The sequence below is a fragment of the Hemiscyllium ocellatum genome, chromosome 13 (assembly GCF_020745735.1).
Source record: "Hemiscyllium ocellatum isolate sHemOce1 chromosome 13, sHemOce1.pat.X.cur, whole genome shotgun sequence".
Lineage (NCBI taxonomy): Eukaryota > Metazoa > Chordata > Chondrichthyes > Orectolobiformes > Hemiscylliidae > Hemiscyllium > Hemiscyllium ocellatum.
The window spans coordinates 28,031,603-28,103,691 of record NC_083413.1 but is presented as its reverse complement, the minus strand read 5'-3'; the positions used below and the strand labels follow the sequence as shown (position 1 = coordinate 28,103,691).

At 42.3% G+C, this 72,089-nt stretch overlaps 1 protein-coding gene across 1 annotated transcript; it reads left to right on the top strand.

Moving 5' to 3' along the window:
- The first annotated feature begins 25,216 nt into the window (after positions 1-25,216).
- LOC132821490 (D-beta-hydroxybutyrate dehydrogenase, mitochondrial-like) lies at positions 25,217-69,821 on the top strand. The gene is made up of 5 exons (XM_060834089.1): positions 25,217-25,565; positions 42,645-42,755; positions 48,023-48,164; positions 58,807-58,959; positions 68,381-69,821. The coding sequence occupies exons 1-5, from the start codon at positions 25,353-25,355 to the stop codon at positions 68,848-68,850; spliced, it is 1,089 nt and encodes a 362-aa protein (XP_060690072.1). The 5' UTR covers positions 25,217-25,352; the 3' UTR covers positions 68,851-69,821.
- The last annotated feature ends 2,268 nt before the right edge of the window (positions 69,822-72,089 follow it).

Below are 72,089 nucleotides of genomic sequence, written 5' to 3'. Positions count from 1 at the left end.
TGTGGACGTTCTGACGAATGGCCTCTGCCAGTGGTTCTATCACCAACATAAACAACAATGGTGAGAGGGGGCAGCTTGTCGACTACCCCTACCAATCCTAAAATTCTCAGACTTCACCCCATTGGTGATGACCGCTGCCAGAGGTGGGGGTGATATAAAACCTCCACCCACTTATCAAAGTCCCCACCCAACCCAAACTGTTCTAAGACATAAAAAAGATACGGCCATTCCACCCGGTCAAATGCTTTTTCTGCATCTAAGGAAATCACCAACCCCTGAATTGATTGTTGCTGAACAAACTTGTTCTAATATTATTAGAGGACCCACGGTCCCTTATAAAGCCTACCTGGTCCTCTTTAACAACATGGGGCAACACCTTTTCCAATCGCAGTGCCAGGATCTTAGACAGAACCTTGAAATCTGAATTTAATAGAGAGATGGGACTGTATGAGGCACAACCTTCAGGAACCTTCCCCTTCTTCAGAATTAAGGAAATATTAGCTTCTCTCAAAGATGGTGGTAGGCACTCTTGCATATGGGAGTGATTGTACATCTCCAACATCGGCCCTGACAGAATCCTGATAAACTCCTTATAAAACTCACCTGGAAGACCATCAGGGCCAGGCGCTTTCCCACTCTGAAGTTGCCTAGCTGCCTCCTGTATTTCCTGAAGTGTCAAGGGGACATTAAGGAGAGAGGCCTGTTCCCAGGACCCTAGGAGGTCCAGGTTCTTAAAAAAGGCCTCCATTTTAGCCCTTCTGTCCTCGCAACCTTCAGACCAATACAATTCAGAGTAAAAATGCCGAAAAGCCTCATTAATCTTTTTAGCATCGTAAGTAAGGACCCCAGCACTGTCTCTGATTGCACTAATGGATTGGGGAGCACACTTTCTCCTAGTCAGGTATGCTAAATACTTCTCTGACCTATCCCCATACTCAAACAGCCTTTGTCTAGCAAAAGCAAGTTCTTTCTTTGCATTTTGTGTCAGTATTGAATTCAAGGCAGCCCAGAGGACCGTGATCCACTGTAGCTTATTTACCAAAGGCCGCGCAAGATGTGCTACCTCAGCGGATTTCAACTGCGTCTCAAATAGATGCTGCTGTTCCTCCTAGTGTCATTGCCAGCTAGCCAAATAGGAAATAGTTAATCCCCTAGCAAAGGCTTTAGCGGTCTCCCATAGAGAAAAAGGTCGAAATGCCAGTGCCGCAAACCCAGCTCCTCACTCTTGACCTTAACTTCCAAATATACCAACGCATGATCAGAGATAGCTATATTCCCGATTTTACAACCCATAATCAAATCCAGAAGGGCCGAGGGAGCCAGAAAGAGATCAATCCGCGTGTGACATTTATGTGGATTTTAAAGAAAGGTGAAGTCCCTGCCAGTAGAGTCATAGTCATAGAGTCATAGAGATGTACAGCATGGAAACAGACCCTTCGGTCCAACCCGTCCATGCCAACCAGATACCCAACCCAATCTAGTCCCATCTGCCAGCACCCGGCCCATTTCCCTCCAAACCCTTCCTATTCATATACTCATCCAAATGCCTCTTAAATGTTCCAAATGTACCAGCCTCCACTACTTCCTCTGGCAGCTCATTCCTTACACGAACCACCCTCTTTGTGAAAAAGGTGCCCTGTAGGTCTCTTTTATATCTTTCCACCTCTCACCCTGAACATATTCCCTCTAGTTCTGGATTCCCGACCCCAGGGAAAAGACTTTGCCTATTTACCCTATCCATGCCCCTCATAATTTTGTAAACCTCTATAAGGTCACCCTTCAGCCTCCGATGCTCCAGTGAAAACAGTCCCAGCCTGTTCAACCTCTCCCTGTAGCTCAAATCCTGTGAAGACATCTCCAAGTATCCACCAGCCCCAATTCCTTGCATAGTCAACCACCTGCTTGGTCTATGAAGAAATGGTTGGGGGCCCTCAAGGCATCCTGTCCACTGTTGGATCCAAGAGACAATTAAAACTCCCCCCCCACCCCGCAATAATAATGTGCCGTGTTCCAAAGGCACTCATCTTGGAGAAAGCACTAATCAAAAATTTGAGGGGTTGAACCGAAGGACAGCAGACATTTAAAATGCCATATTCCTCCCCATGTATCAGGGCTTTAAGTATCACAAACCGTCCCTGCTCATCTTTCACCTGCTCTGATAATATGAATGGAAGATTTTTCTGGATAAGTACTGGCACTCCCCTACATTTAGTAGTAAAAGATGAAATGAAGAGGACAGGGCATTCTGACTATAATGCACCAGTTATTGGGAATAATTGCCCTAATATACTGTCGATTGGGTATCCTTACCCTAATACACTGGGGACAGGACTTCCTTACCATAATACAGTGGTCCCCTTTACCTGCAGGATACCCAGACCCAGTGTACTATTCCAAGACGTACCGCGAAAGTCTGAAACCGCAGATAGGTGCAAACCATTCATTTAAATGGGAAAAGTTCGTTCCCAGCAGCCTCCTGGTCCCTGGTTCTGGAATGTTCTCTTTTATATGTTTGGGCCGCGGTAAACTGCAGGTAACTGAAACTGCGGAAACTGGGCCCGTGGATACTGGGGTCACCCTGTACATGGGAAACAGGGTACCCTTAAAGTAATATGCCAGGAACTGGGTATCCTTACCATGATACACCAGAGAGAGAATATCCTTACTATAATACACTGCAATTGGGAATCCTTACTATTATAGACCAGGAATTGGATATCCTTCCTGTAATACACCGGTAATTGGGTATCCTTATGGAAATACACCTGAGATTTGGCATCATTATCATAATACAGTGGAGACAGATTTCCATTCAGTAATACACCAGAGTCAGGGCATCCTTACCATAATATACAAGGGACTGGGCACCATCACCATAATACATTGGGTATTAGTTAGCATGGCTGCCTCACAGCGCCGGGGACCTGGATTCGATTCCAGCCTCAGGTGACTGCCTGTGAGGAGTTTGCACATTCTCCCCATGTCTGCGTCGGTTTCCTCTGGGTGCTCTGATTTCCTCCCACAGACCATAGATGTGTGGGTTAAGTGAATTGGCCATGCTAAATTGCCCATAATGTTCAGGGATGTGTAGGTTAGGCACATTAGTCAAGGTAAATGTAGAGGAATGGGGAATGAATTTGGATGGGATACTCTTTGGAGGGTTGGTGTGGACTTATTGGGTTGAAGGGCCTGTTTCCACACTTTAGGGATTGAATGATTCTATGATTGTGTGTGCTTACTGTAATACTCCAGAGACAGGGCATCCTTTCTACGATAAACTGAGGTTTAGGCATCTTACCATAATACACTGGGGATTGAGATCCTTGCCATAATACACCAGGGACGGGGCCCCTTACCATAATACACTGAAGATTGGGCACCTTTACCATAATTCACCAGGGATTGGGTGTCCTTACTGTAAAATACCAGGGTTTGCATATCCTTACTGTAATACATCAGAGTTTGGGCACCTTACTGTAATATATCAGGAATTGGACATTGTTGCCATAACACACTGGGCTTTGACTATCCTTAGGAGAAAGTGAGGACTGCAGATGCTGGAGATCAGAGCTGAAAAATGTGTTGCTGGAAAAGCGTAACAGGTCAGGTAGCATCAAAGGAGCAGGAGAATCGACGTTTCGGGCATAAGCCCTTCTTCAGGAATGAGGAGGGTGTGCCAAGCAGGCTAAGATAAAAGGTAGGGAGGAGGGACTTGGGGGAGGGGTGTTGGGAATGCGATAGGTGGAAGGAGGTTAAGGTGAGGGTGATAGGCCGGAGAGAGGTTGGTCAGAGAGGTCGGGAGGAAGATTGCAGGTCAAGAAGGCGGTGCTGAGTCCGAGGGTTGGGACTGAGTAAAGGTGGGGGAGGGGAAATGAGGAAGGTGGAGAAATCTGCATTCATCCCTTCTGGATGGAGGGTTCCTAAGTGGAAGATGAGGCGCTCTTCATCCAGGCGTCGTGTTGCCATAGTCTGCATGTCCTTGGCGGAGTGGGAGGGGGAGTTAAAGTGTTCAGCCACGGGGTGGTTAGGTTGGTTGGTGTGGGTGTCCCAGAGGTGTTCTCTGAAACATTCTGCAAGTAGGCAGCTGTCTCCCCAATGTATAGGAGGCCACATCGGGTGCAGCGGATGCAGTAAATGATGTGTGTGGAGGTGCAGGTGAATTTGTGATGGATATGGAAGGATCCCTTGGGGCCTTGGAGGGAAGTGAGGGGGGAGGTGTGGGTGCAAGTTTTGCATTTATTGCGGTTGCAGGAGAAGGTGCTGGGAGTGGAGGTTGGGTTGGTGGGGGTTGTGGACCTGACGAGGGAGTCGCAGAGGGAGTGGTCTTTCCGGAACACTGATAGGGGAGGGAAGGGAAATATATCCTTGGTGGTGGGGTCTGTTTGGAGGTGGCGGAAATGACGACAGATGATACGATGTATCTGGAGATTGGTGGGGAGGTAGGTGAGGACCAGTGGGGTTCTGTCCTGGTGGCGATTGGAGGGGCGGGGTTCAAGGGCAGAGGAGCAGGAAGTGGAGGAGATGCATCATCAACCACATCTGAGGGGAAATTGCGGTCTTTGAAAAAGGAGGCCATCTGGATTGTTGGTGTTGAAATTGGTCCTCCTGGGAGCAGATGCGGCGGAGGTGAAGGAATTGGTAATATGGGATGGCGTTTTTACAGGGGGCAGGGTGAGAGGAGGTGTAATCTAGGTAGGTGTAGGAATCAGTCGGTTTATAATAAACGTCCGTGTTGAGTCGGTTGTCCGAGATAGAAATAGAGAGGTCTAGGAAGGGGAGGGAGGAGTCTGAGACGGTCCAGGTAAATTTGAGGTTGGGGTGGAAGGTGTTGGTAAAGTGGATGAACTGTTCAACCTCCTTGTGGGAGCACGAGGTAGCACCGATACAGTCATCAATGTAGCGGAGGAAAAGGTGGGGGGTGGTGCCAATGTAGCTGCGGAAGATGGACTGTTCCACATATCCGACGAAGAGGCAGGCATAGCTGGGGCCCATGTAGGTGCCCATGGCTACTCCTTTGGTTTGGAGGAAGTGGGAGGATTGGAAAGAAAAGTTGTTCAGAGTGAGGACCAGTTCAGACAGTCGAAGGAGGGTGTCAGTGGAAGGGTACTGGTTGGTTTGGCGGGAAAGGAAGAAGCGGAGGGCTTTGAGGGCTTTGTGATGGGGGATAGAGGTGTATAGGGTCTGGATGTCAATGGTGAAGATGTATAGGGACTGGATGACTAGCACTTTGACTATCCTTATCATCATACACAAGAGACAGAGTATCCTTACCATACTAGACTGGGGATTGGGTATCCTTACTGTAATACACCAGTGACTGCATATCCTTACTGTAATACACCAGAATCTGGATGCCCTTACCATAATATGCAAGAGACTGGATAACTTATTGTGATATACTAGAGACAGGATATCCTTACTATGATACACTGGGGATTGGGTATCCTTATCATAATACAATGGAGAGGGGGCACCTTTAATGTATTACAAGAGAGACAGTGCATTCTTAGCATAATACATCAAGGATTGGTCATCTTTACCATAAATCACCGGGATTGGGCATCCTTACTGTAATACACCAGGGATTGGGCATTCTTACCGTAACACACTGGAGAAAGGACATCCTTACCGTAATAGACCAGATACAGGGTATCCTTACCATAACATACGGGGGACAGTGCATCTTACCATAATACAGCAGAGACAGCGTATCCTTACCATAAAGCAATTGGGATTAGGCATCCTATCGTAATATGTCGGGATTGGGCATCCTTACTTAACATCCTGGGGGGTGGGCACCCCTACCATAATACACTGGGGATTGGATACCTTTACTGTAATACACCAGAGCTTGGGCATTCTTACCATAATAGACCGGAGATTGGGCACCATACTGTAATACATTGAAGACAGGACATCCTTAATGTAAGATATCCAATCCTTAGTGCATCATGTTAACAATGTTCAGTCCCTAGTCACAGGGGACTGACCATCCTAAATGTACTCCACTGGGGACCGGATACCCTTACCATAATATGCCAGAGACAGGGAATCCTTACCATAATCCACCAGACTGTTACAATTATGCACTGGGAATTGGGGCATCCTTATTGTAATAAATCAGGGATTGAGTACCCTTGCCGTATTACACCAGAGACAGGGCATCCTTGCCATAATACACCAAATAGGGCATCCTTACCGTATTACAATGGGGATTGGGTTAATTACCATTATAGACTGGCGATAAGGCATCCTTAATGTAATAGACCGCGACAGGACATCCTTACTCTATTACACAGTGGAATGGGATCTTTGCTGTAATGCACTATAGACAGAGCACTTTACTATAATACATTGAGGATTGGGCATCTTTACTATAATACACCAGAGATTGGCAGCCTTACCGTAATACACCAGTGAAGATGGTGTATCCATCTAGTAATACACTGGTTCAACCAGTCTACAGTAGTAGACAGAGGTTTGGCCATCCTTTCTGTAAACACAACCAGTCTATTGTAATACCCTGAGGACTGGGTATCCTTACTGTAATACACTGGCTAAACCAATCTGTTGTAATATACCAGGGACTGGGAATGCATACTGTAATACTCTGCGGACTGTGTATCCTGACTGTAATGATTGCAAAATGTTCAGCAGCATTTGCAAATCCTCAGATACCGAAGCAGTCTGTGTACAAGTGCAACAAGATCTGGACAATATCCAGGCTTTGGCTGACAAATGGCAAGTAATATTTGTGCCACACAAATGCCAGGGTATGACCATAACCGAGAAGAGCCCAGCTAACCATTGCCCCATGGCATTTAACTGTGTTACCTTCACTGAATCCCTCACTATCAACATCCTGGGAGTTATCATTGACTAGAAACTTAACTGGACTCACCACATAAATGCAATGGCTACAAGAGCAGATCTGAAGCTAGGAATACTGCAGCGAGTAACTCACCTCCTGACTCCCCAAAGCCTGTCCACTAGCTACAAGGCCCAAGTCAGGAATGCGATGGAATACTCCCACTTGCCTGGATGACAGCAGCCCCAACAACACTCAAGAAACTTTACACCATTCAAGTTAAAGCAACCTGCTTAATTGGTACTACATCTACAAGCATCGATTCCATCTACCACTGACTCTCAGTAGCAGCAGTGGATACTATTCACAAGGTACACTGCAGAAATGCACTAAAATTATTTAGACAGCACCTTCTAAACACATGACTACTTCCATCTAGAAGGAAAAGGGCAAAAGATGTATTGAAACACCATCACCTTCAAGTTCCTCTCTATGCCACTCACCATCCTAGAAATATATTGGCGTTCCTTCAGTGTCCCTGGGTCAAAATCCCGGAATGCCTTCCCTAATGACATTGTGGGTTAACCAACAGCATGTGGACTGCAGAAGTTCAAGAATGCATCTCACCACAACCTTCTCAAGGGCAGCTAGGGACAGGCAATAAATGCTGGCCAGTCAGTGATGCCTACATTCCACAAAAATGAATGAATAAAAAAAAGACCAACTCAAACAGTATATCAGGGACTGAACATTGTTAACATGATGCACTAAGGATTGGATATCTTACTGTAATACTCTGGGAACTGGCTATACATAGGTCTGGGTATCATTTTCATAATACACGTGGGAATGGGACTTACTGTAATATACCAAGGACTGGGTGTTCTTAGCTTAATACATCGGGGACCTGGCATCCTTACTGTAATATAGTGGAGACTGTATATCTTTACTGCAATGGACAAGGGACTGCGTACCCTTACTGTAGTACTTGGGTATCCTTAGTGTAATAAAACAGGATTGGGTATTCTTGCCATAATATACAGTGTTAGGGTATCCTTCCAATAGTACACTGGGTCTGGGTATCCTTGCAGTAATACATCAGGCTGAAAATGTGTTGCTGGAAAAGCGCAGCAGGTCAGGCAGCATCCAAGGAACAGGAAATTCGACGTTTCGGGCATAAGCCCTTCATCAGGAATGAGGAAAGTGTGTCCAGCAGGCTAACTTAAAAGGTAGGGAGGTGGGACTTGGGGGAGGGGCGATGGAGATGTGATAGGTGGAAGGAGGTCAAGGTGAGGGTGATAGGCCGGAGTGGGGTGGGGGCGGAGAGGTCAGGAAGAAGATTGCAGGTTAGGAGGGCGGTGCTGAGTTTGAGGGAATCAACTGAGACAAGGTGGGGGGAGGGGAAATGAGGATACTGGAGAAATCTGAGTTCATCCGTTGTGGTTGGAGGGTTCCCAGGCAGAAGATGAGGCGCTCTTCCTCCAACCGTCGTGTTGTTATGTTCTGGCGATGGAGGAGTCCAAGGACCTGCATGTCCTTGGTGGAGTGGGAGGGGCAGTTAAAGTGTTGAGCCACGGGGTGGTTGGGTTGGTTGGTCTGGGTGTCCCAGAGGTGTTCTCTGAAGCGTTCCGCAAGTAGGCGGCCTGTCTCCCCAATATAGACGAGGCCACATCGGGTGCAGCGGATGCAATAGATGATGTGTGTGGAGGTGCAGGTGAATTTGTGGCGGATATGGAAGGATCCCTTGGGGCCTTGGAGAGAAGTAAGGGAGGAGGTGTGGGCGCATGTTTTGCATTTCTTGCGGTTGCAGAGGAAGGTGCCGGGAGTGGAGGTTGGGTTGGACCCCACTCCGGCCCTCTCCGCCCCCACCCCACTCCGGCCCTCTCCGCTCCCACCCCACTCCGGCCTATCACCCACACCTTGACCTCCTTCCACCTATCACATCTCCATCACCCTTCCCCCAAGTCCCTCCTCCCTACCTTTTATCTTAGCCTGCTGGACACACTTTCCTCATTCCTGATGAAGGGCTTTTGCCCGAAACGTCGAATTCCCTGTTCCTTGGATGCTGCCTGACCTGCTGCGCTTTTCCAGCAACACATTTTCAGCTCTGATCTCCAGCATCTGCAGACCTCAATTTCTCCTCCAGTAATACATCAGGGTAGAGTATCCTTACTATATTACAGCAGGGCTTTCCTCTGGCTATCCTTAACACATCCAAGTCTGGATACCTTTACCATAATGTGTCAGGTACTGGATATCCTGAGAACATCAAAACTTGGTATAATTACCAGATCTGGGTACCTTTAATGGAATGTACCTGGGACCTAGAATTTTTACAGTATTACACACTGGTCTGGATATGGTTACCAAAGTACACCAGAGTCTGGCTATCCAAATATTGCATTCAAGTTTTGCTATCCATACTATAATAAGCCTGAGTCTTGATATCATTACCATAATATACCAGATTTTGGGTATCCTTATCATAATGCTCCATTAGGCTGGGTATCTGTACTGTGAGATGTCCAGGTATGACTGTCCTTACCAGAATATATGTCAGTCTGGGCACCGTTATCATAATACACGCCTCTCTGGAAACTTCTATTGCAAGGCATTCACTCTGGGCACCAACTACTGTAATACACCCGAGTCTGAGTATTCTTACCATAATACATCAGAGTTTGGATATCTTTACCATAATACAATCCCCTTGGAGAAAGTGAGGACTGCAGATGCTGGAGATCAGAGTCAAAAAGTGTGGTGCTAGAAAAGCACAGCCGGTCAGGCAACATCCAAAGAGCAGGAGAGTAGATGCTTTGAATGTGGGAGAGGCCTAACGCGGCTGAGAGATAAATGGGAGGGGGATGGGGCTGGGGGGCAGGTTGCTTGGAATGTGACAGTTAGATGGAGGTCAGGTATCATGGTGATAAGTCGGAGTGGAGGGTGAAGTTGATCAGTGGAAAAAAACGATGGATTAGTATGACAGATCAAGAGGGCGGTGCCCGAGTGGAAGGTTGGATCTGGGATAAGGCAGTGGGAGGGCAGATGAGGAAACTGGTGAAATCAACATTGATCCCATGTGGTTGGAGGGTCCCAAGGTAGAAGATGAGGTGTTCTTCCTCCAGGTGTCAGGTGGCTAGAATCTGGCAATGGAGGAGACCGAAGACGTGCATGTCCCTGGCAGAGTGGGAGGGAGAGTTAAAGTATTCAACTACAAGGTGGTGAGGTCATTTAGAGCATGTGTCCCAGAGATATTCTCTGAAATGTTCTGTAAGTTGGCATCCTGTCTTCCAAATGTAGAAAAGACCACATTGGGAGCAACGGAAACAGTAGGTAATGCTTGTGAAAGGGCAGGAAAATCTCTGCCGGATGTGGAAGGATCCTCTGGGGCCTTGGATGGACGTGAGGGGGAAGATGGGGCACAGGTTTTACACTTCCTGCAGTGGCATGAGAAAATGCCGGGGGTCGAGGGCGGATTGGTAGGGGACATGGACCTAACAAGGGGATCGTGGAGAGAATGGTCTCTGCAGAATGCAGATATGGCATTGGGGGGAAGGGGGTGGGTGGATGGGGAAGGAAATATATCTCTGGTGATGAGGTCTTTTTTTAGGTGGTGGAAATGATGGAAGATGATACATTGTATCTGGAGGTTTGTGGATTGGAAGGTGAGGACCAGGGCGTTCTGTCCTTGTTGCGATTGGAGGGGTGAAGTTCAAGGGCGAAGGTACGGGAAATGGAGGAGATGCGCTAGAGGGTATCGTTGACTACGTGGGAGGGGAAAATGCAGTCCTTGAAGAAGGAGGCCATCTGGGATGTTCTATGGTGGAATTGGTCCTCCTGGGAAGAGATGCAGCAGAGGCAGAGAAATTAGGAGGAAGGGATAACATTTTACAGGGGGTAGGATGGGAGGAGGTGTAGTCCAGATAACTGTAGGAGTCAATGTGTTTGAAGTTGATGTCTGTGTCGAGTCAATCGCTGGAAATTGAGATCCTTAAAGAAGGAGACTATCTGGGATGTTCTATAGTGAAATTGGTCCTTCTGGGAGCAGATGCAGTGGAGGCAGAGGAATTGGGAGTAAGGGATACATTTTACAGGAAGTAAAATTCCATTTCGGGTGACCGACTCAACACGGACAAATTATAGAATGTGTGATCCCAGCTATGACACTTTTGGCATTGTACAGCAGGACAGCATAATGACTCAGTGGTTAGCACTGCTGCCTCACAATACCAGGACCTGGTTTCAATTCCAGTCTTGTTTGACATTCTCCCAGGGTCTGTGTGTGTATCCTTCAAGTGCTCTAGTTTCCTCCCCCAGTCCAAAGATAAGTACATGAATAGGAAAGGCTTGGAGAGCTTTGGGCCAGGAGTGGGCAGGTGGGACTAGCTTACTTTGGGATCATTTTGATATGGAATCCGTGCTGTATAATGCCATGTGATCATAGAGTTGTTAATTAATCATAGCAATCTGATTCTAAAAGATAATTTTTGAAGCAATCACATTACATTAGATTGTTGTAATACTAATTACAACTGCAGACCTTCGTAAATAGTGACTTGTAATCCATAGTGGGGTCATCTGATGCAATTTAGGGTTCACAGCTCCCAAATCTAAAATACACGTTATAGAGTGCAGCAAGGCCAAGAGGAACAGTTGAAGATGTATTAAAAGTCAATGTGTTGTCTGACCTCTCTGTCTTTCAGGTTGGTGAGTACCTGAAATACCAATCTAGTGCTAATCATCCTTGCTGGTAAGCTAATTAGCCAATAACAGCAGTTACTAGTGCATTAGGATGGACTAATATCAGCAGTGTTTATCTTTTCACTCTTAACTTGACTCGCAGACTGGATGGTTCTGCCAGAGACTGTTGGAGCTCACTCTACCTGGTGAGTTTCACAAGGCAAAAATGGTTCTTTCCACCAGCCCCATGTCCACCCCATCCAACCCACCATGGTCGGCTACATAATGCAGACTAGCTTGCAAATGGCTCATTCCCCTGGCAAGTCTGTGAGAGAGAGGTAAGGTGTGAGGCAGAGAGTATTTTGACAAGTGAAGGAGTGTTTGGAAAATGTTGTTGGAGGAGCTTGGGTGAGTTGTTGTATGAAATCGTACATAACATGTCACTGGTGAAGGTGTGGGATGGGGTGCCAATTAAGTTGGCTGCTTTGTTCTGGATGACATCAAACTTCTTGAGTGTTGTTGGAGCTTCACTCATCGAAGATAAATGGAGAACATTTTATCACACTCCTGACTTGTGCGTTGTAGATACTGGACAGACATGGGGGAGGTAGGAGATGAGATCTTGACAAAAAAATCCTAACCTCTGACCTGCTCTTATAGTTACAATATTCACTACCAATTGGCTGGTGCTGTTCAATTTTTGGTAACCCCCAGAATGTTGAGAACAGGAGAATTCAGTAATCGTAAAGAGCGCATCTTTTTCTTATCCATTTTTTTGATTATTACTGATTTTTTTTTTGATATTGGACTAAAATGGGAAACGAACTGTTTTGAAACCAAGGACTTAGGTAGGAATTGCTGCGCTTTTAAAAACAAATCACTGTAACTCATTGTAAGTTGTCTTTACAGAGCTGCTTTGGAAGCAGTGCGGGAGATGTGCTAACATAGCATAACACTGGGGTGTGTGTGCAGGGTGTGATTTAGCTGGCAACAAGAAGCTGATTGGTTTATGCTATAATGACCTATTGTGATTGTCAAAGGTCATCACCCTGACATCAAGTCTCTTATTGGTTCCTGAACAGCTGATGAGTTGTGTTTGTGAGAATGATACAGTTACAGAAGATTTCGGAACTGGAATAGGGAAGGTCTGCCTCCATATGTCAGCTCATATGTAACTCAACTCAAGCCTGTTGTTTTCTCCCTAATTTCTAGGAATTGTTGCCTCTAATCAACATTCTAATAGAAGAGTCACAGCACTCCATCCACTCCACCCAGGAATTCCTAAAAATCATCAAAAACACAAAGACTGTGAAATTGAACAATTAATATGTAAATGCTCTGTGATTTCAGCAAAGAGCTGATAGTTTGGGAAGTGAAGACTTTGGAGAAGAAAAGACAAAGGAACATCTTATCTAAGCCTGAAGACTTGTGTTATTGCTTTGTGATTCTGCAACATATTGCGAATTCATAGTTATTTGTTTGTGGTTCAAATTTACTTATTTGTAATAAGCAATTGTGCATGTTGGTCAGTACTTTCTGTTGACCTAATTATATCAGACAGGTAAGATGGGGACATTGTATACTTTGATTAAATCATTCATTTTTATGACAACCCCAGCACTAATGGGGCTTGAGAATCAGTACATTTTCCAGATGGGTCATAACAGTTGGTAATGGCATTGAATGTCAATGGATGATGAATAGATTCTCTCTCGTTTGAGAAATTTTGCAGTGGTTCAAGAACGCAGTTCACCTTCTTAAGGGAAATTAGGAACTGGCAGTAAATACTTGCCTAACTGACAATGCCTACATCCCATGAATTAATAAAATCAAAATTAAGGATGTGCAACAAATACTGGCATTGTCCGCAATGCTCAGATCATGTGAAAGAACAAAATAATGCAGAAATTATTGAAGGTGGCTGGTCGTGTTGTGAAAATCATTTAAAAAGGCTAACGGGATCCTTGAGCTTTAGAAATTAAAGAGTAAAAATACAAAAACAAGGAAGTTGCAATAACCTTTTTGAAAAGGTTTACTAACTTTTTAGAAATACTTATTATCTGATATATGATATCCAATGGGGATGATACAAATCAAGTGAAAGGTTAGCAGAGTATTCTCCTGCTTTCTATTTATGTTTGTCCTGGATGGGGTTCCTGGGGTTTTTGGTGATGTCATTTCCTGTTCATTTTCTGAGGGGTTGATAAATGGTATCTAGATCTATGTGTTTGTTTATGGCATTGTGGTAGGAGTGCCAGCCCTCTAGGAATTCTCTGGCATGTCTTTGCTTAGCCTGTCCCAGGATAGATGTGTTGTCCCAGTTGAAATGGTGTCTTTTTTACCTCCATGTGTAGGGCTACGAGGGAGAGAGGGTCGTGCCTTTTTGTGGCTAGCTGGTGTTCTTGTATCTTGGTGGCTAACTTTCTTCCTGTTTGTCCTACGTAGTGTTTGTAGCAGTCCTTGCATGGAATTTTGAAGATGACATTGGTTTTGTCCATGTGTCGTACTGGGTCTTTTAAGTTTGTTAGTTTTTGTTTGAGAGTGTTGGTGGGTTTGTGTGCTACTAGGATTCTGAGGGGTCTTAGTAGTCTGGCTGTCATTTCTGAAACTTCTTTGATGTATGGTAAGGTGGTTAGGGTTTCTGGCTGTGTTGGTCTGCTTGTCATGGTTTGTTCTTGAGGAATCTGCGGACTGTATTTTTTGAGTATCCGTTCTTCTTGAATACATTGTATAGGTGGTTCTCCTCTGTTTTCTGAAGTTTGTCTGTGCTGCAGTGTGAGGTGGCTCATTGGAATAGTGTTCTGATACAGCTTCGTTTGTGTGTGTTGGGATGGTTGCTGGTGTAGTTTAAGTATTTGGTCAGTGTTTGTCGGTTTTCTGTATACGCAGGTTTGTAGTTCTCCATTGTCCGTTCTTTCGACTGTGATGTCTAGGAATGCGAGTTTGTTGTCGGTTTCTTCCTCCTTGGTGAACTTTATACCTGTGAGGGTGTTGTTGATAATGTTAAATGTCTCTTCTATCTTGTTTCGTTTTGTGATGATAAAGGTGTCATCAACATAGCAGACCCAGATTTTTGCTTTGATGGTTGGTAGGGCTGTTTGTTCTAGTCTTTGCACTACTGCTTCTGCTATGAATGCTATGAATCCTGATAGTGGAGATCTCATGGGTGTGCCGCTGGTTTGTTTATAGATTATGTTGTTGAAGGTGAAGTGGGTGGTGAGGCACAGGTCCACTAGCTTCATGATGTTTTCATTGATAATGTGATTGATGGTGGTTGGGGTGTGTGTGATGGTCTCTTCTAAAAGTGTGGTAAGCGTTTCCTTTGCCAGGTCGATGTGGATGGAGGTGAACAGTGCAGTTACGTCGAATGAGATCATTGCTTCGTCTTCCTCTATTTTGGTGTTTTTGATGATTTTTATGGACTAACAAAAATCCATAAACCAGGAGCCCCCCTCAGACCCGTAGTCTCACTGCCCGGAACACCAACTTACAGACTGGCTAAAGAACTACACTCAAAACTGAAATACCTAATAGAAGAGTCACAGCACTCCATCCACTCCACCCAGGAATTCCTAAGAATCATCAAAAACACCAAAATAGAGGAAGATGAAATAATGATCTCATTCGATGTAACAGCACCTCTTTACGTGTGAGCTGCTAGTCCAACTAAGGCCATCCATAGTTTGAGGTGGAAGAAATTGTACAGGATGATCCCTTTGCAAATGAAGCAGAACATGCTCTAGGGATAATAGAAAAATTCATTGGAACATATATTTAGGAAGAGGGAAGAGACAGACTGGAGTTTGTATTGAACTATGAATTGCAAATAAATAGATGTGGAAAACAGGTTGACACCAGCATTCTGCTTCTGTAAATGGATGGTTAGCAATACAACTCATATTTGATGCAGCCCATGTGAACATTGGTTCAAACATCCTGCCTTTCCTCTGTGGTCAGAGACATACTCAAACTTGGATCTTAGGGCACAGCCTGACAGTAAAGGGAAAACCCTTTAGAATGGAAATAAGAAGAAACTTCTTCAGTCAGAGAGTGGTGAATCTGTGGATATTCATTGCCATGGAAGGCTGTGTAGGCCAGGTCGTTGAGTGTATTCAAGACAGACATAGATAGGCTCTTGATTGTCAAGGGATCAAGGGTTATAGGAAGAAAGCAGGAGAATTGGGTTGAGAAACTTACCAGCCATGATTGAATGGTGGAGCAGACACAATGGGCCAAATGACCCAATCTCTGTTCCTATGTATTATGAAGATGTAGAGGTGTACTGTACCTTTAAAAGAATTGAAAAGCTAGCAAGGACTGACAAAGCACACAGAGTCCTGAACAAGGTAACAATGAAACACTTGGTTGAAACAATAGCAGCAGTTGGGTTGCCATGAAGCAAAGACAAAATCAAATTTGGCCAATCAGTTTAAATTATGGCCCAAGATACTAAAAGCCAATCAAATTTGAATTTAGTATTTTGATAATATTAAAACCAATGAAATGATCCAATGTTTTGGGGTATAAAACCAGACATTTTGAACAATTAGGGGGAGAACAGCCAAAGACCAACAAATGTCGACTGCTATCTGTAGACGGAAGAGCTCTCTGAAAGGTGCTTGTCTGTGGGGAGTTTGTACAGCAGAACATTGAGGCTGACCTGGAGAGAATCTACAGAGGAAAATCTACAAGGGAGAATTGGCAAAACTGACTGGTTTCGAAACATGATTTTTTTTTTGTAAATCAGGATTTTTTTATTGGACTAGTATTACAGAGTGGGAGCATGGCCAATTCACCTGACCTGCACATCTTTGTGACTGTGGAAGGAAACCAGAGCACCTGGAGGAAACCCACGCAGACATGGGGATTATGTGCAAAATCCACCCAGAATCTCGCCCGAGGATGGAATCGAACCTGGGACCCTGGTGCTGTGAGCCACCGTGCCCCCTATCTATTAGATTTCCCACAGAATGGAAACAGGCCCTTCAGCCCAGTAAGTCCACACTGACCCTCTAAAGAGCAACCCACCCAGACCCATTCCCCCACCCTATATTCACCCCTGACTGACACACCTAACGCTATGGGCAATTTAGCATGGCCAATTCACCTGACCTGCACATCTTTGGACTGTGGGAGGAAACCGGAGCACCTAGAGAAAACCCACGCAGACAGGGGGAGAATGTGCAAACTCCACACAGACAGTTGCCCGAGGCTGGAAACGAATCCAGGTACCTGGTTCTGTGAGGCAGCAGTGCTTCACTGACCCAGATAGGTGGGGACTTTATTGACTGAAGTGCAGGAGGTTGAGGGGTGACCTTATGGAGGTTTCCAAAATCATGAGGGATATAGTTAAGGTGAATAGCAAGGGTTTTTTTTTCAATAGGATGTGGGAGTTCAAAACTAGAGGGCATAATTTTAAGGTGAGAGGGGAAAGATTTAAAAGGGCCCCGAAGAGCAACTTTTTCACAAAGAGGGTGGTTTATAAATGGAATGAACTGCCAGAGGAAATGGTAGAGGCAGGTATGGTTACAACATTTTAAAGACATTTGGTCATGAATAGGAAAGGTTCAGAGGGATACAGGCCAAATGCAGGCAAGTGGGACTTATTTAGGAAAACTGAGGTGAGCCAAAGGGTCTGTTTCTGTGTTGTATGACTCTATGACACATTGACTCTATTTGAGGTTGTGATCAGATTAGTTATGATCTCCCAGTCATAGAGTCAGAGATGTACAGCATGGAAACAGACCCTTCAGTCCAACCCGTCCATGCCAACCAGATATCCCAACCCAATCTAGTCCCACTTGCCAGCACCCAGCCCATATCCCTCCAAATCCGTCCTATTCATATACCCATCCAAATACCTCTTAAATGTTGCAATTGTACCAGCCTCCACCACATCCTCTGGCAACTCATTCCATACATGTCCCACCCTCTGCATGAAAATGTTGCCCCTTAGATCTCTTTTATATCTTTCCCCTCTCACCCTAAACCTATGCCCTCTAGTTCAGGACACCCCGACCCCAGGGAAAAAAAAACTTTGTCTATTTATCCTATCCATGCCCCTTATAATTTTGTAAACCTCTATAAGGTCACCCCTCAGCCTCCGACGCTCCAGGGAAAACAGCCCCAGCCTGTTCAGCCTCTCCCTGTAGCTCAGATCCTCCAAACCTGGCAACATCCTTGTAAATCTTTTCTGAACCCTTTCAGGTTTCACAACATCTTTCCGATAGGAAGGAGACCAGAATTGCACGCAATATTCCAACAGTGATCTAATCAATGTCCTGTACAGCCACAACATGACCTCCCAACTCCTGGACTCAATACTCTGACCAATAAAGGAAAGCATACCAAACGCCGCCTTCACTATCCTATCTACCTGTGACTCCACTTTCAAGGAGCTATGAACCTGCACTCCAAGGTCTCTTTATTCAGCAACACTCCCTAGGACCTTACCATTAAGTGTATAAATCCTGCTAAGATTTGCTTTCCCAAAATGTAGCACCTCACATTTATCTGAATGAAACTCCATCTGCCACTTCTCAGCCCATTGACCCACCTGATCCAGACCCTGTTGTAATCTGAGGTAACCCTCTTCACTGTCCACTACACCTCCAATTTTGGTGTAATCTGCAAACTTACTAACTGTACCTCTTATGCTCGCATCCAAATCATTTATGTAAATGACAAAAAATAGAGGGCCCAGCACCGACCTTGTGGCACTCCACTGGTCACAGGCCTCCAGATTGAAAAACAACTCTCCACCACCACCCTCTGTCTTCTACCTTTGAGCCAGTTCTGTATCCAAATGACTATTCTCCCTGTATTCCATGAGATCTAACCTTGCTAATCAGTCTCCCATGGGAACCTTGTCAAATGCCTTACTGAAGTCCATATAGATCACATCTACTGCTCGGCCCTCATCAATCTTCTTTGTTACTTCTTCAAAAAACTCAATCAAGTTTGTGAGACATGATTTCCCACGCGCAAAGCCATGTTGACTACCCCGAATCAGTCCTTGCTTTTCTAAATACATATACATCCTGGCCCTCAAGATTCCCTCCAACAACTCACCGGTCTATAGTTCCCTGGCTTGTCTTTATCATCCTTCTTAAACAGTGGCACCTTCTTAAACAGTGCCAATCTCCATTCTTCCGGCACCTCACCTGTGACTATCGATGATACAAATATCTCAGCAAGAGGCCCAGCAATCACTTCTCTAGCTTCCCACAGATACACCTGATCAGGTCCTGGGGATTTATCCACCTTTAACCGTTTCAAGACCTCCAGCACTTCTTCCTCTGTAATCTGGACATTTTGTCAAATGACAGTAAAGTAGGGTTTCTAAGCCAGAGATTGTCTGCTTTTTAAATTTTATTTCTTTTGTTTTTTTATCTCTCTCTTTTCTCATTTCTTTTCTTTTTTTAAACTTATCTCTTGTTGAAGAACTTAGGCACAGTGACAGCATCGGCAGTGGCAAGTGGGCCAAGTGTGGCAGCGGCAGGGTCAGAGGCGAGTTTGATTTCCTGGCGGAAATTTAGCATTGTTGAGGCGGTTCTGGCACTGATTTATGGCTGCTGTGAAGGCGATTTTGGGTTCCCAGCGGTGTTTGTGTCTGGTGCAGATTTGTGGAGGTGATGGCAGGGGTGAGTTTGAGCCCATTACAAGACCAGATGACACCAGCAAAGGCTGCATCAGTGAGGTAGGCCAGAAGTGGACTCGTGGTTGCAGCACTGTTGAGTTTGGGCCAGTGCAGTACCCAGCAGTGTCATTTGCATCTGTATTGTTGAGGGCTCATAGTGGCGAGAGCGTTGGTGGAGGTGAGATGGTGCTGAAGTGTGGCAACGTTTATTCCAGCGATAGTGGCAGGGCGAAGGCGACTTGTGCCTGGCCATCAGGCCCATTGACCCATGGTGGAGCACTTAACAAGAAGGTCTGTAAAGTTGAACACTTGTTCCTTTTTTCTTCATTATTCTGCCTTTATGTTCTACCATTTGTTTTTTGTTCTGTACTTTGAAATGGTGCCAGAATGTGGTGACACGATGCAATACCTTTTACTGTATTTTGTAACAAAATACATATTACAATAAATCAAGTCAAATTATTGAATGACAAAACAAGTCCAATGGTCAAATAACCTACCCCTGCTTCTTAGTTTTTCCGATGATACTACTTTAAAAATAAATGCAAAATCATCCTCATGGTTCTTTCTTTATTATATGTAGCCAAGGTCAGAGTAAGTTAGGATGCAGTTAGAATGAGGGAGACTTCGCTGGAGTGAGACTGAGAGAGAGTGAGTATGGAAATTTGGGGCAAAGTGGGAATTCAGGGCTGACAGGGAAAGAATTGCTTTACTGGGAGCTTACTGCCAGAAATAAGATCTCTAATATGAGAGGTGTATAGATGGCTCAGAATGATTACTCGTGTCATATTCCAGTGAGAGTAGAAATAACAGACCACATCGGATGGATATGTGGCTGGGGAAATGAATGAGGGATCATTCAGATTCCTGGGATATTGGAACTAGTTCTGTGGAACCAGTATATGCAGGATGGATTGCATCTGGGCAGGATTGGGGACAAATATCTCTGGGGATGTGGGGGATTTGGGTTTATCTGAAATAGCAGGGAACCTGAGCATGGCAATAGTGGATAGTGAAACAAGAATAGAAACAAAAGCCAGAACGGCAAGAAGCAAAAGTCGAAAACTGAAAAAACATAGGAGAAAAACAAATGAGGTCACACTGCAAAATAAAGATAAGATGATTAACAAGCTTAAAAACAAGCCAAATACGTTTGTGTTGTAATGCATGGCAAATCCACAATAATGAAGATTTAAAATCTATTCATCTTTAGAGACTATTTATGTCCCCTTGACAAGTTAATTTACTGCTTATTTTTGCATCTTTAGCAAAGTTCGAAATCATGCCGAAGGTCCCCTCATCCAACTCATTAAAATAGGTTGTAAGTGGAGGTCACAGTACTGATACCCATCTACACATTACATCAACCCAGCAAAGCAATTACTTATCAATCCAGAAATGACACATTTATGCCTACTGTCTGTTTCCTGTTTGCTAACTTTTCCTCTGAATTAATATATTACACCATGAGCTCTTACCGCATAAAATAATCATTGATGTAGCACTTTTTCAAATGCCTCTAGAAATCTCAATATGTCATATTTACAATTTCCCTTAGTTCTGTTGTTAGTTACTTCTTCAAAGAAAGGCTATGGATTCAGTGCTGGAAGGTGGAATTAGAATACTTTGGTCCTTGGTTTTGACCAGTGCAGACTTGATGGGCAGAAGCGTCTTTTCCTCTGCCTTACTAAGTAGCAGCACAAATAGATATAAATGGTAATGGTATTGTTACAATTATGGAGGTACAGCTGCAGGGTGACTGAGCATGGGAATGGAAAAATATGGGGTATTCATTATTTAGGGAGTACAGATGAAAAGGGAAAGGAAGTGGGATGGCATTTTTACTAAAGGCAATTCAAGCAATGCTAAGGAAAGAGATTGGCTTGGAAAATCATGACGTTGAATCTGTACAAATGCTGAAAACAAAAACACCATGAGACAGAAAACATTGTTGGGGATTGTCTGTAGAAGCATAGAATCACTACAGTACTGAAGGAGGATATTCCACTCTGATCCACTAAAAGCATCCCACCCAGACTCTTACCCTATCTCTTTAACCCTTCATTTCCCATGGCTAATCCACCTAGCGTGCACATCTTGGGCACTCTGGACAACTTAGCATGGCTAATCCAACTAACCTGTACATCTTTAGACTATGGGAGGAAACCGGAGCACCTAGTGGAACCCCACTCAGACATGGAGAGAACATACAAACGCTCTACAAACAGTTACCCAAGGCTGGAATCAAATCAGAGTCCCTGGTGCTGTGGAGCAGCAGTGCTAACCACTGAGCTACCATGCTGACCCTAAATGTAACAAGCCCCAGGGTTGTTGATTTGTTATCATTCATCGGAGCATGGAACTCACTGGCCAGGCCAATATTTATTGCCTATTCTAATTGCATAGCGGGCAGTTGAGAGTCAACCATATTGCAGTGGGTCTGGAGTCACATGCATGCCAGATTTCCCTCTCTGAAAGGCTTTAGTGAACTAAGTGGTTTTTCCAATAATCAGCAATGGTTTCATGGTCTTTATTAGATCTTAATACCAGATATCTTATTGAATTCAAATTCCACCATTTGCTATGGCAGGATTTGAACCTGTGTCACTAGGGCATGACCTGGGTTTCTGTATTAAGAGGTCTATGGCAATACGATTAGGCCATTGTCAATAGTGGAGATTTAAAGGAAGGCAATAAAGAAAAGCCTCAGGCTGCAACTGTAATCATGAGTGACTGCAGAAGGATTTCCTGTAATGTGCACATGATGTTTTTTCAGACCAAAACACTGGGGAGCCAGTTGGAGAACAGCATATTCTAGGATGGGTACTATGCAACAAGAAAGGATTAATTCACAATCTTGTGGCACAGGTTCCTCAAGGAATGATGTCCACTACACGATAGAACTCTCTATTAAGATGGAGAGTGAAGTAGTTAAATCTGAAACTGAGGTCCAGAATATATATAAAGGGAACTAAGAGGGAATAAGGTGCAGATTGGGAACCTGACTAAAAGAGTTGATAGTGGATATCATGGTTTATATTTAAAGAATGTGGATATGAATTGCAGCAATTATTCAATCTTGCCTGTTGTCAAAAAGGAACCAGGCAAGGTGGGTCACCCATAACTAAGAAAACAAGTTAGGGATAGTGTTATAGCCAAACAAGAGACACAAAATGCAAATCTGAGAATTGGCAATATTTTAAAATGCACCAAAAGAGGGCAGAATGATTGATCAAGAGGGTGAAAAATATGAGAGTAAAATTGCAGGGAATATGGAAATTGACGCATGACAAGCCCTTCATTCCCAGGATCATTCTTGTTAACCTCCTCTGACTCCCCATATTCACCAGCATGTCTTTTGTTAGACACTGGGCCCCAAACTGCTCATAATATTCCAAATGGAGTCTGATTAGAGTCTTACACAGCCTCAGTGGTACATTTCTGCTCTTGTTTTCTAGCCTTGTTGAAATGAATCCCAACATTACATTTGCCTTCCTAACCACACAACTGAACCTGCATGTTAACAACATTTAAGAGAATCCTGCACTAGGACTCCCAAGTGACCTTTGCACTTTAGATTTCCATAGCCTTGCCCCTGTTTAGAAAATAGTCTATTCTTCCTATCAAAATGTACAACCTACGCTTTTCCACATTGTATTCCATCTTTTCCCACTTCCTGACTATGACTAAGTCCTAGCGATTTTTTGAGAAGATTTGTAGCTCAGGTTGATAAGTTAGCTTGCTGAGCTGGAAGGTTTGTTTTCAGATGTTTGTGACTAGGTAACATCATCAATGAAGCAAGCTAACTTACATACTTATGAATAAGTCCTTCTGCAGCCTGCCCATTTCCTCAACACTAGCTGTCTCTCCATCTATCTTTGTGTCATCTGCAAACTTAGCAAAATATCTTCAGTGCCTTTGTCCAGTTTTTTAATATATAACATGAATAGTTGTTGTCCCAACACCAACCCCTGTGGAACTAGCCTCTCGCTGCCATCGAGAAAAATACACCTTTACCCCCACTTTCTGGTTTTTGCCAAGTCAGCCAATCCTCTATTCATGTCAGAACCTTACCCCAAACACTGTGGCCTTGTCTTATTTAGTAGCCTTTTGTGTGGCACCTTACCAAAGACCTTCTAGAAATCCAACTAGATCATGTCAATGGCTCCCCTTTGTCTAATTCGCTCATATCCTCCTCAAAGAATTTTATCAGATTGGTCAGGCATGACCTTCCCCTGACAAAGTCATGCTGACTCTGTCCTGTTTTATCATGTACTTCCAAGTACTCTACAATCTCATCCTTAATAATGGATTTCAAAATTATACTAATGACTAAGGTCAGGCTGACTGTCTATAGCTTCCTGATTTCTGCCTTCCTCTCTTGAGTTAGTGAACAGACACATGGCAGGTGCAGTACAATGTAGCTAAATGTGACATTATACAATCCCTTTTAAAAAAAACAATAAGGCAGAGTATTGTTTAAATAGTCATATATTGGGAAATGTGGACGTACAAATGCTGAACAAAAAAACCCTCAGAACTGCAGATATTGGAAATCAGAAACAAAAACAGAAACATGCAACATTGTTGGAAAAGCTCTGGTCTGGCAGCATCTGTGGAGAGAAAGCAGAGTTACAAGTTTGGGCCTTGTGACCCTTCTTCAGAACTGAAATGTTAACTCTGTTTTCTATTCACAGATGCTGCCAGACCGGAGCTTTTCCAACAATTTCTGTTTATGTTTCTGATTTCCAGCATCTGCTGTACTGAGTTTTTTTTTTGTTCAGCTTTTGTACATTCACATTGCCAGACCTGCTGATCTTTCCAGCAATTTCTGTTTTGGTTTTGGATGTACAAATGCATCTGGGTGTGTCCTTGTACACCATCAATTATAGTAACCAGGCAGGTGCTGTAAGCAATTATGAAGACAAATGGTCTGTTGGCCTTCACGGAGAAAGTGAGGACTGCAGATCAGAGCTGAAAATGTGTTGCTGGAAAAGCGCAGCAGGTCAGGCAGCATCCAAGGAACAGGAGAATCGACGTTTCGGGCATAAGCCCTTCTTCAGGAAGGCCTTCACTGCAAGCAGACTTGAGTTCAGAAGTAAGAATGTCATACTGCCGTTATATGGATCACCTTGGTGAGCCTGCACGTGGAGTATTGCATGCAGTTTTGGTCTGTTTACCTAAGAAAGGATACATGAGCCATGGAAGCAGAGGTTCAGTAGACTGATGCTGGGGATGGCAAGATTGTCCTGTGAGGAAATGTTGGTTTGACTGGGCCTGTATTCACTAGAATTTAGAAGAATGAGAAGAAATCTGATCGAAGCATATAAAATTCTGTTGAGTTTGGACAGGGAGGATTGTTTTTCTGGTTGGGGAGCGTAGAATCCTGATGAAGGGCTTATGCCCGAAACGTCGAATTTCCTATTCCTTGGATGCTGCCTGACCTGCTGTGCTTTAACCAGCAACACATTTTCAGCGTAGAATCCGTGTCAGTCTCAGGATTTGAAGTAGACCATAATTTTCAATATTTTAACATCTAGTAATGTTCAAATAAAATGAAAAAATATTTTTCAATAAGCCTATGATTTTTCTCTTGCGTTGCATATAGGGTTGTGGGGATTTACTCTCAAATCCCTGTTCACTATCACTAGGCATGCTGCCTGTGGGATTTTGCTACGTGCAATTATTTTTCAAAAGTACTTCATAGGAAGTAGTGGACTTTTGAGATGTACCGACAGGAGGGGAAGCGCCATGGAAGTGGGAAGTCTTTCTTTCAAAGAGTAATAAATCCAGAACTCTTTATTTCGGGTTGGCAAACGTCAAAGTTGAGCGTTGGATTTTTGTGATGGGTTGTGGGTGGATGGTGTTAAGATGTGGTCAGCCAAGCGGAATAAACTGGAGAGACTCAGTGGCCTGCTCCTATTCCTCACTAAATCATCAAACTGTCTTAAACTAGTTAGCCGAAGAGTTCAATTATGATGAAGGATCGGAAAGCATTCTCTCGCCGTGTCAGTGGACTTGCGGTCTGTCACACTCCCGTGGGTGAGCAGATACAGTAACGTTTTCATTAGATTTTACACACGGAAGTGATCTCATTCTTCGTCCGGACTGAGTGGTTTGTACAGCGGAGTGGGAGGGGGAATGAATCCTAAGCTGCAGTAGGGACTCGGAGGACAGAGCAGTTACGGTGTTGTGGAGCGGAGCCCAGCCCAGGGCGGCGGTGAGATGCCCAAGACCTCCTATGTGCAGATGGCCTTCATGGTCCTGTTTTCATTCCTGTTGACCCTGGGCTTGGGCTTGTGGCTCCCCGAGGTTCTCAGTGCTTTTGTCCAACTGTTTGGTTTGAAGGAGGATATGGTGACTCACAGTATCGTGCTGATGTACCTGGTTTTTGTGTTGTACTTGGCTGTGCCCTCTCTCCCGCGGGGCTCGGTGAAGGTAAACGCTTATCATTTGTTCAGTCACGTTAAATACGATTAAATGCTGGTAGGATCTTTGTCCCGGTGCAGGCGATTCGTTCCTGTCTGGCATCCTGTGAAATTAATCTCTTCATTCTTTACGTTTATGACCTTCCTGAAGTGACAGGAGGAAATAACCAATTGAAATGCCTATACACGGTAACGCTAAGGATGAGTTACCCAGGAATAACCTTTTATCTTTAAGCGGGGAATCAAATCTATTATAACTTCCTGAGTACCTGGCCTCGCTTTGCATGCTTATGTCACTTTCTCAAACTTTCTAACTCACTGCGGCATGACAGCAAGGCTTTCTTTATCACTGTTACATTTCCTGGAAGTCTATTGATTTCATTTCGTGTGAAGGACCAGTTGCAATCTGTGATCCCTTGCCCTTCTAGCTTTGTTTATTCTGCCATTCAATATCAGAAAGATAAATACAAACAGGGAGGATGTTTTAAGCACGTAAACTGCCACTTTTAAGTGTTACTATCTCCACTGTTAGGTACATAGACAGCATGGACATAGACCCTTGGTCCAATTCGTCCATGCTGACCAGATATCCCAAATAAATCTTGTCCCATTTGCCAGCATTTAGCCCATTTCCCCTTTTGGATGGTATGCTGGCTCAGTGGCTAGCACTGCGGCCTCACAGCACCAGGGACTTGGGTTTGATTCCAGCCTTGAGCAACTGTGTGGAGTTTGCACATTCTCCCTGTGGCTGCGTGGGTGTCCTCCAGTTGCTCTGGTTTCCTCCCACAGTCCAAAAGAATAGCAGGTTAGGTGAATTGGCCATGCTAAATTGCCCATAGTGTTCAGGGATGTGCAGGTTAGGTGCATCAGCCTGGGGTAAATATAGGGTGGGGGTATGGATTTAGGTGGGTTATTTTTCAGCGGGTTGTTGTGGTTCTGTTCGCCAAGCTGGGAATTTGTGTTGCAGACGTTTCATCCCCTGTCTAGGCGACATCCTCAGTGCTTTGGAACCTCCTGTGAAGTGCTTCTGTGTTGTTTCCTCTGGCATTTATATTTATATTTATACAATAAATGCAGGAGGAAACAACACAGAAGCACTTCACAGGAGGCTCCCAAGTACTGAGGATGTCACTTAGACAGGGGACGAAACGTCTACAACAGAAATTCTCAGCTCGGTGAACAGAATGACAACAACGAGCACCCGAGCTACAAATCTTCTCACAAACTTTTCAGAGGGTTGATATGGACTTGTTGGGTTAAAGTCCTGTTTCCATGCTGTTGGGATGCTAAACAAAATTCTAAACTGTTCCTATTCACATACTCATCCAAATTGCTTTTCAAATGTTGCAATTGTATCAGTCTCCAATACTTCCTCTGGAAGCTCATTCCATACATGCACCACCCTGTACAGCTGTATGGAAAAGTTGCCCCTCTCATTGATTTTAGATCTTTCCCCTCTCACCTTAAACCTATGCCCTCTAGTTTTGAACTTCCCCACCCTGAAGAAAAGACTTTGCCTATTTTTCCTATCCATGTTCCTCATGACTTTATAAAACTCTATAAGGTCATCCCTCAGCCTCTGATGCTTCAGGGAAAACAGCCCCAGTCTCTTCAGCCTCTCCCTATAGTTCAAACTCTCCAACCCTGGCAACATCCTTGTAAATATTTTCTGAACAGTTTCAAGTTTCACAACATCCTTCCTAGAGCAGGGAAACCAGAATTCCAAAAATGGCCTAGCCAATGTCCTGTACAGTCACAACATGACCTCCCAACTCCTACACTCAACGCATGGTATGGTGGCTCATTGGTTAGCACTGCGGCCTCACAGCACCAGGGACCTGGGTTTGATTCCAGCCTTGAGCAACTGTGTGGAGTTTGCTCAACGCATGTTGACTTCCATAAAGTCAACATACCAAATGCCGCCTTCACTATTGTAGCTACCTGCGAATCTACTTTCAAGGAACTATGAACCTGTACCCCAAGGTTTCTTGGTTTGGCAACACACCCCAGGACCTTACTGTTAAATGTGTAAGTCATGCCTGATTTGCCTTTCCAAAATGCAGCACCTCACATTTATTTAATTTAAACTCAATCTGCCACTCCTTGGCCCATTGGCCCATCTGATCAAGATTCCATTGTACTTGTAGGTAATCTTCTTCACTGTCCACTAAACCTCCAATTTTGGTGTCATCTGCAAACTTAGTAACTATACCTCTCATGTTCATATTCAAATCATTTATATAAATGACAAAAGCAGAGGAACAAACACTGATCCTTGTGGCACACCACTAATCACAGGCCTCCAGATGGAAAAGCAACCCTCCATCTCCACCCTCTGTCTTCTATCTTCGAGCCAGTTCTGTATCCAAATGGCTTCTCCCTGTATCCCATGTGATCTAACCTTGCTAACCAATGTGCCATAAGGAACCAAATTGAATGCTTTGATCTCATCAGTCCTCTTCATTGCTTCTTCAAAAGACTCAGTTAAGTTAGTGAGACACACTTTCCCAAGCAGAAAGCAATGTTGACTATCCGTAATCAGTCTTTGCCTTTCCAAATATATGCAAATTCTATCCCTCAGGATTCCCTCCAACAACTTGTCCGTCACTGATGTCAGGCTCACTCAGATATTGTTCTCTGGCTTTTCCTTACCACCTTACATAGTGGCACCACACTCGGCAACCTCCAGTCTTCTGGCACCTCACCTGTAGCTATTGATGATACAAGTATCTCAAAAAGGGGCCAAGCAGTCACTTGCCTAACTTTCCAAAAAGTTTGTGGGTACACCTGATCAGGTCCTGGGGATTTATCTGCCTTTATGCTTTTTAAGCTGTCGAACGCCATCTCCTCTGTAATATGGACATTTTTCAAGATGTCACTGTATATTTCCCCACATTCTATATATCTTCCATATCCTTCTCCACTTTAAACAAAATACTCATTTAGTATCTCCCCCATCTCCTATGGTTTCACACATATGCAGCCTTGGTGATCTTTATGGGGCCCTATTCTGTCCCTAGTTACTCTTTTGTCCTTAATGTATTTGTGGAATCCCTTTGGATTTTCCTTAACCCTATTTGCCAAAGCTATCTCATGTCTCCTTTTTGCCCTCCTGATTTCCCTCTTAGGTGTACTGCCTTTATACTCTTCTAGGGGTTCACTCAGTCCCTGCTGTCTATATCTGACATATGCTTCCTTCTTATTCAACCAAAACCTCAATTTCTTCAGTCGTCCAGCATTCCCTACACCTATTAGCCTTGCCCTCCACCCATGGTAAAAAGCAAAATTTCTCACAGTGCCTTTCTCTTATGCTAGTGTAATGACTATTCCATATAGAAACATATTGATGTCATAGCATGGTCACATGCCATTGAGTCTCATCAGTCTTATTGCTGTTTCTTCTCATACTATCATGGGGTTTCCAGCACTAAAAAAAGACCCTTCAGCCCATTGAGTTGTGCCAGTCAAAAGCAACCACCTAACCATTCTAATTACATTTTCCTAGCAATTTGCCCATATCTTTGATTGCCTTGACACCAAAAGTAACCATCTAAATACTTCTGAAATGTTATGACGGTTTTTGCCTCTACCATCTTTATAGTTCCAGATTCCCATCACCTTCTAGGGTGTAGAAAATGTTTTTTTTTCTCATATATCTTCTGTAAACCTCCTTCCCCTTATTTTAAGTATATGCCTCCATGCCATTGATTCCCTCTACCAAGGGAAAAGATCTTTTCTGTCTCTCCTAGCTATACCCCTCATAAGTTTATGCATCTCAATCATGACACTCCTCATTCTGCTGTGTTCCAAGGAACACAACCCCAGTGTATGCAGTCTCTCCTCATAAAACTCACCAGTCCAGGCAACATCTGGTAAATCTCCTCTGGACCCTCTCCAGTGTTGTCACATCCCTTCTGTAATGTGAATTCCAGAACAGCGCACATTACTGCAGCTGTGGTCTAGTCAACGTTTTATACAGAATAATTTCTCTGTCCTTAACCTAATGGCAAGCATCTCATATGCTCTTTCAAATACTTTGTATCCTTGTCCTGCTACACAAAGGGACCAGTGGACATGCACATCAAGGTCCCTCTAATCCTCAGTGCTTCTGAGAGACCAACTGCTCATCACGTATTGCCTTGCTTTGTTCGTCCTGCTTGAGTTTGTCACCTCACATTTATCCAAATTGAATTTCATTCGCCACTGATCAGCTTGCCTGTATCCAGTAATCTAAGGCTATCCTAACTATTTACTGTCCCACCAATGTTTTTATTAACTGCAAACTTATTGATCAACCCTCCAACACTCAAGTCTAAACCATTTATGTATACCGCAAACGGTAAGGGTCCCAACACTAATCCCTGTGGAACTCCATTGGATATAGGCTTCCAGTCACGTAAATACCCCTCAACTGTCACCCTCTCCTTCCCGCCACTCAGTCATTTCTAAATTGAATTGGCCAAATTTCCTTGGATCCCAGGGGTTCTTAACTTTGCTGTCAGTCTCCCGTGCAGGGCCTTATCAAAGGTCCTGCTGAATTCCAAGCAATCTGTGTCAAATGCAATGCTCTCTGCTACACACTTGGTCACCTCTTCGAAAAATTCAATCAAGGTGGTCAGATATGACCTCTCCTTAACAAAACCATGCTGACTGTTCTTGATTAATCCATGTCTCTCCAAGTGCAGATTAATTCTATCCTTTAGAATTGCTTCCAATTGTTTTCTCCATCACCAAAGTTAGACTGGCTGCCTATAGTTTCCTAGCTTATTACTTCTTCCCTTCTTGAATAACAGTATCCCATTGCCTGCCCTTCAGTCCTCTGACATGTCCCATGTGGCCAGAAGGGAATTGAGAATTATTGTTAATGACTTTGTTAATTCCTCTGTTGTCTCATACAACAGTCTGGGAGAAGTATTTTTTCAAATTCATTCGTGGACATAGACATCGCTGACTGGCCAGCATTTTATTACCCTTGAGAAGGTGGTGGTGAGCTGTCTTCTTAAACTGCTGCAGTCCACGTTCTTTAGATTGACCCACAAGGTCCTTTGGGAAGGAATTCCAGAATTTTAACACTGCAACAATGAAGGAAACACAGTGTCTTTCTAAGTCAGGATGATGAATGACTTGAAGGAGAACTTGCAAGTTGTGGTGTTCCCATGTATCTACTGTCCTTATCCTTCTTGATGGTAGTGGTTGTGGGTTTGTAGGGTGCTGTCTAAGAATCTTCGATGAATTTCTGCAGTGTATCTTGTAGATAGTCACAGCAGTGTATACTGAACATCAGTGGTGGAAGGAGTGGAAATTATAGATGTGACGTCAGTCAAGCGGGCAGCTTTGTCCTGGGTGGTGTCAAACTTTCTGAGTATTGTTGGAGTGCACCCATCCAAGCAAGTGCAGAGTATTCCATCAGAATCCTGACTTGTGCCTTGTTGATGGTGGACAGGCTTTGGGGAGTCATGAGGTGAATTACTTGCTGCAGTATTCCTAGCTTCTGACCTACTCTTGTAACCACAATGTTTATGTAACAAGTCCACTTGAGTTTCTCGTCAATTGTAACCCCAAGAATGCTGATAGTGGGGAATTCAGTGATGTAACACACTGAATATCAAGGAGCAGTGAATAGGTTATCTCTTACTGGAGATGATAATTTCCTGACATTTGTTTGGCCTGGATGTTACTTGCCACTTGTCAGCCCAAGCCTGGATATTATCTAGATATTGTTGCATTTGAACATGGACTGCTTCAGTATTGGAGGAGTTGTGAATGGAGTTGAAAATTGGTGAGCATCCCTACTTCTGATCTAATGGAGGGAAGGTCATTGATGAAGCAACTGCATGTAGTTGGGCCTAGGACACTCCCCTGAAGAACTGTTGTAGAGATGTCCTGAAAGTAAGATGATTCATGTCCAATAATCATAGCCATCTTCCAATGTTTTAGGTATGACTCCAATCAGAGGAGAGTTTGCCCCCTAATCCCCATTGATTCCAATTTTGCTAGGGATCCATGATACCACACTCAGTTGAATGCGGCCTTGATGTTACGGGCTGTCACTTTCACCTAACCTCTGGAATCCAGCCTGTTTTGTCCATGTTTGAGCCAAGGCTGTAGTGAGGTCAGGAGCTGTGTGGCACTGTTGGGAACAATCCACAGCAATATCAAACTTAATAGAGTTATGATTACAGTCTGCAAAATGGCTTACTGCTGATTGTTCAGTATTGGTAGGAACAATCCATAACAATATCGAATCTAATGGAGTTATGATCACAGTCTGCAAATTGGTTGACTGCTGATACTGCAATCACGTGTCGAACTGCATTAACTAAAATTAAGTTCAGAACCACCCAATCTATTGTAGGCCCTTCTATGTTCTGACGTAAAAATCTTTCCTAGATGCATTTTAATAATTCTGCCCTCTCTAAACCTTCTTATACTGTAACTACACCAGGTAATATTGGGGAAGTTGAGCTGAAAACAACTAGTACGTTCACTATATTTCCTCAATCAATCAAATCTGTTATCTTCTTTAGGCATTCTATGAAATTTCTCTCGGGTTATGGCTTCTGATTCCTTTCAATATCATTCTCTCTTAATATCTGCTAATTTCGTGCTAGTTAAGGATTCTAAAACACCCTGATTGTTATGCTGGCCTGTAATTGTTTCAATTAGCTTTGTCTGTCTTTTCAAAAATGGGTACTACTTGGGACTCTTTCCAAACTCAGTACAGCTCTGAATTATAATTTCCAAGGCCCCTACAATTTCTCATTCAATTCCTTCAGGTTCCTGGGATATATTCCATTGGACCCTGCTCCCTCATTCTACATAACTTATTGAAAATAAATTGCAATTTCACCGTCTCAATATAAGTAGTTTAGTTCTCAACTGCTCCAGAATTCACCTTTTTGATATTTCTGTCTTGCACGTTCTTCCATTTAATGAAGACCAGTTCAAAGTGACGTGACTTTGTTTCCACTAGAGTCTGTTATCTGAAACAGAAATCCCTATGTTATCTCCCATTACGTAAGAAACTGGATATAGATATTGTGGTGTTGAAGAATCCACAGACCTCAATTACAAGTAGATGTGACATGCAAGCATTATATTCACAGGCACATTGGTTAACATGAAGCTGGAAAATTGTAACAGCAGTATGCTTTCATTACTGTGTCATGCCACAACTGATTCTGGCATAAGATAGCATATTTGACCTTTATAGCCTCTGGTCATATGCTATGATAGCATGAGCATGTCTCTTAAACATACTGACTCTGAGATCTAACATAATACAACATAATATAATTTATTCAACTATCCCATATTTTGGAATGCTATCATTAAATTTTGGCAATCTGCTGTTGCTGCCTGGGCTCTTATCTCACTTCGAATAGTTCTGTTTCTATTGATTTAGAAAAAAATTATTTTTAAAATGTGGGCATTGACTTAGTTATCTAATTGCTCCTGGACAGTGATGGGATGTTGCTGTCTTGAAACATCGGCGGTAGTTTGGTATGATTTTGTAGCTTGTTAGTTCACTTAAGAGGATATGTAAGTCTCATATAGGGACATCACTGTATGGATAAAATAAGGCAAGATAGTTGGGTTCTTTCCTCAAAGAACATTTGTGAAAAAGTTTGCTTTTTTAGCAATCCGGCAGCTTTTACCAATGCCAGCTTTTTACTTTCAGATTCGTTTCAACTGTTTTCAAGTACAGGCAGCTCCTTGGGTGCGAATGTGTTTTATTCTGGAGTCTGTTCAAAAGTTGGTTTGTGCACAAGTCTAAACACAATAAAGAACCATGTGAAGTAGCTGTTTGTAAATTTGGAAATGTTCATATGTCAGAACTTTAAAATTATACTGCCGCATGGGACTGTGTTCATAAATTGGGGACCCCCTGTATTCAAACATGAAGAGATATTAACGGAGAGAATATATCTGGAAACAATAAAAAAAGGGAATGACACAACTGTCACCTTTTTATGGTAAAAATTTATTAAAGACCTCAGAAGAATGCTCATTTAGCAACCTGTGATAACATACAGGTGATAACCGAGGAGGAAGTTGCCGAAATGCTATACCACTATTTTTACATTTTGTGTTTCAAATAAAGAATGCAGAAACATTTCAAACAGGAAGAGACTGCTAATGGTGAGAGAAGATTAGAAATGGCTAAAATCACATGGAAGCATGCTAAAGAAGTTGCAGAAATGCAAGATAAACACTGTCAGGGCTCGGATAGTTTTCCGTAGAGAGATTTGAAGTTGTCTCCATAGTAATACTTCCTGAAGTCTCTGGACCTGCAGAAAATTCCAAATAATTCCATGATCAGAAAAAGCGTTAAGAATGACTGTTAACATGCAGATTTTATGAAAAGGTGTAATTGCACAGGAATGTTAGAATTGTAATGACAGATGTCAAAAAATGACAGTCACTATGGCTTTTGAAATGGCAATTCACGATTAATCCACTCACTGGATTTCTTTGAGGATGTTGGGACTGGGTGGATGGAGTGAGATAATTGATGTATATTGAGTTTCAGAAAGAAATTTAACACTGCCAACTACTGCAGAAGATTAGTGCTTGTAGAATGTATTGGAGTGTATCAGCCTGGATTATAAATTAGTTGGCTGCTTGTGATCCAGACTGGAGTACCTGTGTGGTGACTGATCATTGGTGGTGTGTTATCGAGGTTAGTGTTATGAATGTTAGTCACTTATATTTGTGGATAATTTGGAATTATGTCCAAATACAAGGCATCAAACTGGGCATAGTTGCAAATGATCATTACAAATTTAGAGCCAGCTAAATGTAACTAGAAAAACTAAAGGTAAGGATTTTAACTTGTGGTAAGATTGGTGCTTGTTGCAGACTGGTGGGTTATTGGGATTAGTGAACAGTTTCTATGCTGAGGCCAAGAAGAGTTTAGCTTCAGGGTTTCATTTCCAATTGCAGTCTGGAATGCTGGTTCATGCAACAATTCAACCTTGCATATGTAACTAAAGCTGAAAATGTGTTGCTGGAAAAGCGCAGCAGGTCAGGCAGCATCCAAGGAACAGGAAATTTGACGTTTTGGGCACAAGTTCCTGATGAAGGGCTTGTGCCCGAAACGTCGAATTTCCTGTTCCTTGGTTGCTGCCTGACCTGCTGCGCTTTTCCAGCAACACATTTTCAGCTCTGATCTCCAGCATCTGCAGACCTCACTTTTTCCTCGAAGTATGTAACTAAAGTCCGTGAACTAAAATCTCAGCACCTTCCTGTCAAGATTGCAACTCCACTGTTGAATAAGGGTCTGAAAGAGTTAATGCAATAAGCGCCACTCACCATGATGATTGATTGAGAGATTGCAAGGAAATAATCTTGAAGGTGTTACAGAAAATCACCAGACCGTTTAAAATGACAATTCACAATTAATTGACTGACTGGATTCATTTGAAGATATTATGGAGTGAGATAGTTGATGTTGGATTCCTGATTTTGGAAACAAATTCAACACTGCCAACCACCAAAGAAGATTGGTGCCTATAGAATATATAGTGGTTCATTAGCCTGAACTATAAATGGGTTGGTTGCTTATGATATATTAGAGTAGCCGTGTGGTGACTATGGATTTGTGAGCAGAATGACTTAGGATCTGCTCATTGGATGCTGCCTGAACTGCTGTGCTCTTCCAGCACCACTCATCCAGAATCTGGTTTCCAGCATCTGCAGTCATTGTTTTTACCAAGGTGTGAGAACTGACATTTGGTCTTCTCAAAGTTTTATAACATTGTCTATCATATCAATGTAACTTGAAACAAGTGGCTAACATACAATAAACTATATTACAATAAACTCTTCTAGTTTGGCCAGGAAGTGATTTTCTTCTACCATGCTGGATGAAGCAATCTCTGTAGTTTTCTATACTTAAAGCACCCTTTCTCTTGATGCATTATAGTGAATTGGCATGCCCTTACAACATTTCTCTGAAGGACCCCATGCCTAGCAGCAGGCAGATGTAATAAATCAGGCAACAGGAGTTCACCAGCCTTTGGAAGTGGTCACTATCATGAGGCTTTTTCATGTTGATAATGGATGGAGGGTGGATGGTGGTGGTTAAGGGTATAGGTCTGAACTAGAGTTGGCCCACTGGAACCCAGAGGGATGCTTCTGACCCATCAGAAGCGAAAGAAAATTTTAAAAAATGTTTTACCTCATTGAGCCTTTTTTCGGTCCTGTTGTGCAATTTGAAATCATGGTGTATATCTGTTATTGAAGAGCTGTTTAAGGGTATGAAACCTTGGAATGAGAGTTCATTATAAAAGAAAAGTGAAATACTGCTGGAAAATTCAAACAAAATAGAAAACACTTTGCAGATCTCCCAGCATCTTTGGAGAGGCAAATACATTTAATACTTCATCAGAACATTAGTGCAGACTAAATTGAAATATCTGAAGACTGTTGCAACATGAGAAAGATATTTGGCTCTGACCTCAAGAGGTCTGTATGATCTTTATAGAATCACAATCTGGGCATTTTTCAGTATTCATCAAAATACTTTAGTTTGCTTCTAAAAGGACTTCAACTTATGCAAGCAGGTGAAAAGCAGCTGCATTAAGTCCGTTTACAGAAACTCAAGCGATAGCGAGATGTTAACAACACTGACACAGAAGGATTTAAGGTTAAGGATTTTGTGGAATGTTGATTTAGATAAGTTTGGCAGGCATGTCGTCAGTTCACATAAAGGTCAGAATTTCAAATGGTGAATAACAAAGAAAAGGGTAATTCATGCATAATGTATTTTGGATAAAAATGGTGTAAGCATGTGGAACAGGCTATTCATAGTGCTTAAATAAAACGAACTGTGGATGCTGGAAATCTGAAACAGAAAGTATAATTAATGTTTTGAGTCATTCTTAGCGTGTCTGTGTGAGTTTCCTCGGGTGCTCTGGTTTCTTCCCATGATCCAGAGATGTGTAGGTTAGGTGAATTGGCCATGCTAAATTACCCATAGTGTTCAGGGATGTGTGGGTTGGGTACAGTAATCAGAGGTACAAGTAGAGTAACAGGGTGGGGAAATGGGTTTGGGTGGGATATTCTTCGGAGGGTCGGTGTGGACTTGTTCGTCCAAAGGACCTGTTTCAAAATGTAGGGATTCTGTGATTCTAGTGAGTCTTTGTCAAAATTCTGCTTTCTCACCACAGATGCTGCCAGACCTGTTGAGTGTCTCTAGCAATTTCTGTTTCTGTATTAGTCATGTTTTTATTTGATATTTAAAGCGTTAAAATCATTTGATTTGGATTTAGTCTGTCCTACATTTTCTCCTTTTAAAATTTCAAAGGTGAACGAACAAGAAAATTGAAAATGTCCAAATTGGCACATGGCAAGTTCCTAGTAGTGGATGGGACTACCAGGTGCAAAGTAATCTCAATTTAAAACCCACTTAGTCTTGTAAATCAGGTTTGAAGGCCCAAATCGACTTCCAAATGAAATAAGTCAATGTATCCTCCTTTGGGAGTTCTGCTTTCATTTATGCATGTGTCAGCACTCCGGATTCAAGGCATACAATCTGTAAGTGTAGGGCCAAGGCAAAATGCAACTGCACTGGCAGTACAGTTGCAGTGTGATAGTACTAAGGGATATGCATCAATGTAGCCTGGTCAGAGGAAATGAACAGGTTTGATTAGATGTTTCCATACTTCTTCCCACTGTACTTTTGAGGCTTAAATTACATGAGCCCTTTGTAAGAACTTGGGGGAGTAGGGAATAGGACTCGTATGATGAGGGTAGAGTGGCAGAGCTATGAGATGGTCTTGGTGCCTCTGAACTCATGACCAAAACATTTCAGCTCGCCATCACTTTGGGAAACTCTTGATTAGATAATGTGTCTGCCGTTTCCTCCAAGGACCGAATTGTATGTTTTTTAGGCAAACTGCAAGTTGTGTTTCTGGAGGGATTCTTGTTGTGAGCCCTGGCGAGGTGTCTTGCCACAACCTACTGCCTTTAATTACTTACTCTGCACCTCATGTCTAATTACACATCAACATGCTGTGCCTGGAACAACTCTCCACTCACTGGCTATCTACCAAAAGCCTGGCAATCCTTGTGCCCATATAATATTTAAAAGCCTGTCCTGCACCCGGGCAAGCACTGTTGGTCTGGAGCTGCCCTGACAATTGCCCTGGGTATGGCAGAATCCCACTTTGAGGCCATGGACCTGGGTATCCAGCAGGATGGGGTGATGTAAATGTGGGACTACCTCTTTTCCCCTAGGGTCGCCAGTGGCTGCCACTACACCAGAGCAGCATGGTTACGGTGCTGAGATAGAGTCACAGAGAAGGAATGCCCAACACTGTGGATGGTCAATGGCCTTCTTCATTCTGCCACAGTAAGTGCCACCCTCATCTTTCCAATACTTCAAACTAAAACTATCTTTGCCAATGGAGCCATCTCCCACCAAAGCACATACTCCCCCACACCAATCCCCAACACCATGAACCCCACATGCCCTCTGCACTGCCTACTCACTCACTTGGGAAACCCCACTTCTAACTGCAACAATGTACCAAAGTATATTTGTTCCACCCTCTTCCATCTGCCTTATTTTTTTTATTCTTAATTCTTATATTATTCGTTCTACGTATTGGAAAAGCACATCAGAGCAGGACTTAGACACTTAATGGTAAGGTCCTGGGGAGTGTTGCTGAACAAAGAGACCTTCGAGTGCAGGTTCATAGTTCCTTGAAAGTAGAGTCGCAGGTAGATAGGATAATGAAGAAGGCGTTTGGTATGCTTTCCTTTTATTGGTCAGAGCATTGAGTACAGGAGTTGGGAGGTCATGCTGTGGCTGTACAGGACATTGGTTAGGCCAGTTTTGGAATATTGCATGCAATTTTGGTCTCCTTCCTATCAGAAAGATGTTGTGAAACTTGAAAGGGTTCAGAAAAGATTTACAAGGATGTCGCCAGGATTGGAGGATATGAACTATAGGGGGAGGCTGAATAGGCTGGGGCTGTTTTCCCTGGAGCGTCAGAGGCTAAAGGGTGACTTTATAAAGGTTTACAAAATCATGAGGGACTTGGAAGGGATAAATAGACAAGGTCTTTTTCCTAGGGTGGAGGAGTCCAGAACTAGAGGGCATAGGTTTAGGGTGAAAGGGAAAGATATAAAAGGGACCTAAGGGGCAACTTTTTCGCGCAGAGGGTGGTGCATGTTATGGAATGAGCTGCCAGAGGACGTGGTGGAGGCTGGTACAGTTGCAACATTTAAGAGGCATTTGGATGGGTATATGAATAGGAAGGGTTTGGAGGGATATGGGCCAAGTGCTGGCAAATGGGACTAGATTAGGTTAGGATATCTGGTCGGCATGGACGGGTTGGACCAAAGGGTCTGTTTCCGTGCTGTACATCTCTATGACTCTATAAGGCATGTCAGCATTGTTGTCTAGGCCAGCATTTATTGTCCATCCCCAATTGTCCAGAGGGCTGTTAAGAATCAACCACATTAGTGGGTCTGGAGTCACATGTAGGCAGACCAGGTAAAGATGGCAATTTCCTTCCATAAAGGGCATGAGTGAACCAGATGGGTTTTTCTGACAATCGACAATTGTTTCATGGTTACCATTGGACCCTTCACTCTGGATTTTTAATACCTGCCCCTCTTTCATACAAGGAGGAAAAAGGTCCACAATAAGGCAGATACTGTGAGGACAGGTGGTTGGTTGCCGGACATTTGGTTTCTCACCACTTTGAGATGAGGATCTTGATTCTGACTGCTTCAAGTAGCTGGCTGACCATGTCCAAGCCCTTGACTGGTATTGTAAACTGTCCTTGATTTACTGTGCTGGGACTCCTTAAATGAAGACTATCTCCCTTGACTTGACTGGTCACTGTTGATAATTGTGATAAGCTTCCTGTCTTTGTACCTGTGCTAGGTGACGAGGTATGACTGAATTAATAGGAGTCTGCTAGCTCTGGTTGAGGGGGACAAAGTTCAAAAACATGCAATGCAAAGGGATGCATCCAGATAGCGTTCACTCACTCTGAACCTATGGGAGCAAGTGAAGGGCCAAGAGTTGGAGCCTGAAGTAATCTGTGAACTGGGGACATGCCCCTGAGTGTACAGTATATTGCAGCAACATGAGAGTGATAGTTGCCAGTGCAGAATCGAATTGTATAAATGTGCCGTAAGGAAATCAGAGATGTGACATGAGGGTTCTTTGAAGCTGGCTCATGTTGGATGCCAGTGTCGGTGTAGGTGGGAGGTGTGTGGGCTGTGTGTTGTGAGGTAGCACATGGAATAGTACAGCACAGGAACACGCCCTTCATCACACAATGTTGTGACAATAAGTTAAACTCATCCCTTCTGCCTGCCCTTGGTCCATATCCCTCCATTCCTTGCATATTCATGTACTTATCTAAAAGTCCCATAAATGTCCCTGTTGTATCTGTCTCCACCACTACTCCTGGCAGCACAATACAGACTTCTACCACACTGTGCAAAACAATTTGCCCCTCACATCTCTTTCGAATTTTCCCCCGTCACTTTAAATACATTCCCCCTAGTATTAGATATTTCAAATCTGGGAAAGATTCTGACCATCAACCGTATATAGGCAAAAGTGAGGACTGCAGATTAGATTAGATTACTTACAGTGTGGAAACAGGCCCTTTGGCCCAACAAGTCCACACCTGCTGGAAATCAGAGTCTAGATTAGAATGGTGCTGGAAAAGCACAGCAGGTCAGGCAACATCCGTGGAGCAAGAAAATAGACGTTTTGGGCAAAATCCTAAAACGTCGATTTTCCTGGTTTCATTCCTGATGAAGGGCTTTTGCCCGAAACGTTGATTTTCCTGCTCCTTGGATGCTGCTTGACCTGCTGTGCTTTTCCAGCACACTCTAATCTAGAGTCAACAACCCTATGTATGCATGTCATAATTTTATAGACTTCTATCAAATCTTCCTTCAGCTTCTGCCACTCTATAGGAAACAACCTGAGTTTTTCTAGCCTCTCCTTATAGCTCTTACCCTCTTATCCAGACAGTGTTCTGGTAAATCACTTCTGCATCCTCTTCAAAGCCTTCATATCCTTCCTGTAATGTGGTGACCAGAATTGAATGCAGTACTCTAAATGTGGCCTAATCAAAGTCTTATAAAGTTGCAACATGACATCCTGACTCTTGTACCCAGTTTCCCAAGCAATAAAGTCAAGCATGCCATATGCATTCTTTACCACCCTATCTTTTAAGTGCCACTTTCTGGAAGCTGTGGACTTGAACTCAAGATCCCTCTATACATCAAGTAGATGTCCCTCTGTAGATATTGTACCCTGTGCACAACATGGAGGCCCTTTGGAGCAAATGGTGATTTGAAGTAATTGAAGCTGAGCTGCAGACCTACTCTAATTTCTATGTCAAGTGTTCTCAATGTCTTGTTTGTTTGGTGAGTTTTGTAAAATGGAAAGCTGAATACTAATGAGGGAATGTGTGCCATTAATATGGTGTAACAAGCCGTAATCACCCATAATTGGCACCTTGCTGCTGCCTCGTGATAAACTTGCATTGCTGCTCAGCAAAAGCTTAAAAGATGGAGCAAGATGCTTCTGACTTTGAGATAGTCTTCATCAGACAAATCTCACCATGATTGGGTTGCTCAGACCCCTCTAAGATTCCTCGCTATGTTATATACCTTTGAAACAAAATTCTTGATGCAAATGAGAAAAACTAAGGTTTGTATCACAGAGTACTAATTATTCCCTTTAATAATGGTTAAACCCACTTGAATATTAATCACTTGATCATGTAACAAAATATATTTAATCTTTTATATTTCATTGCCTTCAAATACGTTTTGTGTTGTGTACATAGCTTACATTACTTCTAATATTGTGGCTTCTTTTTGTCAAAATGTATGGGCAGATTGAATTGTTGAGGCACCTCTTAATAAAATTGCTGTTGATAACAGAGCAATTTTAACGTAATTTTCCAATATTGGTTAGAGTATTGAGTACAGGAGTTGGGAGGTCATGTTGTGACAGTACAGGAAATTGGTTAGGCCACTGTTGGAATATTGCATGCAATTCTGGTCTCCTTCCTATCGGAAAGATGTTGTGAAACTTGAAAGAGTTCAGAAAAGATGCACAAGGATGTTGCCAGGGTTGGAGGATTTGAGCTATAGGGAGAGGATGAACAGGCTGGGGTTGTTTTCCCTGGAGCGTCGGTGGCTGAGGGGTGACCCTATAGAGGTTTACAAAATTATGAGGGACATGGATAGGGTAAACAGGCAAAGTCTTTTCCCTGGGATCGGGGAGTCCATAACTAGAGGGCATAGGTTTAGGATGAGAAGGAAAAGATATAAAAGAGACCTAAGGGGCAACTTTTTCACAGAGAGTGGTACGTGTATGGAATGAGCTGCCAGAGGAAGTGGTGGAGGCTGGTACAATTGCAACATTTAAGAGGCATTTGGATGGGTATATGAATAGGAAGGGTTTGGAGGGATATGGGCTAGGTGCTGGCAGGTGGGACTAGATTGGGTTGGGATATGTGGTCAGCATGGACGTGTTGGACCGAAGGGTCTGTTTCCCTGCTGTACATCTCTATGACTCTATAACAAACTTGAAAGTTTGTAATTGATATCATTGTTAAGCTGGGATATCTCCCTGTAAAGCAGTATTTTAAATATCTTGGGACTATTTAACACAGGTTCTTGGTGTTCAAGCAGAAAATAATTTATTGAGCAGTAAGTACTGAATTTGCAAGGTCTTGCAGGATTTTTCTGAGCTAAGTCACTTCCTGTAATTATTTTAGGATTATTTACTCAGGACTTGCACATGAAGACTGATGCCCTATTTTGATATGCAACAAGTCTGTGTAATGAGTCTAATGCTTTGAAAATCATGATCAAAATCTTCATTCTAATGCCATTTGCCAGTATTCAGCTAGTAAATATGCATTTAATTAACAGTAGTTTACTAGGTTTAAATTGCTTGGTAGCTCAAGGAGGATCAGAGTATTTACTTTTTATAGTAATATTTCATAGCTAATTTTGTTGGAGGGTTAGGTGTGTTCCTAAATTCATGTAAAATTAACAAATCTACATTATTGGTGATGCTTGTTTCTAGATTAAGGACAAAGCCGTCTTGATCACAGGATGTGATAAAGGAATTGGGTTTGCTCTGGCCAAGCATCTACATAGCAAAGGCTTTACCGTCTTTGCCTGTTGCCTCTTAAAGGTAAGTCTGTGATGTGTTCTATTTGTTCTGCTAGGTCTTTGGAGTGAAGAAATTCAAAAGCATCTTGTTTTCTAGTTTGGCCAATTACATTTTTGATGACAAAAGTTGTGGGAGATGTAAACGTTGGAGCAACACTGTTGGTTTGGACATGATTTAGAAAGCTTTGCTTGAGAAGCAGAAATTTTTGGAAACTCTGAGCAGTTTTTGGAACATCTGAAGAGAAAAACAGAGTTAATGTTTAAGGGCATTGACCTGTATTTGAAAGTTTGAGTGTTTGAGTAGCACTTGGCAATGACACTTCAATGGAAATACTTTTAGCAATAAATATAACTTGACAATATTGACATGCTAAGAAGCCATTTTTTTAAAGTTTGGATTTAATTTTAACTTTACCTCTCATTCCAGAAGTGAAGAAACTCTATTCTAAACTATTTTCATACTCAATTTCTTCCTTAGATTTTCTGTTTCTTTAAACAGATATGGTGCAGGGTTACCATACTGTCACCAGCATGCATTGGCCCACATGTAACTTTTTCCAGTTTTCAATGTACATACAAATGAAGAAAACAGTAGAACCCATAACCCTAGTGTCAAAAATACTGTGAAGATAAGATGCAGATATCTTGGTTTCCATTAGTTTATATATTATTTTTTAAAACACAATCAAAATTACAGCAATAAAATAATTGCACTGTCTCAAAATTTCACAGCATCTCAGAACCCTTATAGGCTGAAAATCAGAACAGTGCAAGTCTAATGTGAATGTTTAAATGCATACTTTTTGAAACATTTTTGCCTTTTGCCTTTTTTTTGGGAGCTGGATTTGCATTTTAAATCTCTCCACTTCTATCATGCGAACACAGAATTATTTACTGTGAACTCACTTTGAACTTGGTTAAACTTTGGCATTGCCACCCTAACTTGAGTAAGAACAACAGATTCTGTTCCTGTCTGACTGTAGTACGTCCCTGCTAATTCTGAGTCATGCTTGTGATTCATCTTCTGATGTTGAATTCACTCTCTTCATTCTTCCATCTCCGCACTTTAACTACATAGAGTATCGATGATGTGTTTCATAATCTGTTTGGCCTCTACACAGTCAAACACTTAGGATGCATGCTAAACCCATTTTTATTTTCCATTTCTCTTCATTTTGAAAATATAATAAAAAGTCGAGTGCTTTGCAGTTCAGTACATGTCATCCACTGTGCACCTAGAAAACAAAATGTCAGTATTTCAGCCATTTTACCAGAGTTGAAAAGCTGTAGAGATCTCTTCTAGAGGGCAAAGTGAAGAGGAGCAGAAAAAAAAGTCAAATTGGATATGGTTGGGTGGTGTTGTTGCAGATGAGGTATATGTGAGGATGGTGCAAGACAGATAAGCATGGCATACCATGTCAGCTGATTCCCTGGCAGGAGCAGTGGCAAGTTGCATGCAACACTGTCAGGACCATAACCATGTGTATATGGGATATAGTACCAAAGTAATTATGTTGTCAAACTAACAATCCAAAGACTACTTTATCTGGAGACATGAGTTCAAATTCCCCTATTGGAACTTGGGAACTTAAATTCAGTTAGAGTCATAGGGATGTACAACATGGAAACAGACCCTTTAGTCCAATTTGTCCATGCCGACCAGATAGCCTAACCTAATCTAGCACTAGGCCCATATCCCTCCAAACCCTTCCTATTCATATACCCATTCAGCTGCCTTTTAAATGCTGTAATTGTACCAGTCTCCACCACTTGCCCTGGCAGCTCATTCCATACATGCACCACTCTCTGCATGAAAAAGTTGCCCCTTAGGTCCCTTTTATATCTTTCCCCTCTCACCCTGAACCCATGCCCTTAGTCCTGGACTCCCTAACTCCAGAGAAAAGATCTTGTCTGTTTTTCCTATTCATGCCCCTCATGATTTTATAAGCCTCTGTAAGGCCACCTCTCAGCCTCCAATGCTCCAGGGAAAAGAGCCCCAGCCTATACAGCCTCTCCCTACAGCTCAAATCCTCCAACTCTGGCAACATCCTTGTAAATATTTTCTGAACCCTTTCAAGTTTTACAACATCCTTCCGATAGGAAGAAGACCAGAACCGTACACAATATTCCAAAAGTGGCCTAACCAACTTCCTGTTAGTAAGAGCATTGGTAACCATGAAATGACCAAATTTTTGTTGAAAACCATCTGGTTCACTAAAGCGAAATCAATCTGCTGTCCTTAACCAATCTGTTCTTAAGATACTCACCGATGTTCTGAAACGGTCTTGCCAGGCAAGCTATGACAAAAACTCTTCAGTGGTTCATGAAGGATGTCCAGCTCCTCCTGGCATTTAGGGATGGCCAGCAATTGCTAACTTTGATGCAAACAACCTGACAACAAATAAAAATAAAATGTGCACTGTAATTGTGATATGAATTAAATGATAAAATGCTGCAAGAAAACTAAAATTTGCAAAGTTCCAGTTAAATTCCTGCCTCAGGCAACTGTCTGTGTGGAATTTGCACATTCTCCCTGTGTCTGCGTGGGTTTCTTCCGGGTGCTCCGGTTTCCCCCCCACAGTCCAAAAATGTGCAGGTTAGGTGAATTGGCCATGCTAAATTGCCCGTAGTGTTAGGTGATGGGGTAAATGTAGGGGATTAGGTTTGGGTGGGTTGCGCTTCGACGGATCGGTGTGGACTTGTTGGGCCGAAGGTCCTGTTTCCACACTGTAAGTAATCTAATCTAATCTAATCTAATCTAATCTAATCTAATCTAACCACTAAACAAACTTTATGATTCAGATCACTAAAGTATTGAATGTGCATTCTTATTAATGCCATTAAGTTCAAAACTGTAGCACATTTTTCATATCATTTGTGTGCTGTTTGTCTGGAGAAAGAAAAATCAGTCATTGTGTTTATCAGACCAGATTTGTCAATTATTTAAGCTGACTTGTTAAAATATCTAGATAAAAGTCCCTACACGAAATCCAGTGGCTTATTTCATGGCAAGTATTACTTATGAGCCATGTTTTATATTGCCTGCATGGTGCTCAATATGACCCATGTCGAAGATTGTTATGCTGGAAAAGCACAGCCGGTCAGGCATCATTCGAGGAGCAGGAGAGTCGAGTTTCGGGCATAAGCCCTTCATGATGCTCTTCAGTCACGTCCTGAAGCAGACTCACTACCACAGTCATATCTCCTTTTAAATTTCCAGCACCACACTCTTTGACTCTCATTTCCAGCATCTGCAGTCCTCACTTTGTCCTAATTGATTATAACCTTACTCTAAAGCCTCTTCCATGGATGCCAATCTTGAAGAAGTTCTTCTCCTTCCTCTACAAGGATCTCAGTGAGTCTCTCTCTCACAGCACCTCTCAGGTCATTTCCTCTGTTTTGAAGCTCTTCAGCCATGTCCTGAAGCAGACCTGCTACCACAGTCACATCTCCTTTTCAATTTCCAGCATCATCTCATCTCCAGCATCAGGATGAAGGGCTTATGCCCGAAATGTCGAATTTCCTGTTCCTTGGATGCTGCCTGACCTGCTGTACTTTTCCAGCAACACATTTTCAGGCAAATCAAAGTGACCAATCTCTATTAATTAGGCTTAAGCAGGTTCAGAAATGACATGAGGAAAGCATCAGCGGTAAAGAGCTTTGGGAACCGTGGGTCCAAAGTTACCTTTTACCCCCCCCCCCCCCCCCCAAGCATTCAACACTTACCATATTAAATTCCTCAAATTCTGTTTCTCAAAATGGAGTTTGCTGCATCTTCTAGTAATAATATTTTTGATTACTTATTTATACAAGGGCAGGAATGGGAAATATAATGACACTGTAGTGCCAAGAGTGCACATTTATTTTTAAAACACTTACATGAAGAATGAAATTTGTAGGAACAGAATGGCTATCTATTGTCATTATTTATTTTTTCTCATATAATTATTTTGAGATTTCCACTGTAAAATTATTTTAATGGAGATTTGATTGTACTTTAGAGGCTCCATAAGGCTCTGGTCAGACCACATTTTAGAGTATTGTGTGCAGTTTGGGCCCCATATCTCGGGAAGAATGTATTGGCCTTGGAGCGTGTTCATAGGAGACTCACGAGAAAGGTCTCAGGAATGAAAATTGTAACATATGAGAAACGTTTGAGATCTCTGGATTTATACTGGTATTGTAATGAATGACGGGGGACCTATTGCAACATGAATACTGAATGTTCTGGACAGAGTAGATGTTGGGAAGATGTTTTCATTGGTAAGAGAGATTAGGACTTGAAGGAATAGCCTTAAAAGGAGAAGGTTTTAGAATGGAGATAACAAGAAACTTCTTGAGCCAGAGAGTTGTGAATCTAAGTGGAGGCCAGGTCATTGAGTACATTGAAGACTTTATTAGACAGGTTCTTGCGTATTGAGGGGACCAAGGGTTACGGGGAGAAAGTGGGAGAATGGGGTTGAGTAACTTACCAGCCATGATTGTATGGCGGAGCAGACTCAATGGGCTGAATGGCCTAATTTCTGCTTCTATGTCTTTCGGTCTTGTGGACTTTACCAACCAGATTCACAATCTAATAGTCTGCCAAAGCTCATTGTCTAAACTCATCACTAAAGAATGGTCATTTGAGCATGGTATCAAAGGGGAAAGAACCATGACAATAGCTGACAGGATTTTGCTTCTTCAAAAAATATCCAAAGAAGTGTGAAATTTGGCAAGAAATTCCAAAATGAAGTATAAATTTAGCAAAAATGTAGGTACTTCTTTAAAAAAAATGTCATAACTTACCTGTAAAATATTAGCCTAGATTAGATATTGAGAATGAAGCTTATGCAGTAAATTTGATGGCACCTTTTTAGAAGCAGACTCCTGTTGGCTATTGTCATGGTTCTTTCCCCTTTGATACCATGCTCAAATGACCATTCTTTAGTCATGAGTTTAGACAATGAGCTTTGGCAGACTATTAGATTGTGAATCCGGTTAATAAAGTCCATTCATCTTATTCAACATGCACATCTGTGCACTTTTTAGTGAGGTCACTGAGCAACATTTACCTTGTGAAACCCAGCTGAATATTCTGTTTTGGGACTATGGGGATCATTGGTTGCATTCCACTGCAAAATGGACAAGTTTAGCTAATTGCACAGATTCAGCATTGAACCTGGGATCTTTCTGTTCTATTGTTTGTTGTGACGCCACTAAATATATCTACCCCGAACCAAGAAGAAAACTTGTTTTTGTTTCATTTAGCAGTTGAAAAATGGCAGTAATTGTATTTTTCTTTGGAAGGATAAGAATGGAGAAGGTGCTCAAACACTTGAGAAGATGAAATGTGAACGTATGAAAGTTCTTCAAATGAACGTATGCACAGATGAGGAGGTGCGACAGGCCGTGGATTTTGTAAAGAGCCAGTTGAAGGAACCTGAGAAGGGTATGATGTGGGTTCCATTTCAAATTGGATCTGGTCATATCAATAGGATAATTTAACAAAATATGTTGCAAGTCCACTCTCTCTGAGATGTAAGTTTTAATAATAGTCAGTAAGTGAGGTAATTGAGGTTGGATTTGTTGTAGTGATGAAGAGGTCATTTTCTTTGCGGTTTTATCCTCCCTTTGACTTGATTTGATCTAAAACATAACTATATTTCAAATTGACCTTCTTTAAAGACACATAGCTTTGGAAAATGACTATCTTATGGTTTTTCTTTTTCCATTACCAGAACGTCATGTTTCCTATGAGATCGGATAGATTATTCATGAGTTTTACAGTGCAGCAGAATAAAATCTTACCAGTAGCCTGATAGTGCAGAACATCATCAGAGTGAACCATACATTTAATTTTTTCCTGTGGAACTTTGATATCAATAGTTACTTTCTGATCATTATCAAAGTTTCATCATACACGTTGACATTCTGCAAAATGTAGGATCCTAAGTAACAGACTTCTAACACTTTCAGAAGTATCTCTATAGTATTAGTACTCTATTTTCCATTGCAGTAGTTCTCTGGCTGACTGAAGCAGTCAGTTTATGCCAAAGATTTAATGGTTTATGTCGTGGATTCACAAAGACTTAGAATCAATTCAAATCCAAAATTCAAACTGAATATAACCGATACAGCCGATGGCAAGAAATGTTTCTCCCATCTACCTGGATTCAAGGGGTTCCAAGGGTTCTAGCACAACATTGTAATGCTTTTTAATTCAAACACAGTGTATGTTTATTTTTTGAATAAAAAGTACAGGTTGTTGGATGAAGACACCATACATTTACAGCTTTCTTCATTCATGTTATTTTTAAATTTAGATTTAGATTTAGGTTTAGTGGTTACACTTTCTACACTGATATCTACTGTCCAAGACATTTCTTGAAGCATGAATATTTTACGTGACTGTTAAAATTGGAATAGACAATAGACAATAGGTGCAGGAGTAGGTCATTCAGCCCTTCGAGCCTGCACCGCCATTCAATATGATCATGGCTGATCATTCCTAATCAGTATCCGCTCCCTGCCTTATCTCCATAACCCTTTATTCCACTATCTTTGAGAGCTCTATCCATCTCTTTCTTAAATGATTCCAGAGACTGGGCCCTCCACTGCCCTCTGGGGCAGAGCATTCCACACAGCCACCACTCTCTGGGTGAAGAAGTTTTTCCTCATCTCTGTCCTAAATGGTCTACCCTGTATTTTTAAGCTGTATCCTCTGGTTCGGCACTCACCCATCAGCGGAAACATGTTTCCTGCTGCCAGAGTGTCCAATCCTTTAATAATCTTATACGTCTCAATCAGATCCCCTCTCAGTCTTCTAAACTCAAGGATATAGAAGCCCAATCGCTTCAGTCTTTCAGTGTAAGGTAATCCCTCCATTCCAGGAATTGACCTCGTGAACCTACGCTGCACTCTCTCAATTGCCAGAATGTCTTTCCTCAAATTTGGAGACCAGAACTGCACACAGTACTCCAGGTGTGGTCTCACCAGGGCCCTGTACAGCTGCAGAAAAACCTCTTTGTTTCTATACTCAATCCCTCTTGTTATGAAGGCCAGCATGCTATTAGCCTTCTTCACTACCTGCTGTATCTGCATGCTTACCTTCATTGACTGGTGTACAAGAACACCCAGATCTCTCTGTACTGCCCCTTTACCTGAATTGATTCCATTTAGGTAGTAATCTGCCTTCCTGTTCTTGCCACCAAAGTGGATAACCATACATTTATCCACATTAAACTGCATCTGCCATGCATCTGCCCACTCACCTAACTTGTCCAGGTCACCCTGTAATCTCCTTACATCCTCATCACATTTCACCCTGCCACCCAGCTTTGTATCATCAGCAAATTTGCTAATGTTATTGCTGATACCATCTTCTATATCTTTAACATATATTGTAAAAAGCTGCGGTCCCAGCACGGATCCTTGCAGTATCCCACTGGTCACTGCCTACCATTCCAAAATGAAGCCGTTTATCACTACCCTTTGTTTCCTATCAGCCAACCAATGATCACACTTATTTGATATTAAGGTTAACATGGTATAGACAAATATTTTTTGTTAAACCACAACAGAGTTTGAGCTTAGCATGCAAGACTGGAAATGAAACACTGCGATTGATGTATCCATGCATGATAATGCAACTGCAGCAGCCACTGTGGGACTGTCATTTCCGTTGTTGACATTCAGAATGTGGCTGCTATTAGTTTAGGGATTGAATATTGGGAACTGCCATTGATATTTAATATCATTTAATATTTAATAAACTAATGTGCAATGTGATTGAAAATTCTAAAGATGCTGTTGATCACGAAGTTGGAAGAGAGATTGCAATGAGTAGCAATCAGTACACAATATTTAGTACAGCAGAAAAGAGTATGATATTTGATAAAGAAAAAGGCTTTATTCATGAGTCAACGACACCCAGAATTGGTCAGGGACCTCGAAGTGAAGGAGCCATTGGGAAGTAGTGACCATAATACAATAAGCTTCAATCTGCAATTTGAGAGGGAGAGGGTACAATCGGAAGTGACAATATTTCTGTTGAATAAAGGGAACTGTGTAGCTATGAGGGAGAAGCTGGCCAAAGTTCAATGGTGCAATACCTTAGCAGGGATGACAGTGGAGGAACTATGGCGGATATTTCTGTGTATAATGCAGAAGTTGCAGGATCAGTTCATTCCTAAAAGGAGGCATGGGCGGCCGTGGCTGATGAGGGAAGTTAAGAAACATATAAAGTTAAAAGAGAAAAAGTATAACATAGCAAAGATAAGCGGGAAAACGGAGGACTGGGAAGCTTTTAAAGAACAACAGAGGATTACTAAGAAGGAAATACGCAGAGAAAAAATGAGGTACGAAGGCAAACTGGCCAATAATATAAAGGAGGATAGTAAAAGTTTTTTTAGATATGTGAAAGGCAAAAAAATGGTTAAGACTAAAATTGGGCCCTTGAAGACAGAAACAGGGGAATATATTATGGGGAACAAAGAAATGGCAGAAGAATTGAATTGGTACTTCGGATCTGTGTTCACTGGGGAAGACACAAGCAATCTCCCTGAGGTAACAGTGGCTGAAGGACCTGAACTTAAGGGAATTTCTATTTGCCAGGATTTGGTCTTGGAGAGACTGTTAGGTCTGAAGGTTGATAAGTCCCCGGGGCCTGATGGTCTACATCCCAGGGTACTGAAGGAGGTGGCTCGAGAAATCGTGGATGCGTTGGTGATTATTTTCCAGAGTTCGATAGATTTGGGATCAGTTCCTGCAGATTGGAGGTTGGCTAATGTTATACCACTTCTTAAGAAAGGTGGGAGAGAGAAAGCAGGAAATTATAGACCAGTTAGTCTGACCTCAGTGGTGGGAAAGATGCTGGAGTCTATTATAAAGGATGAAATTACGACACATATGGATGGTAGTAACAGGATAGGTCAGAGTCAGCATGGATTTATGAAGGAGAAATCATGCTTGACTAATCTTCTGGAATTTTTTGAGGATGTAACTCTGAAGATGGATGAGGGAGATACTGTAGATGTAGTGTACCTGGACGTTCAGAAAGCTTTTGATAAAGTCCAACATAGGAGGTTAGTGAGCAAAATTAGGGCACATGGTATTGGGGGCAAAGTACTAACTTGGATTGAAAGTTGGTTGGCTGATAGGAAACAAAGAGCAGTGATAAATGGCTCCATTTCGGAATGGCAGGCAGTGACCAGTGGGGTACCACAGGGATCAGTACTGGGACCGCAGCTTTTTACAATATATGTTAATGATATAGAAGATGGCATTAGTAATAACATTAGCAAATTGGCTGATGATACTAAGCTGGGTGGCAGGGTGAAATATCATGAGGATGTTAGGAGATTACAGGGTGACCTGGACAAGTTAGGTGAGTGGTCAGATGCATGGCAGATGCAGTTTAATGTGGATAAATGTATGGTTATCCACTTTGGTGGCAAGAACAGGAAGGCAGATTACTACCTAAATGGAATCAATTTAGGTCAAGGGGCAGTACAGAGAGATCTGGGTGTTCTTGTACACCAGTCAATGAAGGTAAGCATGCAGATACAGCAGGTAGTGAAAAAGGCTAACAGCATGCTGGCCTTCATAACAAGAGGGATTGAGTGTAGAAGCAAAGAGGTTCTTCTGCAGCTGTATAGGGCCCTGGTGAGACCATACCTGGAGTACTGTGTGCAGTTCTGGTCTCCAAATTTGAGGAAAGACATTCTGGCAATTGAGAGAGTGCAGTGTAGGTTCACAAGGTCAATTCCTGGAATGGCAGGATTACCTTACACTGAAAGACTGGAGCGACTGGGCTTGTATGCCCTTGAGTTTAGAAGACTGAGAGGGGATCTGATTGAGACATATAAGATTATTAAAGGATTGGACGCTCTGGAGGCAGAAAATATGTTTCCGCTGACGGGTGAGTGCCGAACCAGAGGACACAGCTTAAAAATACAGGGTAGACCATTTAGGACAGAGATGAGGAGAAACTTCTTCACCCAGAGAGTGGTGACTGTGTGGAATGCTCTGCCCCAGAGGGCAGTGGAGGGCCCAGTCTCTGGATTCATTTAAGAAAGAGTTGGATAGAGCTCTCAAGGATTGTGGAATCAAGGGTTATGGAGATAAGGCAGGAACAGGATACTGATTAAGGATGATCAGCCATTATCATATTGAATAGTGGTGCAGGCTTGAAGGGCAGAATGGCCTACTCCTGCACCTATTATCTAGAAGAGAAATTTGTTAAATTGTACATTATTCAACAGATTTGTATAATGATATAAATGAAGTTATGAAATAAAAGGTGTCTATTGCAGCTAAGTTTCCACTTTTCTCAGAGAAATAAGGCAGATCTCCATCTGAATGATCTAAGCATCAGGAGATTGCTTTGAACACTCAGTTCTTGGTTGCTGTTGAATATGGGGATATGGGAACCAAGGGTATAATCTTGCATGGGCACAGCACATATCCCACCTCTTACAGAATGCAGTCTTTTGTATGACTATCCTTTTCAACTCATTCTTGCATACTAGTGTGTCTGTGCGAATGAACCAAAATTACTCCTATCATGGACACACATGATATTGGGTAGCTAGCGACACATTGAGGGAGTAGAAGCCCTCTTAATTCTTCTTGCTATACAGGAAAATGGCAACATTGGTGCTGTTAATAATTTGGTGAGATGGAACAGCTGTTTGAGAGAGATGTTCTGAGGCAATTTGTTGGAATTATTTAAAATCTTGAAGCATTTGATAGAATGAATAAAGAGAAACTGTTTATAAATGTCGAAGGGTCAATAATCAGGAGATACTATTTAAGGTGATTAGCAAAAGCATTAAAGGCAACATGGTGAGAAGCTTTTTAATGCCGTGAGTGTTTTGGGCATGAAATGGATGGACACATAATTAGCAGAAGCAAAGTAATTGTAGCTTTCTAAAGAAAAGTGGATAAATACTTTAGAAAGAAAAAAATATAGTGTTAGGTGAAAGGCATCACTAAGTGGCTTAAACTAGATTATTCTGCAAATTACCCAGTCCCGATGACCAAATAGCTTCTGCGTTGTATTTTCTTGTAACTCCCAATCTATGTGCAATGTACTGAATTGTTGTAACTGGTAGTTTAGATCTTTTTTACATAACAAATGGTGCTGTACATTGTATAACACTGTTTCCAGCTATGCTTTAAGTTGGTATCTGTGTATTTGGTTACTTTGACTTGGTCTAGCATGTATTGCTGTTATTTATTTGAGTTGCAGATCTTGACATAATCTAGAGATAATTTTGGCATTCAGCCTCAAACTCACCATGCATAACGCATTCATACGGAAGATAAACTGTTAGTGAGGCATCTACAAAACCTTTGGCTTCAACTGTTAAATATTGATCATCTGCTGCTGAAAGCCTCATTCTTTCCTTTCTGCAAGAGGCCTGATCAGGATTCAGGAGAGAGGCAGAAGGAGCAGCAGACAGGATCTCAGATGCAAACTCATACTGGCATTGAAGATGTAGACTCCTACAAAGGGGCCTCAGTTCAAGATCAGTCAAAAGAATCATTAGGAGTACGGTCTGTTTAAAGCAAGGTTATCAGTTTAATAAATTAAGGCAGCCTGGCGCAGATTTGTCCAGCAACACAGAGGTTAAAAGCTTCTGTGTTACGTGGAGAAATGGCGCCATTACATTAAAAAATTACACATTATTTATATGTTTTTTTAAGAGACAGTACAGCCTTAATTACAAGAAAAGACCAATCAAATGTAATAAGGTGACATGATTGACAGCAGGTTAATCCAATGATATTCTCTGGGAAAGGGGTCTTAATTACATAAATCATCATGTCATGGTAGCAGTTCAAGGTTAGTTCGAATACCAAGTCACTGCCTTATGATTCATATTATGAAAACACCATTGTTTTCTCTTATCTCTCTAAATACAACCAGTTTAGCAAAGCATCAGTTCAAGTTCACAGAGTCGAATGATTATTTGCAGCCATTTTGTTTTGTTATTTTAAATTGAGAAGCCATTTTGTGGTTAATAAAAATCTACATATACTTGTTGCTTCTGACAACAGCCTCAATTCTAATTTTAGGTCCTCAGCATCACCTGGTAGGCACTCACCAATGACATTGACAGTGTGAGGAACCGTGCATGTGAGGATGGACCTAGTGACAGGCAAATGAACCTGACATCTCTGGCCTATCAGGACTTGGAGGAAATTAAAAATAATACGTCATGACCTGTTAATATTGACTCATTTAACTGCAAATTGGATAACAATTTGGGATATAGTGTGAGAGTAATTTGAGACTTGGCTTTTGGTAAGTGTAGCATGTTTGTGTAGAACTTTAGACTCATGAATCCCAATGATCTTTATGATTTGTGCTCATATCTGAATCTGTTACAGAGTTCACAATAGGGATTGGTTTCTACTAGTGGATAAATATTCCACTATTATTGTGTCTCATACAACGACCAGATGTAAAGCAAATGAAATGGACTTGGGTATTTTGTCATCTTGCAATTTCTTCAATCTCTTTTAAAGCAACAGTTCTGTCAAACTCCCTTGTGAAGATATCAGCTCATTTGTCCTGTATTTATCTCTTTGTTGTCTGGTGATGTTCCAGTGTTGCAAAATTAAATATAGGGAAGTAATCCAACTCATCCTGCAAGCTGAGCTAACCACTTGGTTAACACAGTTAATAATATTCCAGTCCATAAACTACTAACATAGTTTGCAGCTTGGCTTTATATTATTATTGCACTATTTCAATTATTATTAAAATAATTGCTAAAAGACTTTACTGTCTGCAGCTTAAAGATTACATTTAAACTAATTGTGTTATCTCTTAAAGGCCTCCTACTCTGTTGTATCAAATGGAGTAGCAACAATGAGTAAAATGATATGTTAATGTGATGTCAATCTGGTGAAGCTATGTTGCAAACAGTGCAATAGGCAGAGCAGCAGAATATTTTTACCTTGATTTCCCATTGACTCAGTGCTCCCACAAATCAATGGATTGGTTCTAACCTCTGCAGTCCTGCCAGACTCCGGATGTGACTTGTAGTGGACAATTAAACAACTAACAGGAAGAGGATTCACAAGTAACCCCAGCTTCAAAGACAGGGGAAACCCAGCACATTAGTGGCTTAAGCAGAAGTGGTGAAGGATATTTCATTTCAGTCTTCTCCTGTCGTGCCCAGCATCACAGACACAGTCTTCAGTAATTTGATTTACTTTGTGTGACATAAGGAAGTGGCTGCAGATACCAAATACTGCAAACTCTGTGGGCCTTGACAATATTCCGGCAATAGTATTGAAGGTTTTTTCTCCAGAATTGGCTGTCTCTCTATCCAAACTGTTCCATTACAACTGCAATACAAGCATTTACCTGACAACGTGAAAAATTGCCTGGGTATGTCTGTAAATATAAAGCAAGACAGATCCAACATGGCCAATTACCACCCTATCAGTCTATCTCGATCATCAGTAAAGTGAAAGAAGTTATCATCAATGCTATCAATCAGCACTAATCTACTCATTGATACCCAGTTTGTATTCTGTCTGAACTACTTAGCTCCAGATCACATTACAGCCTTGATCCCAAAAGAAAGGGGAAAAGATCAGAACTACAGTGATTGGCAGCGGGTTTCTGCCTTTGGTATCAACACCTCATTTGACTGAATATGGTAACATATCCTGTGTAAAACTGGAGTCAGTGGGAATCAGAGCAAAAATACTCTGCTGGTTGGAGTCATACCAGTCACAGATGAAGTTGTTGTGGTTGTTGGAGGTCAATCATCTCAGTCCCAAGACATCAATACAGGATTTGCTCAGGGTAGTATCCTAGGCCCAATCATCTTCAGCTGCTTTTTGTTTTTACATCAGAGTGGTGCTGGAAAAGCACAGCAGGTCAGGCAGCATCCAAAGAGCAGGAAAATCAATGTTTTGGGCAAAACCTTTCCTGATGAAGGGCTTTTGCCGGAAACGTCGATTTTCTTGCTCCTTGGAGGCTGCCTGACCTGCTGTGCTTTTCTAGCACCACTCTGATGTAAACTCTGGTTCCCAGCATCCGCAGTCCTCACTTTTGCCTATCTTCAGCTGCTCCTTCAGTGACCTTTCTTTCATCATAAGGTCAGCAGTGGAGATGTTCCCTGATAATTTCACATTCAGGACTTCTTGAAAGCATTGATGTCCATACGCATACAGACCTTGTGCTGATATAGAGCAAGAAGCATTCATGTCACACAAGTGCTGGATAATGGCCATCTCCAACAAGAGAGAATCTGACCTTCTCCCTTGATGTTTTGTGGCATTACCAGCAATCAGCATCATAAGGATTACAATTGACTAGAACCTGAACTAGACCATATAAATACTGTGGCTACAAGAACAGTCAGACTTGGAATTCTGAGGCATAAATGTCACCTTCTGACTTCCTAAATAGTGTTCATCATTACAAGATGCAAATTAGAAGTATGATGGAATATTCTTCACTTGTCTGGATGAATATAGCTCCAGTAACACTCTGGAAGCTCAGCAACATCCAGGACAAAGCAGACTGCTTGAGCAGCACTTTATCTATCATCCTTCCACCACCAACACACAATAGCAGCTGTGTGTATCATCTACAAGATGAGCTGCAGCAATTTATCTAGCTCCTTCATAACCATCTTCCAAATGTCTGACCCCTCCCACCTAGAAGAGGAAGAGAAGCAGAAACATAGGAACAACGCATGCAGGTTCTCCACTAAGCTATATAGTGCCCTGGTTTGAAAATATATCACCTTTGCTGCTGCTGGGTCAAAAGTGGAACTGTCTTCCTAACAGCACTGTAGGTATGCCTACCATTCTGTTCCCTGCAACTGAATGGATTGCAGTGATTCAAGGAAGTGGTTTCCCACTACTTTCTGAGGGACAATTAGGGATGTGCAGTAAATACTGATCTAGCCAATGACATCCACACCCCATGAACAAATAATTTATAAAGTTTATGAGGATTTACTTATTCCCTCATGCAGGCTCATAATTGCATTTTGCTTTCTTTTCATCAGCTGCAAAACTGCTTGAGGTGGAAATCTGTTGAAAATTGTAGATTAACACACGTTTGGTAGTGTAGCACATAAGTATTGTTGGAAAAAGGTACAGTTTGAAGGCTTTCATCTTGCACTTATCAGGACAATTTTCAAGAGATACAAAGTTAATGGAAAATGATATTTTTACTGTGAGTGTATTGATTCCCTGGCAAGTGCTTTCTTTAGCCAGCAATAGAAAACTTGATATTTGTTAAACATCACACAACAGGTTACAGTCCAACAGATTTATTTGGAAGCACTGGCTTTCGGAGTACTGCTCCTTCATCAGACAATGAATTTATAGCACAAGGTTCCAGTGTTGTGCAACTGAAATGATATATTGAACAAACCTGATTGTTTGTTAAGTCTTTCATCTTTTAGAATGGATTGCAGGTTTCGGTTCATTAATATGTAAATCCCAGAACTTCTTATAAGTCACCTTCTCGAGATAGCTTAAGGTTTTATAACAAAAGGTAACATCTCAGCTCAGGCAATGTGATAAAGGTGTGAGGTCAGAATCTGTCTGTATCCCGATCTTGAGTCAGACTGGTTCAGTTTCCAAAGTGGAATTTACAAAATGTTACATGTATTGACTGCCTACAGATTGTCCATTCTTTGGGGTTGTCCTATAAATCAACAGTTCCATGCCACCAAGTTCCAACATGAACACTGCTCCATGGTTATCCTTCACCACATTCTTCCTTTTGGAGTGCCGGCAAAGGTTCTATTTGTTGATCAATGAATTAAAACTCTAATGAAGGCAGTACAATGTAACATTACCACAGTGTGGTAACAGTCATATGACCTTTGAGAATTCAGAGGGCACAAAGAAGTGACATTTATATTTGATCAAAAATGGTGAGAATCCAAGAAGAAATTTGACAGTGATATAGAACTGCAGGTCAGCTCCAGCCATTTTTAAAAATGTCTGCTCTCCTTAGATATCCATGGTCTGATAGATCAAAGATGTTATATATCGTACCCAAACATATTGTGATGACCAAATGCATTGTGTCCTTTACTCAGGTCTCTGGGGTGTGGTAAACAATGCTGGCATCTCAACCTTTGGAGAAGTGGAATTCACAAGTTTAGCACGTTACAAGGATATTGCAGATGTTAACTTGTGGGGAATGATCCGAGTAACTAAAGCCTTCCTCCCCCTAATCCGGAGAGCAAGAGGTGAGTAAAAGTGGGTTCAAACTGTCAAATAATTGTCGGCTAAAATACTTAATGAAAATTTTCATAAACACAAAAACTTTGGAAGGAATAACAGGAATACAGAGTACTAGGCTAATGTCAAAATTCTTGGTAGTGTGGACGAGCAGAGAGATCTCTGTATGTATGTGCATAGATCCCTGAAAGCTGCCACCCAGGTTGATAGGGTTGTTAAGGTGTGATGGTGTGTTAGCTTTTATTGGTAGCGGATTGAGTTTCGGAGCCATGAGGTTGTGTTGCAGCTGTACAAACTCTGGTGTAGCCAACTTGGAGTATTGTGTACAGTTCTGGTTGCCGCATTATAGGAAGGATATGGAAGCATTGGAAAGGGTGCAGAGGAGATTTACCAGGATGTTGCCTGGTATGAAGGGAAGATCTTATGTGGAAAGGCTGAAGGACTTCAGGCTGTTTTTGTTGGAGTGAAGAAGGTTAAGAGGTGACTTAATAATGCTGTACAAGATGATCAGAGGATTAGACAGGGCAGACAGTGAGAGCCTTTCTCCTCAGATGGTGATGGTTAGCACGAGGGGATGTAGTCTTCAGTTGAGGGGTGATAGATATGGGACAGATGTCAGAGGTAGTTTCTTTACTCAGAGAGTAGTAAGGACATGGAACGCCTTATCTGCAACAGTAGTAGACTTGCTAACTTTAAGGGCATTTAAGTGGTTATTGGATAAACATATAGATGATAATGGAATAGTGTAGATTAAATGGGCTTCAGATTGGATTCACATTTCAGTGCAACATTGAGGGCCAAAGGGCCTGTACTGCGCTGTAATATTCTATGTTCTATATTCTAACCAATCCTTACTTGTAAAATTAATTGAATCCTCACTATTTTATAGTATACATTTTTTGACTCTTGTTTTATAATTTTCTAACTAATATCCAATTAATAATAGCTTGAATATTCTGTGTACTTTGTATGAAACCTGCAGCAGCATTTATTTGTCAACTAAGATTCAAGACTGTTGAGGAAATCGTACTCTGGTTGAAAGGTTTGTATCTGTCCTGTGCTAGAAAAGTCCAAAGTAAATTGAAAAGTAAGCCTGGATTTCCACAGTTTTTGAAATAAAAAATTTGCCTTGGCAAAAGTGCATTACAATTTTTTAAAAAAAATCTGCATTTGAAAAAGTATATTTAAAGGTGCTTTGATGAAACAACAACTGTCCTCTGAGCTTCTATGTACTGGCTAAATGACCTTTAATCTCTTTAATGTGTGAAAACCATTGAACCATGGAAACATAACAGCACAGAAGGAGACCATTCAGCCCATTATGTCTGAGCTAACTGATGACCATTTTAACCCCATCCCACTTTCTAGCACCAAGCTCATGGCTTTGCAGGTTTCAGTGCTTCAGGTGTAGATTCAGGCACATTTTAAGAGCTGCTATGTAGTGGCTGTAGTAATATCAGATCTACACTCTGATGAGTAAGCATTTAACAAGCTTTAGTTGATATGACTATATACAACGAATAGTAGGAGGGGACATTCCTGGAATTCTGCAGACACAAGCCACAATCCCACATGATCTGCATCACTATAACACACACCTTATGCACATGATCAATAGTTATTCTTACCGTAATAGTTAATCCTTTATTTCACATCTTTCATCAAGTATTATCCCAATTGCCTACTTACACATTTTTCACACCACCCACCCTCTCCAAAATCTGTGCGCTTTATGGGAAAATTCCGTGCAGTGTTTTAACCAACTTCTCTGAAGGTTTATGGAATTTCTTTGAGGTTGCAAGGCCAAACTGCTTCTCTGAGGCTTTGAGCCCTTTGTCTCTGTCATTAGTGGCTGTATTATTACCGTTTCCTCCAGAGGATCAGGCTATGTAGGCCACTGGCTTCCTATATTTAGTGAAATCAAGGCACTCGTGTTTCTTGAACTTATTCCACAGGGTGCTCATACAGAGAATGGTCTTAGCTGTTGGTGCTTTGCAAGCTTTGTGCCCTTGTGCTGTTGGATCCTGAGTGACACTTGGGCTCCTTTTTCCAATGTACGTAGTTTGTGAGCCCTGTGTCTCTCAGTAAAGGTTTTGGCTTGGTCTGCCCTAATGAGCATCTTTTGTAATAATGTTCTGTTTGTTTGTTGTTTTGCACTATGACGTTTAGTGTTAGTGTGAGAGAAAGAAAGGGAGGTTGTATCTGCAAGGAGAAAATGAGGACTGCAGATACTGGAGATCGGAGCCAAGAGTTTGGTGCAGAAAAGCACAGCTGGTCAGGTAGCATCCAAGGAGCAGGAGAATCGACGTTCCGGGCATAAGCCCTTCATTGGTAAGGGCTTATATAGGTTGTATTTGCAGCCCGTGGCCCATGCTGTTATGGGGGAGTGAAGATGCTTTGTAAGGTTGTGGAGCAGTGACTGAATAAGGCAAAATATAGTCCATTGTCAAAGATGATAATCTCTGGAATTTCGTGTGTAAAATGTATGGTCTTTAAAGAGGTTATTACAAGCCCTCTGCAGTGGATTGATTAAGCTTCTGGACTTTGATCCATTGGAGAAAATAGTTATCCAAAATGGGAAAAGTCACCCTATTGAGTGCCATTTCCATTGCCCAACCGGAAAGGAGGAGAGCAGAAGTGGTTGTTTCTGCTTCTGCATGTGATCAGCGTAAGTGGCACAGTTGGAGGTCAGGTCTTCAAGAGCACAAGGTACCTGACAAACATCTGAATTGTACCCTGGTTAGCCATCATGGAAAAGCATCTGGATTTGTGAACTTCATTTCATAACAAGTGTCACAAAATTCTTGAAACAATGGCTGACAAATAGTGAATGGTTAAAAGTTTGATGGACTCAACATTGCGGACAAATGTTTTATCATCTGTCCCTGGGCTGACGATAGATATTTTTGATATGAGTTAACAGTAGTCTGGTGTTTTCCTTCTGTGTTCCATATGTTTACCATTGTCTCTTCTGGTCTTTGCCTTAAAGCTGGTTCTTCCTGAACATTGAATTAAATAGAAAAAGACTGCAGGGTAAGCTTCCTTTTCAGGCATTGATACAGGGCAGTCACTCCAGCCCTGTGTCCAATGTAAAGTGTCCAGTCTTAGCATTCAAATATTAACCATCATAGTCTTTTACTTCCATGAAAGAAATAATTTGTTATTTAAGTTTGGCTTTAGAAGCAGTTTTCTTTGTTTGTGGGATGTGGGTATCTCTGGTTAAGCCAGTATTAATTGCCCTGGAGAGGGTGATATGTCTGCTGAACTTCGGTTGTGGGATTGTTTAGCCCAGACTATAGTTTGCTGTTTCCACTGTTTGGCATGTAATTAGTCCTGTGTCACAGCTTCATTAATTTGGCATCTCATTTTTATATCTGCCTGGGTACCTCCTGGCATTCTCTTCTAGCTTCTTAATTGAGCCAGGATTGTTGATAATGGTAGAGTGGGGATATGCTGGATACTATGGATACAGATTCAGGTTGAATACAGTCCTGCTGTTGCGGCTGCTCATTTCCGATGCTTCTTGGATGCTTAGTTTTTGTTACTTGATTTGTTTGATGTCTGTTCCATTTAATGAGGTGTTAAAGCCATACAACATGATGGAGGGTATCTTCAGTATGGAGATTAGATTTTATGTCCACATTCTAGATCAGTGGTGCTGGAAAAGCACAGCAGTTCAGGCAGCATCCAATAAGCAGCGAAATAGACGTTTTGGGCAAAAGCCCTTCATGACTCCTGATGAAGGGCTTTTGCCCGAAACGTCGATTTTGCTGCTCGTTGGATGCTGCCTGAACTGCTGTGCTCTTCCAGCACCACTGATCCAGAATCTGGTTTCCAGCATCTGCAGTCATTGATTTTACCTCTTTATGTCCACATTGATTGAACGGTCTTTCTCTGCAACATTGTACTGATACACGGCTTCTCTATAGTATAGTTTTTACTATTCTCCTGTAGTCAGATTTCTGGACTGACATTATACTTCCCCGAAAGCACTAAACTCCACGTAATGTCCTGGATGGATGCATCTATGACAGGTCAACTGGTGACGACAATATCAAGCAGAGCTGTTTCCCCTCTTGTTGGTTCCCTCACCACATGCTGCATACCCAGTCTGGCAGCTATGACCTCTAGGACTTGAGTAAAAAATGAGGTCTGCAGATGCTAGAGATCACAGCTGCAAATGTGTTGCTGGTCAAAGCACAGCAGGCCAGGCAGCATCTCAGGAATAGAGAATTCGACGTTTCGAGCATAAGCCCTTCATCAGGAATAAGAGAGAGAGAGCCAAGCAGGCTAAGATAAAAGGTAGGGAGGAGGGACTAGGGGGAGGGGCGATGGAGGTGGGATAGGTGGAAGGAGGTCAAGGTGAGGGTGATAGGCCGGAGTGGGGTGGGGGCGGAGAGGTCAGGAAGAGGATTGCAGGTTAGGAGGGCGGTGCTGAGTTGAGGGAACCGACTGAGACAAGGTGGGGGGAGGGGAAATGAGGAAGCTGGAGAAATCTGAATTTATACCTTGTGGTTGGAGGGTTCCCAGGCGGAAGATGAGGCGCTCCTCCTCCAGCCGTCGTGTAGTTGTGTTCTGCCGGTGGAGGAGTCCAAGGACCTGCATGTCCTCGGTGGAGTGGGAGGGGGAGTTAAAGTGTTGAGCCACGGGGTGATTGGGTTGGTTGGTTCGGGCGGCCCAGAGTTGTTCTCTGAAGCGTTCCGCAAGTAAGCGGCCTGTCTCACCAATATAGAGGAGGCCACATCGGGTGCAGTGGATGCAATAGATGATGTGTGTGGAGGTACAGGTGAACTTGTGGCGGATATGGAAGGATCCCTTGGGGCCTTGGAGGGAAGTGAGTGTGGAGGTGTGGGCGCAAGTTTTACATTTCCTGCGGTTGCAGGGGAAGGTGCCGGGGGTGGAGGTTGGGTTGGTGGGGGGTGTGGATCATCTGCTCCTAGGAGGACCAATTCCAACACCGCACAGCCCAGATGGCCTCCTTCTTCAAGGACCGCAGATTCCCCCCAGACGTGATCGACGATGCCCTCCACCGCATCTCCTCCACTTCCCGCCCCTCCGCCCTTGAGCCCCGCTCCTCCAACCGCCACCAAGACAGAACCCCACTGGTTCTCACCTACCACCCCACCAACCTGCGCATACAACGTATCATCCGCCGCCATTTCCGCCACCTCCAAACGGACCCCACCACCAAGGATATATTTCCCTCCCCTCCCCTATCAGCGTTCCGCAAGGACCACTCCCTTCGTGACTCCCTTGTCAGATCCACACCCCCCACCAACCCAACCTCCACCCCCGGCACCTTCCCCTGCAACCGCAGGAAATGTAAAACTTGCGCCCACACCTCCACACTCACTTCCCTCCAAGGCCCCAAGGGATCCTTCCATATCCGCCACAAGTTCACACACATCATCTATTGCATCCGCTGCACCCGATGTGGCCTCCTCTATATTGGTGAGACAGGCCGCTTACTTGCGGAACGCTTCAGAGAACACCTCTGGGCCGCCCGAACCAACCAACCCAATCACCCCGTGGCTCAACACTTTAACTCCCCCTCCCACTCCACCGAGGACATGCAGGTCCTTGGACTCCTCCACCGGCAGAACACAACTACACGACGGCTGGAGGAGGAGCGCCTCATCTTCCGCCTGGGAACCCTCCAACCACAAGGTATGAATTCAGATTTCTCCAGCTTCCTCATTTCCCCTCCCCCCACCTTGTCTCAGTCGGTTCCCTCAACTCAGCACCGCCCTCCTAACCTGCAATCCTCTTCCTGACCTCTCCGCCCCCACCCCACTCCGGCCTATCACCCTCACCTTGACCTCCTTCCACCTATCCCACCTCCATCGCCCCTCCCCCTAGTCCCTCCTCCCTACCTTTTATCTTAGCCTGCTTGGCTCTCTCTCTCTTATTCCTGATGAAGGGCTTATGCTCGAAACGTCGAATTCTCTATTCCTGAGATGCTGCCTGGCCTGCTGTGCTTTGACCAGCAACACATTTGCACCTCTAGGACTTGGCCAATTCTTCAGTACTGATACTACCAAGCTGTTTGTGATGGCCATTGACGTTCCTCATCCAGAGTACAGTCTATGCTCTTGACACCCTCAGTACTTCTGTCAAGTTACAAGGCTGTTGCCATAGTTGGAGGATTTGAGCTATAGGGAGAGGCTGAAAGGCTGGGGCTGTTTACCCTGGAGCATTGGAGGCTAAGGGGTGACCTTATAGAGGTTTATAAAATCAAGAGCGGCATGGATAGGATAAACAGTCCAGGGAGTACAGAACTAGAGGGCATAAGTTCAGGATGAGAGGGGAAAGATATAAAAGGGACCTAAGAGGAAATATTTTCCTGCAGAGGGTGGTGTGTGTATGGAATGAACTGCCAGAGGAAGTGGTGGAGGCTGGTACAGTTATAGCATTTAAAAGGCATCTGGATGGGTATATGAATAGGAAGGGTTTAGAGGGATGTGGGCCAAGTGCTGGCAAATGGGACTAGATTAGGTTAGAATATCTGGTTAGTATGGATGAGTCGGACAGAAGGGTCTATTTCTGTGCTGTACATCTCTATGACTGTAAGTACTGTTCCACGTGGAGTAGTTCTGATTCATAAGTTGAGGAGGAGGGGCTGTAAGTGGAAATTAGCAAGAAGTTCCCATGACCATCTTTGACCTAATGCCATGAGATTTCATGGGGTGTGGATTCAACATTGATGCCTTCCAGAGGCACTTCTTCCTGTGTTGTAATGTGTGGTGGACCTGTCCTGTCACTGGGACAAGTCATATCCAAAATTGGTGATAGTGGTGTCTGTGCTGTTTTCTGGAAAGTGTAGGTCTGAGAATGTGGCTATATAGGCTATTTCTTGACTGGTCTATGGGTTAGCTTTCTCAATTTTGGCACAATCTCCTAAATGTTAGTCAGGAGGAGTTGACAATGTTGACAGGGCTGGGTTTGCCATTGTCTCTGTTGGTGACTGGGATAGTGCAAGGTGGTCTGTCAGATTTTGTTCCTTTTGGTTAGACTCTGTAGCAGTTCACATAACGGAGTGGCTTGTTCACCTGTTTCAGTGGGTATTTAAAACTCAATCACGTTACTGTTGCTCTGTAGTCACATGTAGGTCAGACCAGGAAAAAAACAGCAGTTTTCTCTCTGAGGACATAGTGAACCATATCAAATTTTACAACAATTGACAATGATAACATGGTCATTATTAGACTAGATTTTGATTTCAAATTTTTATTGAATTTACATTTCACCCTTTGCCATGGTGGAATTTGAATTCATGTCCCCAAAACATTAGCCTGTGCCTTGGAAATATTTGTTTGACATTATCACTATCCTGCCCCTCCCTATTACCTTGAGTCTTCTTACTATGGCAATGATGAGTGAAAAGAGACTGCTGTGACTGTAACCATGGCTTTCAGCAGTCCGGGTGAAGCCGTTTTACCCTTTTGTGGACCTTTTTCATCCTGTCTCAGGAAACACGCAAATGAAAGTTGGCACCTATTCCATGTTCTTCCACAGTTACTGCCACGGTGTGCTTTCACTCTCGCTACCTCTGTGACAATTCCATTTTCATTCAGCCTGTCTCAGGTTCTCTGTTGTTGAGAAGGGTTTTGGGTGGTTCAATTCAAAATTAATTGTTCACCTGAGTCGAAGCCTTGCTTGCACAGTGCTATCTGAGTTGGTCGGCAGAGTGGTCCAGTGGTCTGATTATTGAGTCACAGAGTCGTATATCATGGAAACAGATCCTTTGGTCCAACTTGTCCATGCCAACTAGATTCCCATACTAAACTAGTTCCAATTTCCTGCGTTTGACCCATATCCCTCTAAACATTTCCTATTCATGTACCTATCCAAATGCCTTTTAAGTGTTGTAACTACCTGCAACTGCCACTGCCTCTAGCAGTTCATTCTGCATATGAACTTCGCTTTGTGTGGAAAACGTTGCCCCTCGGTTCCTTTTTGAATCTTTCTCTTCTCACCTTTAAAATATGCCTTTTATTTTTGAACTCTCCCACCCTAAAGAAAAGACCCTTGCTATTCATGTTACCTATGTCCCTCATGGTTTTATAAACTTCAATAAGGTCACCCCTCAATCTCCTACCCTCCTGTGGAAAAAAGCCCCATCCTATTCAGCCTCTCGTTATAACTCAAGCCCTTCATTCCCGGCAACATCCTTTCCCTACTGCACTGCTAAAAGGATTCTCTCATTCTATTTCCTTATCTGAGGTGCATTGTCTGGGCTGGCCTAATCCATCTTTCATAGTACTGTACTGCTGTTGGCATCATTTCAGGAGTGCCTTGGCATTTGCTTCCAGTTTCATGGGTCTGTTCACCATTGCCTCAGGTCTATATTTAGGTGAGTGAACATTAGCGGACTTTATGGATATAACTGTGCACAAGTAATGATAAGAGAGGACATTTCCGGACATTTATGTACTCCTACCACTTCCATGTGATCTTACGTCACTGATATAGCTCCTTATGCACATGCTCAGTAGTTGTTCCGAGAGTAAAAATATTGCTAATCCTTTGCTCCACAGTAACCTTGCAAAATCTGATCATGCAATTAACAAACTCTTTCTGGACCGGAGCTCTAGCTACTTCAGCATCATTTCTTGGCTTGCCTACAGACTACCATAAATAGTCTAGTGTGTGCCACTCAATCTTGCAATCTTGATTGAAAACTCAGATAACTCTCCTGATTTAAGATATATTTAAGTAGTTAACAGCCTGGAAATTAAGTAATGCCTAGAAAAATCCTTCAGGGTGTACATCATTAGGAAAGCCACAAAGCCTTTTTTTAAATTATTCAATATGTGATGTATGTAATTTGGCATAGAGTAAGGACAAGGCAGACTGTTTCCCAGAAATCTTAGGAAGGTGGGGAATGAACTAGCTAACATAAGTTGAAAGGATGAATTGCCATTCAGGAATGTAGAGCGATAATGACATGCTTCAAAAGAGACAAAAAAAGCAATCAGTACAATAAATACTCTGTTCCATTTTAAAAATAAAGGAAAATGCAAGTGCTTTAGGATGTCATAGATAAAAAGAGAGTAGAAAGCAACTAAAATTAAAGAGGACAATAACAATAATGAGAAGCTAGGAAACTATGAGAAAGTAAATAATGGCCACAGTGTTAGGTGCATTAGTCATAGGGAAATGTGTCTGGGTGGGTTACTCTTCAGAGGGTCGGTGTGGGCTTGTTGGGCGGAAGGGGCTGTTTCCACACTGTAGGGAATCTAATCCAATATAAAAGTTTCCTTAATTCCCAGGATTTTGGTGAATAAAGTGAATGCATCTTCGTAAGAATTGAAAGTCGAAAGTATCTGTGCAACTAGATGTGGCCTTTAAAATGATTTACTTTCTCACTACAAACCTGTTGCAAAGCAATTTAAATTAGTTTGTTTTTGCTGTTTCAAATGTTTATAGGTCGTGTTGTGAACATTGCCAGCATGTTCGGACGCATGAGCATAGCGAGTCACTCTGCATACTGTATTTCGAATTATGGAGTGGAAGCGTTTTCCGATTGTCTACGCTATGAACAACGGCGTTGGGGTGTTAAAGTCAGCATTATTGAGCTGGGAAACTATATAGCTGCCACAGGTTTCCTTACTCGTGATCATGTTGAAAACATCGCTGAAAAAATGTGGAATGAAACTGCTGAAATTGTACAGGAGGATTACGGGAGGCCTTATTTTGACCGACAGACATTGATAATGAAATCTTTCTGCAGCAACAGTACAAAAGACATGTCTCTTATTATTGATGCCATCACTGATGCACTAACCTCCAGATATCCATACAGCCGCTATGAACCAATGAATGCCTATTGGTGGCTTAGATTGCACATTTCAGCTCACTTACCTACTCCTATAGCTGATTGGTTGTATAGACATTAAACACCTTGCCAGTGCATTGCTAGAATGATCTGCTTCCACACCTTATGCCAATTTCCTCATGCTTCCTACTCCTTTCTTCATTACCAGTGCCAACTAAGAACTACTCTAACCCAAGGACACTTAATGAAATTGCACAAAATTAATCAAAGTTCTATTTTATAGCTTTTATATATATTTACTCTAACATAATTATTGTTCCCTTGAACACATTGTGTTTGTCACAGGGTAACAGGTATTCAAAAAATGCTGTAATACTGTTTATTTTTCAATGTACTTATGTGTAATTCCATTCAACTGTGGAAATATTGTGTGTTGTTCTTCAGTATTTTTGTGTGTGAGGTACAATTTGTTAAATAAAAACATTCTTATGATTACACACAGAATGTATATTTCTTTTGGTCCTTATCATTTTCCTCTTTCTGTTTGTCATAGGCACCCAAAATACGAATTTGATGCAGAAAATGATGATGGAGACAGTGTAGTTATTGTAACAAGATCAGCCATTTCAATCTCATATAAGGCCCCTGATTGAGGCTGTTAATCTGGTCCAATCAGGGAGCCCTGGCTGACAGTTAACTAGGAGAGCCACCAAGGGTGGTCTAATCAGTCTGTGGTTGTGGACTGGTGCCAGGTGTCTTTTATTTAGTTATATTGGGTCTGTGTTCTATGCATTGTTCCTTATTTGATTGCACTGTCTTGTCTGTGTTTGTTATTGTTACCTTTGACTGAAAGCGGGACTTGAGGTTTGTCCTCATTTTCCTGAAAACTGGTTGAACGGTGGGGTTTAGGGTTTGATTTTTCTGCCCCTTCCCCTGTATGTAGTGTTTTTTTTTGTGAACTGCTGCTTTCTGTTTATTGTCAACTGTATTTTGTATTGTTTAATAAAAAAAAAGAAGTGCCAAACACCCTGTCTACTCTGAGAGCTGGCTTTGAGGGAACTGGATCAGTGTCAAGGACTGTCCATAAGTAAATAAAGGGTGACTTGGTGATGGGCTACTGGCTTCTATGGAGTTATTTCAGACAGTCATTGAATATTGTTATGATAGAGGTCAATAATTTTTTGTTAGGCAGGGGACCAAAGGTTATCAGAAATAGATGGTACTGTGGAATCTGAAACACAAAACAGATTAGCTATGATGTTATTGAATGGCAGAGCAGGCTTGATGGGCTGTATGGCTTATTCTTCCTAATTGATATGTTCATACATGGCCCCTTGAGCAGGCTTCACCGCTCAGTAAGATCATGGCTGATCTGATTGCTCTATATTCCTGCCTATTCCCAATAATCTTTCACATCCCTCCTTGTTGAGAATCTGTCCATTTCAACCTTAAAGATATCAAAGATTCTGCTTCCATTGTATTTTTCAGAAAAAAATGCAGATGGTTTACAAACCCCCAATAGAAAAAAAACTTTCCTTATCTCTGCCTTTAGATGAGCAATCCCTTACCTTTAAACAGTGAATCCTAGTTGTAGATTCTTCCACAAATGGAAGTGTCCTTTCCCAATTCATCTGTTGAGACTGCTCAGAAGGACCTCCATGTTTCAATCATGGTATCTCTTACTGTTCAAAGCTCAGCAGATACAAGCCTGTCGTGCTCAACCATTCTTCATAAGACAATCTGCCCATTCAGGAATTAATTTAGTAAACTTCTCTAAACTGCTTCTAACATATTTACATCCTTCTTTAGATAAAGACATTGGTCTTACTAATGTCTTGTATAACTGAACCATAAACTCCCTATTTTTGTATTGTATCCCCCTTGCTATAAATCATAATATTCTATTAGCTTTCCTTCCTATTTGCTGTATCTGCACACTAATCATTTGTGATCCATGTACCAACGCACCCAGATCCCTCTGTCTCAGACCTCATCAATTTCTCACTATTTAGATCAACCCTTTTTATCCTTCCTTCCAAAAATGGACAATTTTGCATTTTCTCGCATTATTCTCCATTTGCTAAATCTTTATCCATTCATTTAATTTCTCTATATTGCTTTCCAACCTTATGTCCTAAACAAAACTTTCTTTCCAATTTAGTTTTGTGTAATCAGGAAATTTAGATTCAGTCCCTTCATCCATGTGATTTATATGAATTGTAAGAAGTTGACTCCTACCATTGATCCTTGTGGCACATCATTTTATCTTGCCAATCAGAAAATTACTTGTTTGCCTGCTGTCTATTTCCTGTTAGCTAGTCAATCATTTATCCATGCCCATACAGTGGCTTTTATTTTCCATTGTACCCTTTGTGCTGGCTTATCAATGAATGTTCATTTGCCATGTATACCAACTGCTTCATCATTCCATTCATCCATAAGTTAGAACTCGAGCCAAAGAACCACACACTTATCACTGCTGCAAGTTGCACATTCCTATATTTCCATACACGTTTTCAGCTATTTAATCATGTCGCACACATCACCCAAACACATTGCACCACGCATAACAAAGATCCCTATCTTTTAAAGAATAAGATGCTCCACGGCCTGTTGCAGATGGGACTCCAAAAGGAAGACAGGCACAATAGAGCATCTAAAGCCCCATGGAAAAGATAGTGCTAGCCATTAGCGTGATCTACATTGATGCAAGGCCAGCAGTGAGACTGGAACCACGGTGTGACTACTCTATTATCTAGTCCTCCTCACATCACATTTCTTCCACTTTCCAGACAACTTCTTCTGATTTGCAAGCTGCAAATGGTGCATGGTGCACTATTTATCTTCCTTTAACCCTAAACCTACCCCTTCACCACAAGCTCACCCTTTATTCTTTCTCATTTAAAACCCCCAGGAGGTGCAACCTAGATAAGGAGGGGAAGAACAGCAAGAAGACTATGCATTTCCAGTATCGCTATCACTCAATTTTCATACTCACACTTGAATCCAGAAGGTTGCACCAACACTGAACAGTATCTCCCAACATAGAAACAGACCCTTTGGTCAAACTCGTCCATGTTAACCAGGTTTCCCAAATTGAATGAGTCCCATTTCTTTGCTTTTGACCCATACCTCTCTAAACCTTTCCTATTCATGTACCTGTCCAAATGTCTTTTAAATGTTGTAACTTTACTTGCATCTATCATTTCCTTTGGCAGTTCATTCCAATATGAACCACCCTGCCTGTGGAAAGAGTTGCCTGTCAGGTCCCTTTTAAATCTTTCTCCTCTCGCCTTAAAACTATGCCCTTTTAAACTCCCCGCCCGAGAGAAAAGACTTGGCTATGCCCCTCATGATTTT

Excerpts from the sequence above, each read along its gene's own strand:
- LOC132821490 (XM_060834089.1), top strand. The coding sequence starts at position 25,353 with ATGCCCAAGACCTCCTATGTGCAGATGGCCTTCATGGTCCTGTTTTCA. Across the intron at positions 25,566-42,644 it reads TCCCGCGGGGCTCGGTGAAG|ATTAAGGACAAAGCCGTCTT; the intron begins GTAAACGCTTAT and ends GCTTGTTTCTAG. Across the intron at positions 42,756-48,022 it reads TTGCCTGTTGCCTCTTAAAG|GATAAGAATGGAGAAGGTGC; the intron begins GTAAGTCTGTGA and ends TTTCTTTGGAAG.